Source organism: Chanodichthys erythropterus, chromosome 12 (assembly GCF_024489055.1).
Source record: "Chanodichthys erythropterus isolate Z2021 chromosome 12, ASM2448905v1, whole genome shotgun sequence".
In the NCBI taxonomy this organism is placed as follows: Eukaryota; Metazoa; Chordata; class Actinopteri; order Cypriniformes; family Xenocyprididae; genus Chanodichthys; species Chanodichthys erythropterus.
The window spans coordinates 29,119,137-29,191,225 of record NC_090232.1 but is presented as its reverse complement, the minus strand read 5'-3'; the positions used below and the strand labels follow the sequence as shown (position 1 = coordinate 29,191,225).

The 72,089-nt window shown below is 35.6% G+C and overlaps 1 protein-coding gene across 2 annotated transcripts; it reads right to left on the bottom strand.

Annotated features, from left to right (window-relative positions):
* Window positions 1-19,502: 19,502 nt before the first annotated feature.
* Window positions 19,503-63,142, bottom strand: dhrsx (dehydrogenase/reductase (SDR family) X-linked). Of its 2 annotated transcripts, none has more exons than XM_067404099.1 (7): window positions 63,023-63,142; window positions 60,992-61,099; window positions 58,281-58,346; window positions 37,011-37,112; window positions 33,411-33,618; window positions 28,941-29,148; window positions 19,503-21,943 (listed from the first exon to the last, which is right to left on the bottom strand). In XM_067404099.1, the coding sequence occupies exons 1-7, from the start codon at window positions 63,123-63,125 to the stop codon at window positions 21,761-21,763; spliced, it is 978 nt and encodes a 325-aa protein (XP_067260200.1). In that variant the 5' UTR covers window positions 63,126-63,142; the 3' UTR covers window positions 19,503-21,760. The 2 variants fall into 2 exon arrangements, with proteins under 2 accessions (XP_067260200.1, XP_067260201.1); XM_067404100.1 differs by lacking the exon at window positions 19,503-21,943 and adding an exon at window positions 21,974-22,437.
* Between the last annotated feature and the right edge of the window lie 8,947 nt (window positions 63,143-72,089).

Below are 72,089 nucleotides of genomic sequence, written 5' to 3'. Positions count from 1 at the left end.
ATGTGAAGCATGGTGGTGGCAGCATTATGCTTTGGGGATTTTTCTCTTCAGCGGGGACTGGGCAGTTAGTCAGGACTGCAGGAAAAATGGATGCTGCCAAGTACAGCAAAATTCTTGAGGACAATATGTGTCCCTCTGCTACAGCTGAAGATGGGCAGGTCATTCGCCTACCAACACGACAATGATCCTTAACATGCTGCCAAAAGAAAAACTCAATGGCTCAAGGATAGGAAGGTGAATGTCCTTGAGTGGCCAAGTCAAAGCCCTGACTTAAAGCTGCAGTCCGTAAGTTTTGCCTCTTTGTCGCCTTTTCTGTTTGAAACCTGCAATTGCAGTTATTTGCGGAATTATTATCTTTACGTGGGTTGTGCCTTGGCACGATTCCTCAGCGCGGATGAATCTAATGTTTAGTCAGCGCACCGGTGTGGATACTATACTTTGAAATCACAGATTGTAGTTTTGAAGAATGACCAAAGTAAGAATTTTCACCAGAAAATGTCATCTGAACAAGTAAGTAACATGTCTGCCACTTTTGTTCTGACTGAGGGAAAAAAAGCATTGCAATAAATCACACTGCCAATGGTGATTAAATCTAACGATTGCTTAGCTTAGATCACGTCAAACTGTGAAAATTATTATTATTGTTATACTTTGCTGTCAAATTGTTAATGTTAACAACATCAGCATTGTGTGATTATGTGTATATAGTGTGTATTAGCGTTACCTGTAGATTTCAGTTTCTGTACAGTCGAATCTCTAATGTTAATTTGTCATACCATAAAAATGATGTTTAATTATTGCAGCTGCTGTGAGAAAAGGCTATAAATGATCCCCCTCACATGCGATATAGCCTACTAGCTGGGACTTGTTCTTTATTTAAACAGACGTGACGCAATGACACAAAGACAAATGGCGACATGCTCGAATTTCCAGTGAAAACCCACCAGTAATGATTTTATTATAAAACATTATTATAAGCTTAATGTTGTGAATCAGGCTAAGGTAAGGAGATGGTTTTGAACAGTGGCTGGTCATGTACTTGCTCAAAAATTGATTTTGGATAATTTTTAACCAAAAAAAGTTATGGACAGCAGCTTTAAATCCAATAGAAAAACTGTGAATGGGACTGAAGAGAGGAGTCCATTGGCACTCACCACTGAATTTGACTGAACTTGAGCAATTCTGCAAGGAAGAATGGGAAACTATTCCCCATTCTAGGTGTGCAAAGCTAGTACAGTCATATCCAAAAAGATTAATGGCTGTAATTAAAGCAAAAGGTCTTGACTTGACATGACTTCTCCAACCCTGTTATTCTAATTTTTCAGTTTTTTATTAATTTTCAGAACTTGCCTTTTGATGTTGTATTATTTATTTATTTATTTATTTATTTATTTATTGTGGGTATGGGTTTTGATTTCAGGCAGTATGACAAATAAAGTAACTATTTCAAAGGGGTATGATGATTTTCTATAAGACCAAAGTAAGAGAAAATTGTATTTCATTTGGTGTGTTGATTTGTAGCAAAAATTTAACATGGTACAGGAGAGATGTGTATGTGCTTCTGAGAAGGAAATATCTGTGAAATCAGTGGCAAAAAGAATGAGAATGTGTGTAATGCACATTTTAAGGTTGTGTCCAGTCTTGTTTGTTTAAGAATCACATTTAATTCAGATGATAATGTTTACTCTAATCATGTTAGCTGTTTATTTTCTGCCTAATTGCCCCCAAAGATACGTTTAACCTTTAGATGAGTTGCAGCCAAAAGCCACACTTTTTGCTGCACTGCCTCTTATCCGTGTTTTTATACTGAGACTTGCTGGCCCTGTAAACCTTTTCCTTCTCCTGCAAACTCCATTTGAAATGCAAATCGAAGCCTGGTGATTATCGAGAGTAACCCAGCCTCCTTCTGTTCTGTCTGCTGAATGCTTATATTTGTGTATGCTCAGGCACAAAGACATGTATGCTCACAAACACACACACCAACTAGAGATACGCTGCTGTTCTCCAGTGTGCCCAGGACGGAGAAGAATTTATGAGAACATGTCTAAATTAACAGCACTGTGCCAGCTGTACATCAATCCAGATAATATTTTACCAACACATCACTATTTCACAGTAAATAAGGTCATTTATCACTGAGCATGATGTGTGGTTCCAAAAGCATTTGTTGATTTAAAAAAGGATCGAAAAAGCTGGTTTATGGAGCTGTACAGCTTGTAGTGTCAAAAGATAAAAGGAATATTTCTCAACAAAATTAAAATTATGTCATTTACTCACACTCACACTCACTCATTCCAAACCTGTATGACTTTCTCTCTTCTGCATAGCACAAAAGGAGATAGTTTCATGAATTTCCTTTTGGGTGAATTCAATACAATGGCATTATGTCGTGATTGTACTTCTATGATTAATAAGGCACCCATGAATGTCAGCAAAATAGTCCAGATGGAAAATCATTTTCCATGTGCTCTTTTTGGGTTTGATGGAAAAAAAAAAAAAACCCTGATATTTAAGTAATTATTTAGCAAGAACTGAGTGTTCTTGCTAAAAAACTGAGTGTTCTTGCTAAACATTTCTCTAGCTCCATGTTCTCTCTGAACAGGTTTCTCAGGAAATTGAGAAACAACTAACAGAATCCAGAGAACCAGGAATTTAATTGGAGCCAAGTGATCAGAACATTAGAAACAATCTCTGTCTCTCCACTCACATATGCTGATCCAGACCAGCTTTCTGTCTGCATTGCTTGGTGACATGCAAAGCTTGATCAAAGTCCCTTTAAGACAAGTCATTTCACTCGGCGGCCATCTTTGAAATGCCTCTCAGGCATACAAGTGCAGCTCCTATCTCTTTGAATGGGGAAACATCAAATTCTCCAAAGCTGTTTGCCAAGCTTTCAATTAAATTTCATATCTGTAATCACCAGATTTCATCTGACAACAACGGTCTCATTATTTTTTTTCTAAACGCTCGAATCATGACAAAAAAATGAATTTTTTTTGGCTGGATCAAGCTAATGAGACCTAAATGCGCATCTCTTGTGCCTCATTTCTGAGGCGTGCGTCTGACTGTTTCTATAGAAACTGGTGCTTCTAACGGCCGCTGCAGTGACGTGATGACTTTACCAGTCGGCGATTGGCTCTTATTTAGAAGGCGGGATTTATTCTGCCATATTGCGCGTTACACTTTCTCCCATTCAAAACAATACGAGTGACACGTCTTGTGTTATTCTATAGTCTTTGGCTTGATGCTCGGCTTCTTTATGTCAGCAGGGAACACACTACGAGACACGTATCACGACAGCATAACACTGGGTGAGTTCACACAGAACGCATCGTTGCATCTAAAAACGCGAGACGCAGTGCTCAGGAATGGGTTTTAAAAAAGCGAAGCACAGAACGCGAGAGGGTGTCGAGACGCACTTTTGAGACGTGATGCAATAACGGCAATAATGAACAATTAAAACAGTTGGAAAAGTAGCGAATTGGAATAGAAAAATGCCTTCTGTGTGAACGGCCCCTTAGGCCGTGTGTCCACCAAAGCATTTTTCTAGCGGCTAGCGTACTTTTCTAATTGTTTTAAATGGGAGCACTGCATTTTTGAGCCTGGTCTCAATAAAAAAAACGTACCTGTGGGAACGTTTTCGCGAGTCGCAAAATATGTACCAATACATACATATCACTGCAGATTCGTTGTGAAATGTCCACTAGGTGGCACTAAACGCATGTCAATTTTTTTGCCGAAACAGATAAACATGAATATGGTACGTTTTTATGACGTTGGTTTTTAAACGAATCACTGCATTTCTGATTTTAAATTTTGTCCGGTGAGTGGTGCTAAAAGTGTAATGCTCCAATATTTTTTAAAACAACGTTCCACCAACACTACACGTAAACTTACCCGATAGTGTTAACAAAAGCAAATGTGACATTTACATCCATAATCGTGCCGTTTTAGCTTGTTTTGATCTTTTTTTACTGTGATGTGTTTCTCCTGATTCGTAGGCTTACTTGTTCTAAGTCCAACTTCGAATCAGCTAAGCTACCGAGCAAGCTCGTTATGTCAGAAAAGCAAAATGTATGGAGCTGGTTAACCGATGCAAAGTCCAAAATATATTAGTTTACAAATATATTCATGCACTTTGGTAAAAAGCGTTTTTAAGTCATAACATAATATTGTGCTAGGAGACGTAAAAACAAGTCTTTATTAATCCATAATCTGAAAATCGTAACTGTGAATGAAAACGATTAAAAGCGCTTGCTGTTTTACTGCCTCTAGTGTATATTTCTGTTGGAAACTGCAGTAATACGTAGCCTACGTATTGTACGTATTTCTGCGACTCACGAAAATGTTCTCACAGGTACGTCTTTCCATGAGACCACAAAGTGCTCATCAGTAGGCCTATCATTTTTTAGCCAGCCGTCCAATCAGAGTAGAGAAGGGGCGGGACAAATACAACACCAACCAACTGTCACAAAATTCTTGCTGTACAACGACGTCAACAAACAGAACAAAATGGATGACAAATTAATATTGCTGGTCTCCAAACATACATAGAAAGTACTCTACATTGTGTCGACATTTTTAGTCGAAAAGCCTAGGCATTTCAGTTTCTAAAAACGCTTTGGTGGACACACGGCCTTAGTATCACAACACAAGAACACAAGAGACTTCTTTCAAAAATCTTTCAAAAATACTGCCGACCCTAAACTTCTGAATGGTAATGTTTTTAAGGCTGACAGCTGTAATAAATAACTGCTCATTTATCATTGTCCTCAGCATGAATGAACATTAAATAGTGGATCTAGGTGGAAAAAAATAAGCAACGTCCTCTTGGAGCACTGTGACCTTCTCTTCAGATTCTCAGTTCGCTCTCTCAGCCTAAACAAATGCTGTCAAGACCCTGACAGATCTCATCTGGGACGTAATTGAAAACAGTCTTACCACAAAAGGGGCCATATTGATTATATTCAGAGCTCCCTCTGTCACCTGTCATTCAGCTACAAACATATCTGAGCAGCGGCCTATAGAGATTTGTTGATGACATTAATGGGTAAATTCAGTACATTTGGGATCGTCAGAAGAATGAAAAAAGGATGAAGCGTAGTCCTGGGGTAAGGGCTGGTTATGTATGTATGCAATCGTTGCACGACTTTGATGAAAATGAATGCTGAAACCATGAAATTTAGTGTCTATCAAATTAAAACCTCAGCATATAAAAATGTCATTGCAAAATGAAGCAGTATCAATCTCATACAGACATCCAGAGTTATCTGCAAACATCTCTGTTTGGTTGGTTTATTAGTTTCAGCATGAAATTGCATAGCATTCGTTTCTACGGTATACCTAAGAAAGGGACTAAATGGCCATATAATAACATATACATGAATACATGTGATGGTTTTTGGAGTATTACTGTTATTGATATTATATTTAGTTCAAGGATTCAGAAGGGATGCAGATTACATATACTGCTGAAGGAGATGTTCACAGTGTAACTAATGAGAGTACTTCCTGCTTGAATGGTTTAGATGTTTTGATCTACAAATACCCTGAAGCTTGTGATGTTCAGATGTGTGCCCTCTGCTTATCTGTGTTTGAGACACCTAATTCACTCCCATGACACAATATTTCTTTCATAATCCCTTATCAGCCTGTCAATGTTTCTCAGTCATACATATGCATATGAAATATTAGTGCACAAAAAATTATAAAAACATTATTAAACCTTAGGCTAACAGCATTTATCTCTAACAAATGCACAGAATGAGGATATAATGGAAGAAATATTAGCTAAGTGGCAAAAAAGAAGCTTTTTTATTTTGTTGTGGCATTTGTTATAAATGCTTATTTGGGATTCATGAGTACTGACATACTGCATCAGCTAATTTGGCAGAGATGTAACCATGTTATTTTCTTGTTATATTCATAATAATACATCTGGCAAGCAGACAGAGCTGAACAGTGGTGTCTCAAGAGTTTTATAGTTTTTCATCAGAAGCTAAGACACAATTCCAAAAAATATAAAGAAATAAATAAATAAAATCTCTGTAACATATTTCTCAAAACAATTGCCATTACAAAGCCATCAAATAAACCATACACTTAACACTTATTTAAAACAATATGATCATATCACTACTGTATGTATCACCCTAAGGATTATTTTCCCATTATACCTGTTTGGCTGTACATTTTTCTGCTTATCATGACTACTCACCAAATAAATAAATAAAGAAGGTTACACTTTATTTTCCGTCCCCCTTATAGTGTAAGTACGGAAGAGGATTAGGGCCAAACAATAATAAAAAAATAATACCATCTTGAGAAGTTGTTAAATTTTGAGAAAAAAGTCGAGATAAAATGTTCAGAATAAACTCGTAAAATTACGAGAAAAAAATTGTTAAATTTTGAGAAAAAAGTTGAGATAAAATGTTGAGAATAAACTCATTAAATTATGAGAAAAAAGTTGTTAAATTACGAGAACAAATTCGTTAAAAATTTGTTCTCATAATTTAACAACTTTTTTCTTGTAATTTAATGACTTTATTGTCAACATTTTATCTCGACTTTTTTCATGAAATTTAACAAGTTTTTTCTTGTAATTTAATGAGTTTATTCTTAACATTTTATTTAGACTTTTTTCTCGAAATTTAACGAGTTTTTTCTCGAAATTTAACAACTTTGATCTCGAGATGGTTTTATTTTTTTTATTATTGCTTGGCCCTAATCCTCTTCCGTATGTAAGTATACATTTAAGTACTGAGTAATATTAATTAAAAACATGTACTTTTTTATATAATTAGTGTTATGACTAGGGTTTGGCTTGGGGTTAGTTGCATGTAATTATGCATAATTTAGTGTTATTACTATAGCAACTACATGTAAAATGTGTAACAAGGACATTGTAAAAGAAAGTGTTACAAACAATAACTAAACAAATATATGGCCTGGTCATGAAATAACCACGTGAGATTAAATTATTTTCTAATTTTATCTGTATATTATCTTGAAGCTTACACTTTAAGGTAGAATTCACAATACAATAAAATAGACTTAAAACATACAAGATTAACATTAACAATGTTGAGTACATTATTAGTATTCAATTATTAAATAATAATATTAATCTTAGTCATCGACTAAGATTAATAAATGCTTTAGAAGTATTTTTCATTGTTAGTTCATGTTAATTAATGTAGTTAACTAATGTTAACAAATGAAACCTTTTTGTAAAGTGTCACCAAAAATATTATTATATGTAAAGACTATGAATGGCAAATGGAATGGATTTTAGTGTCTTAAAAATTGAGAACTGTATGTATGACCTCTGACCTGGGGTTTAACATGCCCAAGGGTAAGCAAGTCTGCTAATTCAGATTCTGAGCACATGCTCTCCTCCTCCATCTCCCTGCAAAAAAAAAAGAAAAGAAAAATAAAATAAAATAAAAAAAAAAGCCCAGAGGGGGCAAGATACTGTTGTACTGAGACTACCTTGTCACCTCATATTTTCATTATGGAAACGGCTTATTACTCCAGTATTGCTAATCTGAAAGCTTACACAATGGGTAAACAACCACTGCAACAGTTGTGTCAAAATTCATAGCGGCCTCAAGCATTTCTTTAAGACTTACTGGAGACCTTGAATTTTTTTTATTCTATCACCATAAACCAGCTTGAAATGTTGGGTAAAAAGGAATACATGGATTCAGAAAAAATGTTTTTTTATGATGTTACAGAGCTGAATATAAACTCTGGTTGCCTATAAGCTCCTCTGAAAATGTCAAATACATACATACATATATATATATATATATATATATACATACATACATATATATATATATATATATATATAGAGAGAGAGAGAGAGAGAGAGAGAGAGAGAGAGAGAGAGAGCTATAGCATATGCTATTGTATGGATTCTACAAATAACAAATATTTCTTGCTTTTTTGCACTGAAAACATACCAGCATAGGATATTTGGCATGACATGAGGGAAACAAAATATAAAAAAAAAAAAAAAAAAAAAAGTATTTTTAAAGAAAAAAGTTTTTTATTTTTTATTTTTTTATTGACCCCCATCCAGGCAGACAAAAAGAGATTTCTCAAAAGATCCCTTTGTATTAGCAGCACTAATGCTTCTGATTATATCACAAGGACACTTACCTGCTCTGTCAGCCATTAGCCAGTCTGTGTTGCCTGCACTCTAATAAAAACTGATACAAAGAGATTGTGGAAGCCAATCTTGGATCAGAAATTAAATGTTGTTTGCTTGAGACTAGTGGTTGGGTACCTGTTAAAAATGATTGACACCTCAAACAAATAAGGCAATATTTTGATAGCATCAAAGAGCAGCAGTGTTTACAGTTTTTGAAGAACTCAGCTGCATGGAAATAGAAGTTGTGACATCTTTTTTTACATTAAGTCACATCTTCACTTTATATTAAGTGGCCTTAACTACTATGTACTTACATAAAAAAATAAGTACAATGTACTTATTGGGTTCATACTGAATTGCAAAACACATTTTCAGCTATTGAGGTGGGGTACAGGTAAGATTAGGGACAGGTTTGGTGGTATGGGTAGGTTTAAGGGTAGGGGTTAGGGTTAAGGGATGGTCAACAGTGAAATTATAAATGTAATTACAGAAATCAATTACAGATGTAATTACATGCAGGTGTTTTTAAAATATAAGTACAATGTAAAAACATGTTTGTACACAATAAGTGCATTGTATCAAATTATTAATTTAAATGTAAGTACATAGTAGTTAAGGCCACTTAATATAAAGTGGGTCCTTTTTTTCTGTGTAGTGTCATACAGAGAAACTGTATGCCAACAAATGTTGATTGTATGCAGTTGATTATAATCGGATGGACTAAGTAATTGTACAGTTTAAACTGTACAAATATTTGTGCTAAAAACTAGTGTGCTTAGGATTAATATGTCAACAAACACCGGTTTGCAATATCAAGCAGCATAATGGACTGTTTTTGACAACTAAAATAACTGGAAGCGGGCAAATCAGAAGCCTCACACAATGAGCCTCACAAATGGCCGCACCCACTCTTATGTTAAAAATAAGGTGGATATTTGCATGTAAAGTTCTCTTATTTGACCACATTATATTTAGATTTTTCTTTTTTTAAATACTGCTGAAACTGAAAATTAAACCATATTATAAAGTGTCTAATTATTAGTTTGAATGTTCTAGAATAAAAATATCACAGAGAACAAAAGGTCATTATAGGATTTTTCTTCAGTGAAATGAGAGAATAATTGGTAATGCCATTGTATCTCTACTTATGAGATCAGGGTTGGACTCTTAAGAGCTGTTAAATATGGATGATGGCTGTGCTTTGGTTGGGATGGGTGAGGGAAAGAGCGAGAGTCTGAATGTTGAGGCTTATCGAGACAGCATTACCAAGGTTTAAGCAGGCCTGCTGGTTTGTGAAGATAAGGCCTTTCCACAGAGCCTGCTAAGGGGGCACATGAGCTATTAGCAGTGAGCTAGCAGCTCTTAAAATTGCTCTTTTACATGGATCTAGGGCCAGTAGCACTTACCTCAATTCTAACCAGAAACCAGGAAAAGCAGATCTTAGATCAGGTGTGAAAAAGGCCATTTCTGGCAACACCATCGATTGTTGTGTCTCTCAGGCTGTGAGGGATAAGTAGTGGAGAGTTGGCAGAGGATTTGTATGATTAGCGACACAAAGTTCAGCGGCCAGTACACAGAAAGCTTTCTCCAGGACATATAATTACAAAGACCTATTTAGAGAGCCCATTAGAGCCCGATCTGTCTTGACAGGCCAAATTGCCTATTTTTTTTAACTACAAATTATTCAGTGTTGCTCCTATCCTTTTGAGGAGCCCTCAGCAAAATGTTTGTGTGTTTGTAACCTCCAAAATGGAGGTTATCTAGCTCACCATGATTTCTGTCTGAACAAAATTTCTGTCTGAAAATTTAGTCCTAACTCTATCCTCTATCACTACCCCTAAACCTAACCCTTCCCATAACTGATGCTTTAAATGCAGAGAGAAATGATGGGTGAATAACACTGATGTAGAAGCACCTACCCCTGGTTTTAAGCCTAAACTTGACATAAACTTTAAACTTGTCTTACAAATCTGATTGGTTGATTGGAATGTTGATCCAGAAACATGTTGTACTTGGTGAAATCACATTAGTGTATAACATTTCATTCAAAAAGAAAGGAAAAAATTAAAATAAGGATTTGTTTATTGAGTAATGGATGGAATAATGAATGATAAAATTAATTTATTGTAATATATGCGATATAGAAAGTAATAACTCATTCAGGTCACTTTAGACCCATGTTGTATATGTCCAAAACTGTTACTTTTCAGGAACACTGACAGACTTAAAGGGTGACCAATTGCATTGATTTATGACAAAAAATAAAAAAATTATGAAATATATAGCCTAATATATTAAATATAATAAGACTTGCATCCATCAAAATACAAAAGTAGTCTTGTTAAGGATTGAAATGTATGGCAGATGAACAGTTGTCTGCAGTAAATATGTTCCTACTTGCAAAAATTTGCAAATATTAAAGATTTCTATATGGGTCATTTTTGACCCATGTGTGTAAAATTGATGTAGAAACTGTGTTTGTTTATAAAGTAAGAAAGAAAAATTTAACATAATGACTTTTTACAATCAAAAACAAGATATTTAAGGAATACCTGGAATAAATGAATGATAAAAATACATTTCTTTTAAAGATTCAGCAAAGAAACACTCAACTGTTATTAAAATTACATAGGAAATGAATACGGGTCATTTTTGACCCATGTTGCGCATTAGAAGGGTAGTGATACAAAAATGATTTTTATTAAAAAAGTAAGAAAGAAAAAATGTAAATGAGGATTTGTTATGATCAAAAACAAGTTAATTGAAGAATACCTGGAATACTGAAAGATGAAATTAATTTCTTGCAAAAATATAGAAAATAAAAACTCATTTTTGACCCATGTTATGCATCAAAGGGTTAAGACTAAACTTGACATAAACTTTAAACTTGTCTTGCAAATCTGATTGGTTGATTAGAATGTTGATCCAGAAACATGTTGTACTTGGTGAAATCACAGTAGTGTATAACATTTCAATAAACAACAACAAAAAAAGTTACACTCTTACTGTTCCTGGTCAAAAATGACTTAAAAAGCTTAGGTTAAGGAAAATATTGGCAGCAACTCTTTAGTATTTTGCAATAGGCCATATAAGATAAGATAACACTTCATTGAAGCATTGACATTATATATTCAGAAAAGCTTGCTTGACTGAAAAGTATGTGCTTCATTACATGTCATGTTGTGATATGCATGAACTCTTAACACATTATACATATTATATATATATATATATATATATATATATTTTTTTTTTTTGTAAAACATTGATCTAATATCCTGGAGACCTAGAGAATTATTTAATATTGCAATATGTTTAAAATGAATATTTACATATTAAATGTTTAATATAAATTTTATACAGTTGAGTTATAGTTTCATACCACCTGTTATGCTTGCATGACAAGAAATACCAGTACTAGGCTGCTTATAAGAACAGCATGCTGGTTCAGGGGCCCCATGTGTATTTTTAGTATAGAGAGGACCGGCAATGATATAATTGAGTCAGTGGGAAACACTATGTACCAGCTGATCACATATTGACAAGGTGACGCTCCAGCAATTGATTAGATTCAGCAGCGGCTACTTACTTGCCTATGTACGTCTTTTAACAAGCAGATAAAATGTACATATTAGATGGAAAAAAACAGGGTCAGACACGGATCAGAACAGTGAGGCTAAAAGCTGGATTCCAGATGCTGTGGGGCACAAACCGGAGCACAACAGAGGCTATCGAGTGACGGGCAAATTGTGACAAGCCCTAGCAAGCCTGTGACAGTGATAAATTAGAGATAGCCATCCTTTTCAGGAAAACAAACCACAGGGGAACATGGATCAAGTCAAGCACATGCACTCCTTTACACACTAATGTGGCTTGTGGAGACTAATCAGAGATATATGGATAAGACAACGGCTCTTTGATATATTTTTACTAGTGGGTGCAAGACACTATATTTAATTTATGTAAGTGAGTATAGCAAAATAAAGTAAACTGTGACATATTATACCCAACAATTCTTCATACAGTGAATTACCAGTAAAACTGATAAAAATTTGGAACCAAAAATTATTCAGACATTTTGACCTGATCATATTTTGCTTAAGTGTTATTTAACATAATTAAGATTAACACAGTTTAACTCTGAGATCTTGTCATATTTTATTACCATTTTTTTTTTTTTTTAACTATAGTGAAAAAAAACTTTATTAATGAATAAAATGCTCAAGGTGTCTGAATAAATTTTAGTTTGACTGTAGATTACTATGGATCTTATTTATGGTAAGCTTCTCTTTTGCTCAAAATATTTTTGGAAATATAACCATGCAAGATTCAGGGATTTCATTAAGACCAAATCCAAATCCAAAATATAGCTACAAACAGCAATTATCGGGGCCGAGAACCACAGAGGCAGAACGAGGAGCTAAAAATCAAGGCAGCGAGCATCAGTCCTACTTCAAAAATGAGTTTGAAGACATTTGGAGATAGTTTTAAAGGGATAGTTCACCCAAAAATGAAAATTTGATGTTTATCTGCTTACCCCCAGTGCATCCAAGATGTAGGTGACTTTTTTTCTTCAGTCGAACGCAAATTATGATTTTTAACTGCAACCGCTGCTGTCTGTCAGTCAAATAATAGCAGTGGATGGGAACTTCAACTATAACAGTAAATAAAACTTGCTTAGACAAATCAAAATTAAAACCTGCGGCTCGTGACGACACATTAATGAGACGAAACGATCGGTTTGTGCAAGAAACTGAACATTATTTATATAATTTTTTACCTCTAATACACCACTATGTCCAACTTCATTCAGCTTCCTGTTAGTGAGGTCAAAAAACGCGTTCTGTTGACGGAAGTGATGTCTCGCCCATATACTTCAATGAGCGCGAGACATCACTTCCGTTGTCAGAGCGCAATCTGACCTCACGGAAGCTGAACGGAGTTGGACATAGTGGTGTATTAGAGGTAAAAAATTATATAAATACTGTTCGGTTTCTTGCACAAACCGATCGTTTCGTGTCTTAGGACATCAATGTGTCATCACGAGCCGCAGGTTTTAATTTTGATTTGTCTATGGAAGTTTTTTCGACTCTTATTGTTCAAGTTCCCAATCACTGCTATTATTTGACTGACAGACGGCAGCGGTTGCAGTTAAAAATCATAATTTGCGTTCGACTGAAGAAAAAAAGTCATCTACATCTTGGATGCGCTGTAAGCAGATAAACATCAAATTTCCATTTTTGGGTGAACTATCCCTTTAAGCAGAATGGTTGAAGGCCTATAAATACAATCAAATGTGGCATGATTACTTATTACTTTTGACCAACAGGTGGCACTGACACCAAATTTATCTGGTTTAGATTTTTAGGGTGAGATTTTTTCAGACGTTTTAAATTCTATTTAATTCTATTTTCCTGTTTCATGACCACTAGGTGGCACTGTGCCGAAACTGTACAGGTACCCTCAGGCCACGGTTGTCATAGCACACACCAAGTTTGGTCAAAGTATGCTAAAGTGCTGCGGAGATATAGCCTCACATCCATTTTGTTATGTTTTTCGTGCAATTTGCTCTCACGTTAAACAAGAATGGTTTTACAAATTGATTTGAATTCCATGTTTGTTTGTTTTTTTGTCGGCATGGTTAGAAGATGATCCATTTCAATTTTAGTTAAAAAACAACAACAACAACAACAACAACAACAAAAAAAAAACAGATGAACAATCTAGGAGGACTTTGAAAAAGTAGGTTTTCCGGAAAATTCTAAATGGCAGAAAAAAAATTCATGATGGAAAATAACATCATAGGGTGCATTTGAATCAGCTTGAACCATGGAATCAGAGGAAAAAACTCTTATGGTTTAAAAGTTATTAGCATGAGTGCAAATTTGGACAGTTGGTGGCGCTAGTGGGATTGAGTTAGAGACTCCAAAATTGTTGTGGTTAACGTTTAGACTGTTTTCAATATTTGTGCCAAATTTCATAATTTTCACGCCAACGGTTCTATGGGCTGCCATAGACTTCAAGAGCGGAAAAAAGAAGAAGGAGAAGAAAACTAACAGATACAACAGGTATAATACAACCTAATTAGTTAAAACATTAGAGATGAAATGAAACAGCATGCAACACAAGCCAATGCACTCAATACACAGGGTGAATTCTTGTTACGAACGTAATAAAAATAGACTAAACTGGAATTTTTATTGTAATTCTTACCAGTACATTTGCAGTTATCTAAATGTGCCTGTCAGATTATACTGTCTACAGTTTATATTATACCTCTGTGACATGGATAGAAGTGGGGAAAGCACCTTTTAGAACCTAAAATATATGATGCTAACCAAAAAACAACACCTAAGCACCAAAATATATTCATTGCAAGTACATGAATGCAGACATTTCTAGCTACAGTATGCAAGCATGATTTTGTCCTCGCTTTCAAAATAGACACAAAGAAAATACATGTTGCATTCTAAATGTTGCTGCAAACAACACTATGGCAGATATATTACCATAATTTCCCCCAGTTTGCTCTATCAGGTCAACTACTGTCATGCAAGGGCAACAGTTTGAAGACAGTCTTGTTTAATGGCTACCACCGAATATGCTTACTTCCCTAATATATAGTAAAAAAAAAAAAAAGGATACAAAAAAGTCTGAAATTCACAACATTCATAAAGCAATATGCAAAAAAGTACACAAATGGCCTACTACTTCTGGTTAGATTCTAAAGTGCTCATGGACAATTACTATCCCATTAGGCCATGGGAGACAGCAGTGAAGTGACACCGTAGGTCAGATGACAATGACAACATGATCGATGTACTATGTCCGAAGTACATTCATACTACACACATTCATAATATAGAAAATTTCACAAAGAAACTTGCTTAAAAGAAGTACCTACTCAGAGACTATGCAATTTTGGACACAGTGAATGTTTATTTTTATGTTCTTCTATTTCATGTCGCTATGGATAAAAAGCCTCTGCTAAATGCATAAATGAAAATATGCTTATTGCAGCTTACCTAAATAATAACATGTTTGGTTTAGTTATCTGAAGGTTTGCCTCAAAGTTCTTTTTAAATTATTTTTTTTTTTGGTTCACACATCAAAAATGACAGCAGTGAGAAAACATCAGTTAAGAAAGCATCTGATTGATCATAGCAGTGTGGATATGCTTGCATCAGCTCTGCAATTCGGCACTCCATTCAAGCTACGTCATGTTTATTTATATAGCACTTTATACAAACTGCCTTACAATATAAAAAATAACAGTGTCAGTGTTGCTTTATATTAGAAAATTACAGCTTAAATTTTTACTATAAAGGCATTGGATCCATGGTCCACAGATCGATCAGGTCCCGGTCTGCTCCTGGCTCTTGGATGGACTGATCAGTGTGCTTCATCTCCGGAGATGGAATGGTCTCTATCTCTGGGAATCGGATGACTTTGGTGGCCTCGGGCTCGCAGGTGGTGAGAGAGAGAGGCTGCTATGTTTCACCATCCAGCCCAAGTACCCCAGAAGACTCTGGTTCTCAGATTGGAGGAGAATCTGTTCTCAAGGGTCGGTTATTCTGTCACAACATCAAAGCTTTGAAGAAGAAACTCACATGATGAATAAAAAGGAACCAACTTTAATAATAAACTCAATAATAACAACAACACCTTAACGTATAAACGTAATGAGAAGCAACAACAGAATATGAACATAACAGGGGATATTTATACACAGAATAAACGAGGAACTAAATCACAAACACCTGAATGTGACGAATAACAAATGAGTTACCATAGAAACAAATGTGAATTAATACAGACATGACAAAAACTAAACATAACTGTGACAATCGGGGCCTAAACTCAATCGTCCCCTAGAGTTCTAAAGTGTGTTAACAGCTTTTCTCAGTAGCTTTGGTACATTTCTTGAATCATCCTTAAGATCTGCAAACCAGTAAGTGCATTTCTCAAAACAATTCATACAAACAGCACCACAAAATGTATTTACCTGCAAAAGCCTGTAACTTGCTCAAAATCCTTAGTTAAAGGGTTAGTTCACCCAAAAATGAAAATTCTGTCGTTAATTACTCACTCTCATGTCGTTCTACACCCATAAGACCTTCGTTTATCTTCGGAACACAAATTAAGATATTTTTTTTTTGATGAAATCCGATGGCTCAGTGAGGCCTCTATTGCCAACAAGATAATTAACACTTTCGGATGCCCAGAAAGCTTCTAAAGACATATTTAAAATAGTTCATGTGAGGACGGTGGCTCTACCTTAATATTATAAAGCAATGAGAATACTTTTTGTGCACCAAAAAAACAAAATAATGACTTTTCAACAATATCTATTGATGGGTGATTTCAAAACACTGCTTCGAATCTTTTGTTTTGAATCAGTGGTTCGGATCGTGTGTCAAACTGACAAACTGACAAACTGCCATACTGCTGAAATAATGTGACTTTGGCGCTCCAAACCACTGATTTGAAACAAAAGATTCAAAGCAGTGTTTTGAAACCAACCATCACTAGATATTGCTGAAAAGTCGTTATTTTTTTTTTTTTTTGGTGCACAAAAAGTATTCTCGTCGCTTTATAATATTAAAGTTGAACCACTGTAGTCACATGAACTGTTTTAAATATTTTTTTAGTGCCTTTTTGGGAACTGAAAGTGTAAATTAACTTGCTGGCAATAAGGCCTCACTGAGCCATTAGATTTCATCAAAAATATCTAAATTTGTATTCCAAAGATGAACAAAGTCTTATGGGTAATAAATAATAAATGACAGAATTTTCATTTTTGTGTGAAATAACCCTTTAAAGAATTATTTCACTTTCAAATGAAAATTAGCCCAAGCTTTACTCACCCTCAAGCCATCCAAGATGTTTATGACTTTCTTCTTTTTAATGAACACAATCTGAGTAATATTAATAAATGTCCTGACACAGCCAAGCTTTATAATGTCAGTGAGCAGGATCAGCGAGTATGAGTTGAAGAATGTGTCTCCATCCACATCCATCCATCATAAATTGGCTCCGGGGGGTTAATAAAGGCCTTCTGAAGTGAAGTGTATATATATATATAAAAAAGGAATATTTAACAAGTTATGAAGTAAAATATCTAGCTTCCTCCAGACAGCCTTCAATATTCAATGTACGAAGAAAGTGTAAAACTCTCGCAGTTCAAAATGCTTACACTCATTAAAACTTAACGGACATGAGGCCAGTTTACACTTTCTTTGCACGTTGAATATGGAAGGCAGTCTGGTCGAAGCTAGATATTTTACTTCGTAACTTGTTAAATATGGATTTATTTATTTATTTTTACACAAATGCATCGCTTCACTTCAGAAGGCCTTTATTAACCCCCCGGAGCCGTGTGGAATATGTTTATGATGAATGGATGTGGATGGAGACACTTTCTTCAGCTCATACTCGTTAATCCCACTCACTGACGTTATAAAGCTCGGATGCATCAGGATATTTATTAATATTTCTCCAACTGTGTTCATCAGAAAGAAGAAAGTCATATACACCTAGGATGGCTTGAGGGTGAGTAAAGCTTGGGGTAATTTTCATTTGAAAGTCAACTAATCCTTTAATCTTAAAAGTATTTATGTCAATGAACATATCAGTGCCATCAGAATAACAAGTCCATGTGTCATTGTTCACAAACAAGATAGTTAAAATATATTGTCACTATAACTGTACTCTGTCAGTATTTTCAGATGTAAACTATGGCTACGATTTTGATGACAGTGACTGAAAGATAATACATTTCAACAGTACAAATGTACACATTACTCTGTGTGGGATATTGATTGCAAGAGACTGGGCAGGTTTTGAGAATTTCGGATGTGATCTGAGAAATGTTCCAAAGCGACAGAAAAACTGTAATGCCAGACCAAAGAAAGACAGCACATTAAATACGTTCAAACAATGTGTTGACCAAGTGTTTGCTTCTGAGTACTTGTGTGAAGTATGTTTGTGGCCTAACTCTTATCTTAAAATCTTAATCCCTAAATAGATTATATGGAATAAAAATCAAATGAATCATTAAGTAATGCAGGTAATGAAGGAATAGGTGCAAAATTAGAAGTCTACATCATCAAGTGCTCGCATTCAAAAGCATCACTTGAAATGCAATCAAATGTTTTAGTTTTAAATATGTGAGCGAGGTGAATCTTGCATATCGTTGCGTGTGCTTGAGAGTGGGTGCTAGGATGTGCTTTAAGATGGATGTCCTACAAACTGCCAAAGGCATTCATAACAGAAAAACCTAAACTGAGTCATCCTCTCCTGTAGAGGATTTCAGGTCACAGCACACACATGTTGGATTTCCATGATTTCTGGGGACTTTCCATAGACATAATGATTTTTATACTGTACTTTAACCCTACCTCTAAACACAGCACTCATAGAAAACTTTCTACAAAACAGGTAAAACATTTTTTTTTTCTTTTTTCAAAATCATACTTTCAAATATTACATGTGAATATGCATGACAGAACTTGTTTAAGTATTAGCAAAAGTTAAAGGGTTAGTTCACCCAAAAATTTAAATCTGTCATTTATTACTCACCCTCATGTCCCAGACAGCAACATAGTGTGGGCCAGATCCGGCCCACCTCTGGTATATGTGGATTACACGTGGACACTATGTTGCTGTCAGGGGTCGTTCCACACCCGTAAGACCTTCGTTCATCTTCGGAACACAAATTAAGATATTTTTGATAAAATCCGATGGCTCAGTAAGGCCTGTATTGACAGCAAGATAATTAACACTTTCAATGCCCAGAAAGCTACTAAAGACGTATTTAAAACAGTTCATGTGACTACAGTGGATCAACATTAATGTTATGAAGCGACGAGAATACTTTTTGTGCAAACTGCCAAAGTCATGTGACTTTGTCACGTCATAAGTGTTTTGAAACTTAAATAGTTCATGTGACTTTGGCAGTTTGATACGTGCTTCGAACCAATGATTCGAAACAAAAAGATTTGTAAAGCTTCGAAGCTTCATGAAGCAGTGTTTTTTAAAAAAATCACTCATCACTAGATATTGTCTTCATCTTATTTTTTTGCCACACAAAAAGTATTCTCGTCGTTTCATAACATTAAGGTTGAACCATTGTAGTCACATGAACTGTTTAAAATATGTCTTTAGTAGCTTTCTGGGCAGTGAAAGTGTTAATTATCTTGCTGGCAATGCAGGCCTCACTGAGCCATCAGATTTGATCAAAAATATCTTAATTTGTGTTCTGAAGATGAACAAAGGTCTTACGGGTGTGGAACAATCCCTGGAACGATCATCAGATTTCATCTTAATTTGTGTTCTGAAGATGAATGAAGGTCTTACAGGTGTGTAATGACATAAGGGTGAGTAATAAATGACAGAATTTAAATTTTTGGCAGCACCCTTTAAATAATTTTCAGTGAAATGCCTGACAGAAAGGGTAAATGTAGCCCTTTTTTATTTCTATTCAAGTTAACAGAGCACGTGGTTCGTATGGCTTCTGCTCTGTGTCTTTGAAACGGCAATTGACCGACCCTGAACAATTTTTAAAACCCACACAACATTAATTGGATTTGACATCCCATATTTTCATTTACACTTCACCATTAGCAGAACATTAGCAGGAGAGAGAGAGAGAAAAAAAGAAAGAAAAAAAAAACAGCTACTGCAATAGGGAAATCAGTGTTTTTATTTAGACAAGAGCCTTAGAAGAGAAACTCATTCACTCTGTTTTCTACAAGAGCTGAAGATGAGACACTTCAGAGTCTCCTGGCAAGATAATGCTGCACTCTTTTCTTCGTCTTTATCCCTCTCTTTCACACACACACAAATGACAGAAACATTGGGCTCATTCACAGTGCATGTGGCTGAGGAGCTAAGTATGCAAAATCCTCTTTGCACATTTTGTACTAAGACTGTTTCTCGATTCATTTATCATCAACCATTTGGTGCCTCCAAATATTGTTATTAATTCATTTTTCAGCGTCACAACCATATAATTAATCTATTGGATCATTATTATCTGTGCATGGAAGTTAATTACACTTCCTATAATGCTAAATACATTATAATACAGCAGCACTTCCATTAGTGCATAATTACAGTACCATGAGCAAAACTAGAATGATGATGATAAAAGCAAATTCTCAAAAGCAATTGTCTCTCATTGACCCAAAAGCTTCATAACCCATTCATTGTACAATAAAGAAAAGGAACAGAATTAGTTAGGAGATGCTTAAATGTCTGCATGGGCACGCATTTGGTCAACCGCATGACTGACGCCACATAAAACACACAAATGACAGGCACATTTTAACACCAGTACATTTAAATTAGAATTTAACAGGTCAAGGTAGCACTTTATCCAAAGCAGCCAAAGTCGAGACAACACCTCCAAGTTGTTACAAACACCAGCAGGTAGAAAGTAACTCATTTTACAGTACTTTTATATATTGATATTTATGAAGCGACATCTCCTATTAGAAAACTTTCCAAGACTCAATCAGCTGTTTTGCTATTGCACATTGACCTTGGATAAATATATATTAAAAAATTAATAATAAACATAGCTGGAATATATTTAAAAGTTAAGACTCAACATCTCAGAAAAGTGCACATATTTTAAATGTCTGCTCAGAAGCAAGAATAAAATGAAAAAAGAACACCACTACCACATTATTACACATTGGAATCACAAATTCTAAGCACATCACAGTCACAAACAGAACATTTGGGTGAAATATTCCCCTCAGGGAGAAAGAAGGTGGATGAAGGTGAGGCACCTGGCATGAGGGTAGCAGTCTCTTTTGTGGAAGATTCAAAACACAGTATTGCAAATTGCACAGTGGAAGAATGAAAAATGAAGGGCTTAGCCAGACAAATGTCCTTAGCCTTTCTTGCAGTTTGTGTTTAGAGAATTAGATGCGGTAGGCAGAGGCAGGAATGACACTGACTGATGGATGGAATAACCCAGTGTAGAAGCCACTAAAGATATATAACTATACTAACAAAGAAATACATAAAACCCCAGCGCAGCAACAGAGAGAATCAACAGAGATAGGCTGGTATTTGCCCAGTTTAGAGAGCTTGAGATTTCACATTTAATCATTTTATCCTCCGTTTGTCTTTAGTCTGTTGACAAATTCCAAAGGAAAATCAGTGGAACAGCCATTGCGACGGTCCTGATTCATTAAGCACTCAAAAAGGCTTAGCAGAGTACAAGATAGTAGATTATTAGACAAAATCATTGTTTTATTAGCTTAGTTCAGGAAAACAAAACTGTTCAGAAAGTTCCCAAGTCAGAAGAAGTGGAGGAAGAGAGAGGTTTTAGGTTGGAAAACAGTGCACTTGTTAGTATTGGTCATGTATTGTTGAGGTAAAGTCTTCAAGACTTTAAAGGATGGCTTGTGTGAACACTAAAATGGTAATGAGATGGTTTAAAAACCAAGGGACGGTTTCAGAGAATGAAAATTTGGCAAATAGGGATACTAACTTAACTTAAGGCAGGAGGTTGAATTTTTTTCAGGTGGACGTTTTATGAACTACAAGTTGAGAGCCAAGGTCTCGGTGATCAGGAGCGCAGTGCTCTCAGGTCTTTTGGAGACCCACTAGAGCACAGCTTTCTTTCCACAGCTTGGTTTGCAGCTGTTCATCGCAAGACAGCGCTGAAGACTCCGTCTTCCGACCGTTGTACAGATACAGTCCTCCGGTCCCCTCGAGCTCAGAGGCAGCTGCAGCGTAGATAGCTGTGGATGCTCCTTCTGCAGGCGTCTGTGGATGGACAGGAATCAGAGATGAAGTCAACACAGCTGTGGGCACATTAAGAATATTTAATCAGAGATGGATATATGACATATTAAAGAAGGGCAGAAAAGATATTCCTGATTCCTGGAACAAAAATCCTAATTTTCAATTTCTGCTAGACTCGTTGACTTTCTGTCGTCCTTGTACGTGACAGCCATCACAACATTCCTCCTGGTGCGTGTTTGCAGTTGTAATAGTGTTCTTATATTTGTGCTGTAGTGCTCTTCTCGGCACTTGAAGTCTAACCCTAACACTTGACATATATCCTTAGCTGCAAGCTCTGGTAATTGCCACTTATATGTGCACTTTTTTGTAAGTTGCCTTGGTAAATATTCTAGTTGCAAAAAAATAGTATTGTATTTGTATTAAAACTTTCAATTTGTCATTTTATAACACTTTAGAACAGGGGTTGGGAATGTTGATCCTAGAGGGCCATTGTCCTGCAGAGTTTAGCTTCAACCCTGAAAAAAAAACAAAAAAAAACACTCACCTTCCTGTAACTTTAGTAATCCGAAAGACCTTGATTAGCTAAACTCTGCAGGACAATAGCCCTCCAGGATCAACATTCCCCACCCCTGCTTTAGAATAAGGTTTAATTCGTTAACATTTTTTTTCTCCTCAGCATTTATTAGGTCAGGGGTGTCAAATCCCGCTTCTGGGGGGTCCAAGCCTCCAGCCTTCCAACTTGCCTGGAAGTTTCTAGCAATCATGACGACCTTGATTAGCTGGTTCAGAAGTGTTTAATTAGGATTGGTGCTAAACTGCAGGATAGTAACCCTTCAAGAGCAGGATTGAAGACCTCTAATGTAGGTTAATTTATAAATATACTTTTGTTGATTGTTAATTAATATTTGTTTACAATATGTTAACTTTTTAAAGAGGCCATGTTATTTAAAGAGGCCCTTTTACAAAGTAAGTTTTTGGGGCCTACTTGAATAGGTTTTCATGCTTGAATGTTCAAAAAATGTTAGTTTTTAAAAATGTTTTACATTGTTGCAGCACCTCTCTTCTCAGTCTGTCAGTAACACTCTGTGTGTGTTTCAGAAATGTCACGTCCCTTACCATAACCGCGAGTTTCAACACTACTAACGGTACTAGGCTTTGCCCTCCCCCCACTTTTTCTTTTTTTTCATGTGCCTTGCCCTTGGGCAGGAATTATTTAAATGAGGAATATTGTGATGTCTACATTCCTGGAGGAAAATTCAAGACTAAAATCGAAGCATTTCAGGGAATTCAGAAACATTGCTTACTGGTAGGAAGAATAACTCCGATTAATTAAATTCAATGAATTCAAATGCAATTAATTAACTGATTTTTTTTTTAATAACTATGCCTCATGACCTGGGCATAAATTCCCCACTTAAATTAAGTTTTTGCAAGCCAGGGAATGAGAAGGTGTCCCGTTCACAGAGGACACATTCAAAAACAGCAAGATGGAAAACACTTGAATGAAACAGAGGAACAGGTATTCTTAAAAGCTTAAAGGGATAGTTCACCCCAAAATGAGGGCGAGTAAACAATGACAGAATTTTCATTTCATTCCAAAGCTGCATAACTTTTCTTCTTAATAAAAGAAATAATAAGAGGATATTTTGAGAAAATGTAAAAAAAATAAAATAAAATAATAATAATAACATTCTTTAAAATATATTCTTTTGTATTCCACAGAAGAAAGTTTTTAAATGACATGAGGGTGAGTAAATAATAACAGAATGCTCATTTTTAGGTGAACTATCCCACGACATCTGAAAATCGTGTGCTCTTGATGCAAATTGCTGGGGGAAAAAAAGTCTGATATGACACAATGGCCAAAGATGTCAATCTAGTGCATGTTAAAATAAATCAACAACAATTATAAAACAAGTGTAGATGGGTTGCAAGAACATGTTGAACACTTACAATAAGGTTAATTTGTTAACATTAGTTAATGTATTAACTAACATGAACTAACCATGAACAATACATTTGTTACTGTATTTGTTAGTCTTTGTTAACATTAGTTAATAAAAATACAGCAGTTCTTTGTTCATGTTAGTTCACAGTGCATTAAATAATGTTAACAAATACGACTTTTGATTTTAATAATGTATTAGTAAATGTTGCAATTAACATTAACAAAGATTAATAAATGCTGTAGAAGTGTAGTTCATTATTAGTTAATGTTAACTAATGCAGTTAACTAATGTTAACTAATGAACCTTGTTGTAAAGTGTTACTGCATTACTTGCCTGCCACAATACTGTCATATCTTTATTTTTTTATTTATTTATCTTTTTGCAAAGATTCCTATATTGTATTTATTGCAATTAATTTGATTAAATAGCTAATCATGTAATTCAATTTAAATTATATGTTGTCGGTCCTAAATCGTACAATTGACTTTCGCCTCATGTTTACACACGTGATGCTTTCCAACTGCCATGGCTGATTATTCAAATTAGCCTTCTAATTGCAAATGTTATGGCTCACTTCCACATCAGAAGATCTAAAAGTTGGGCTGCACAGTTGGTGAGATTGATATGCAGACGGTCAGTTGGACTATGACCTCCAGACGGATCAATTACACAGGACAGCCGATCTTCTCTAACACTGCTGCCAAATTCTCCACTTCAAACGGCTCTCTTTGAGGCCAGGCAATTGGGGCCGAGCACTGTTTTTCTCTTTTCTAGATCTCTTTCGTCTGAGGGAATTTGGATTAAACTACAGGAGCCACAAGGTTTCTCTATACTGAGCTGAATCAATACATCACAAAGAGTGTGAGAAAAGCTTCACTTTTAAAGTTGTTAGTATTGGGCCATACGGGGAGTGTGTGCTTAAGGGGAAATGGAGCAACAGCTGCACTTTAGAAAGACTTAACATTTTTATATACTGTTTTATAGGGCTGGGAGCAAAATTTACAATGGTAGAAATAGATTTTGCAGTAGTATCTGCATGGTTATCATTATGTAGGACTGCTTATGTGAGTGATAGTACACTGCATGTGCAGGATTTTTCGAAGAAAGATTATTGGTGTACATTTTACAAGAAAATACTGTCTTTCTACTTCAAATGTTTACATTTAAAGGGTTAGTTCACCCAAAAGTGAAATTGCTGTCACTAATTACTCACCCTCACATCGTTCTTTTGAACACAAATTAAGAAATTACGAATTTTTTGATGAAATCCGAGGGTATCTGATCTACACATAGGCAGCAACGTCAAATTGTTGAATAAAGTCGTTATTTTTGTTTTGTTTTTGCACACAAAAAGTATTCTCGTCGCTTCATAACATTAAAGTTGAACCACTGTAGTCACGTTGAATATTTTAACTATGTTTTTAACTACCTTTCTGGATGTCAAAAGGTGCAATTATGTTGCTGCCTATGTGTGGATCATATATCCTTGGATTTTATCAAAAATATCTTAATTTGTGTTACGAAGATGAACGAATGTCTTACGGGTGGGGAACATCATGTGAGTGAGTACTTAATGATATAAAAGCATATAACACATATAAAATTAATATAGAATTCAATCGATATTTGCATAAGTCGGCTATTTTACAACCATTTTAAATGTGGCACAACCAATTAGAACGTAATAAAGCAAGAAGCCACAGTTTGCAGGGATTTTATAAAAGTTAGGGGCAGTTGCTTTGTTTGCAGCCAATCATGATCAAAGACTGGAACTATTCATATTATATTAGTAGTTTTACTATTTAGAGTTTTTTGTATTTAACTCTTCCAAAATGTAAAGTTGTTTTTGCATGGCATTTATTAAGCATATCGTTTTTTATGAAAATCTAATAACCCTTCACACTTTAAGGTTTTATACGTTAACATTAGTTTAGCTAACATGACATAACAAAGATCAATACCTTTACAGCATATTAATCTAGATTAATGTCAATGTTTACATATACTAATACATTTATAAATGTGTTAGTATAAACTATATTCAAGTCTAAATGAACATTAGTATTATAAACAAACATAAATTGACAATAAATTTGTAAAATGACATTAATCTAGATTAATAAATTCAGTAAAAATGCAATATTTAATGAATTACCAAGTTAAATGAAACGTAACTGTTACTTATTAAAAAAACAGAGTATTTTTTTTTTCATCCATCAAGTTCCAAATAAAAATGGAAAATAATCAACAGAGATGAAGTACCTTGCATTTGTACATAATAATTCACTTGATTATCTAAAAAATAGACATTACCACATGGCTATTTAATATGCAAAGCATTATTTTGTTGAATTTACAATGAAAATGAACTAGTGAAAAACAATGAGTGAATGTAAAATATGTTTAAAAGTATGTGTCATATTATATCGTATGTGTTTAAAAGATGTCATATCTCCCTCATTTGTTGAAAACACAGTTCCAGAAATAAACTTCAGAAATTGTATTCGTATTCAGTGTTCAGACCGTGCACAGCAAGCAATCTATTTCAGGGAAGAAAACCTATTTAAACACATCATTATCTTTTTTTTTTTAAAAGTATTTTCTGTTCTTGGTTAAACCTTCCCTATCACAGTTTCTTTTTGCCAAGTGCCAAAAAACTGCATTCCCTATAGCGGGTGTGCTTTTCTATTTTGAAAGTCTTTGGCTGTCTAGTCATAACAATATTTCCCCTCAAGACATTCATAATTTGTCATCTTTTCTTTTAAACACGTAAAGCACACAGTCCTCGCTGAGCTCCGTAATTTCTGGGATTTCTACAGCAATTTCTGTGCCGCATACATAATGGACGCCGTGAACCGTGACTCAACCTGACTCATAAATAAGCACCCTGCAAAAGGATATTGCTGTGCTGATAACTATCACAATAAATCAATATCAACACACCTCACCTCAACAAGGGTACGAGATTCACGGATATTACATTTGTATTCAACAGATTACACATTGAATTATCTTTTGTAGTACAAATAATTCCCCTTGAGAAGCAGCGAAGGTCACTGGCCATTGTTGTGGTTTTCATATCTATTGCGCATAACCAAAGAGAGTTGTTCACACACAAAAATGAATTATATAATGTTCTGATAGAGTGTTCAACACAGTCATATGCTGCTGTTTGCTATAGATGTTTGCTCATCTCTAAAGCTCTTTTAGCACAACCTCAGCTGAATTTAATGGGCCAGAGAGAAAGTCTATGATAGGCTGAGGGATGACAGCCTGCAAAAAAATGGTAGCAATTTTGATCATTTTGAGACAACACATCACTGAGCACAAACAGAAGGGTAGTTATTGTAAAGGTGGCATATAACATATACCATAAACAGTGAGGTCCAAAAGGCTGAAACCACATTAAAAGCCTAGAAATACTATATACATATTTGTAATTGTATACTGTATATTACTTTATTTTCTCAATTTTTATTTTCTCTTATTTTCTTTCGCTGATCTGAAATTCAAGAGGTGTAACATATTCTACAAGAAGATAAAAGAATCATGTCTGATTAACACACACACACACGCACACACACACCTTTGAAGCAAAGAGACGAGATAAATCCAATTATTGTTCACCCTGACATAGCGGCTCCAAACCTTTAGATTTCAAGACGAAATCCAAGAGATTGGTTGAGACAGACAGATGGAGAAGAAGAAAAGACAGAGTGAAAACAGTGTCTCCCAGGATACACCACACTGTCACAATACCTTATTGCAACATATTGGGGCAGGTGGGTTTGTCATAAAGTGTTGTCATTTATGAGAGCACCTTTCACAACAGCCTTGTCACTGATTCTTACACACACACACACACACTGTATCTAAAGGAGAATATTCATGAACTCATGAAATCAAATGCGTTTTAGATGCAAAAGCAGGAAATTTCATATTGGACCTAGAAGTAATAACAGTTATCAGGGATATTAGTTATTATTTAATTTCTCAGTATCATTCTATATAGGACATTTATCAGCTGATATTTAATTGTGGTTGCTTGCTTCTGCCTATTTTTAGATTTTAGATTACTTTTGCAATTATATAGTACTTACTTAATGGGAAAGATTAGGCTAAATTAAAAGCGCTTTCCTTTAAATAGGGCTCCCACCCAGGGTTATTATAGTTACAAAAAAAAAAAAAAAAAATCCATTACTTGAAATGAAAACTGAAATAAAATAAAATAAAATGTATAAAAAATCTTAAATTTGTTTTATTTCAGCTTATAGCCAAGGCAGCATTTTTTTTATTTCCATTTAGTTTCTTCATTTAGTAACTAGAGCTGAAATATAAATTAATAAAAACTAAATAAACATACAAAACAAAAACTAATAAAAATGATAAAACTACAAAAAAATAAATAAATAAAAAATTGTAAAACTAAAATGAAAATGTATAAAAACAAAATGTTAAGAAAAACTACAATAGTATCTCAATACTGGTCCTTTCTCATCAACTATCCATCTCAAAATAATAGTATTTATATATTTCATACTTTGCATAATCACAAAATCACTTATTTCTTTAGCCATATCAGCATCATGGCTATTTTAATATGAATTCATATTCAAACTTGATAAAAATATTGATTTTAGTTTCTAGTGCATTTTATTTTTTTTAGACAAAATAGCAGATTTTAAATGTTCTATTAGCAGTTCTCACCCATCATATTAATTTTTTTTTTTTAATTCAACCAATTGAAAGCTGTAAATTCGCTCAAGCTTAGTTCCCTCATTTCCTGTCCTATCTGTGTCCTGTCAATAAAAGTGGCAAACAAGCCAAAAATAAAATAAATAATGAACCCAAACATGAGTGAAACTGAAGCCTTCCACCTCAAGAATTCTCTGCCAAGCACAGACATGTGCCTGAATAAACCATCACAGCAGTGACTCAGACCTGGTTTGACAAAGTTTGGCAAGTTCTTTAAATAACATATAAGACAGTCCAAATATGTACAGGCAATTATTATCCTTCAGTAAACTTGACTAATGAGCTTTTATAGAGGGCAATATGATTTGCCTTACCCTGAAGAGCAGTTTAGCGAAAGGCTTCTTGGCCAGCTGGGCTGGGCTACACAGATTGTCATATAGGGCTGTGTCCACCATGCCTGGGTCCACTGCATTAACCGTTACATTGTCTCCTTTGGCCCACAGCTGGTCCTGCAGGTGGTAGGAGAACAGCAGCAGGGCCAGTTTACTCTGGGCATATGCACCATGGGAACTATAACACATCCTGAGGAAGAGAGAGAATGGGGGGAAAAAAAGAAAGAGGTCTTGAGCGTAGTTATGCAGCTATTTTGGTGTCAACAGCCATTAATGTGTTGTTTACTGTAATTTGTGTTTGCAAACCCATTTTGACAAGAATGTGCATGCAGATGTGTTGTTGCTTCAAGTCGGATCAGCAGTGACTCTTAAAGTCAACATGAAACCAGTGTTATTTAGTATTATTTATATACTATTACAGTACTTATTAGTATTTTGAATTAGCTTTTAATTTTATATTTTCATTTTCATATTAAAAGATTTAGTAATTTTATTTTTATTGTTTTCTAATATTTCTATATAGCTTTTTTTTAATCTAATATTTTTGTTTAATTTTATTTCAGCACCATTTCAATTACAGAACAAGTTTTTATTTTTTATTTTTATAAATAGTTTTAGTTTTAATTGACAATAATGACACTGGACGGACTTCTGTCATACTTCTGTCATGTGACACATTTCTAAATAAAACAGGATATTCAATGAGGAGGAAAATACAAAAAAAACAACAAACAAACAACAAAAAAAAAAACTGTAGGGCAAGACTTGATTTTATTCACCAGAAATGAATTGGATTCTTAAAAATGAACTTTCCATGCTAGAAATTAAGGAACAGCAGAGTTTGTGATCTCAATGCAACAGGTGGTTGATGGGAAGCTGAAAAATAAGAAAGCTTGGTGACATCAGGTTAAAAGGAAAGTTGCTTCAGAGTAGGGCTGCACGATATGAAAAATAACATTGAACTTAAACGCCATTATCGCTTAAACGTGATTCTTAATGCGATTATTTTTTTTATGCGCAGCTTGTTAATGAAGTATGACTCCAAATGCTAATGAATCTGAAAGCACTGCGAAAATTTGAAAAAGCAGCACTTGTCAAACATCTTTCCATACATGAGAAGCATTTATTAACATCTTGTCCAACAAAAGACAACATTTAATTAAATGTTTTTACTCCAAACTCATTTCATAATGACAGTTGAGCATCGTTCTGTGAGATGATGTGGCTTCTTACACAGAATAAGGCAGTCGTGTGTTTATTAATCATGTTTAATAAATCAAAGCGTTTCGATCTTCTCTTTATTCAGCTACAGCGATATGATGCGTGTTATCTTCTTCAGCGGCAGGGCATATTTTGAGTTTCTGATGGAGATAGAGAAGCATTTACTGATCACCGAGTCGCACAACTCTGACAAGCTGCGCATAAAATAATCGCAGCCTTTGCCAAATTGCATGCGGTTTAATCGCGATAAATGCAGCCCTACTTCAAAGGTTTAGCAAATTATTACATTTCCACGAAGAATTGTGAAGAATAACATATCAGGTATTATTTCAGACATATCTTTGAAATAACACTTGATATATGATCTGAGGTCTTACACACCTTGAGCTTGCCTGTCAAGATATGCATTTGAAATATTCAATACCTGATGTAACATCATGATAGACAATGAATGATGGGAAAAAAAAAAAATCCCACATCCGATCTTATTGTTCAGACTGAGACGCACTAACAAAAACCTGGATTTCAGACCAGCTAAAAGAGTGGTTTGGATTTGGTTTATCATGTATTTTTTTACGTTCAGATTGCAAAACATTAATCAGATTTCAGCAGTGGAAGAAAAAAAAAAGAAAAAAAAAAAACTGACAAGAAAAACACCTACCTACCTAACTATATTTGTTATATTGCAATTAGTTTATTAGTTTATTTGTTCTTCTCCTTTTTCTTACCATTTACTTGAATAAATCACTAGAAATGTTTACTTGACTGACAAATACTTGATTGCAGCATATCACAGTTTTAATTTAATTTGTTAAAAGTATTTTTAACATTTAACTTATAAAACAATTTGTTCAACAGCATAACAGTTTTAGTTGTGGTGTTGAAATTAGCATCAAGAATTGTGAAATTTCACCAGCATTGGTCCATAATTGCTATATTCACATTAAAAAAACATGAATTGATTAAAAAAACCTTTCCTTTCTATGCAGGTTTCGAAGTCCTAGAATGCCCTAGAATGAAGAATCCATGTCTAATCATTCAGCTGACTCATTTATCTGTTATTTATACCAGCAGATGTCTTTGCACCCATCCCTTCCTCTCTCTCTCTCACCTTGAAGGACATATTTATTAGGAATCTTCTGTGCCAAACCACAGCATGAGCCCCCCCCCACACACTTAACATACAGCGTGACAAGAAGTCATCACCAGTGGAAGCAGGCACCTTGTTTGCTGTATTAGATTTGTTGTTTGTCAGTATTTTATTGTAACACTCATAACCGCCCCTTTCTGCCTCCCAGGAGGCATTGCAGCATTCAGTCAATCAATAGAAACATGGTGCTCTGAATCACGCTGCATGTTATAGCGACTGTGTCCTTGAGTCTCTGCAGTACATGACTGCAGTAACGGATGAGGACTCTTAAGACTGAAAAGCAATAAACGCAGACCTGAGAAATATAGGTTAGAACAGTGGCAATATTTTGCGGAGTAAAGCAGACGTCAACAGGATGGACTGATCTGCACTACAGGAAGATCTGTGTTTAATACGAGACACAAAGAGATGTTTCGCCTTTTAAGAATGCTAGGGATGCACCAATATTAAAATTCTGGCTAATATAGATAAGTCGGTATTTTTTCACTGATAAATGGCCAAATTCTAAACTTGGTTATAAATGGTTCAAATTCTATTCTTTTTTGTTTTTTGTTTTTTTGTCTTGAATATTAGTTCACTGCTGAATGAATAGAAAACTTTCGGTGAGATGCTGGTGTGTTGAGCATCAGTAGTGTAATACTTAGTTTATAATCAGAATGTAGTCACTTAAAAAAAGCATAAAAATTTAAATATTTATTGTGCACTTTAGTTAGATTCACTGAATAAAATCTGTGTTTTCATAAGTGTGCCAAAATCATTGACTGACAGCTGCTGTGTTCACAAAGGGAAAGCGCAGTGCTTGCTTTCTGTGTAATTCATTCACAAGAAAAGTTATTGTTTTTCATAAGATTTTGTGAGTACTTCATACTTCACATTGACAAAATGTATTTTTAAACCTAGTTATTTTATAATGTTTAATATTTAGTCAAAAACGAAACTAAGTGAAAAACTATTAGAGGAAATGGCTGATATACTATGCGCAAATAAATGCTACTCAGCCGCCACCTGCTGGTTATAGTGGTAATTATTGTCTTTTTTAGTGTTTTCTATCAAATGTTGGATTTCCGACATTTTGATACGTTCAGTTTTACAAATGGGGACAATCTCAGAAGGATGAACAAGTAATGTTTATGGTCATCACATTAAAAATAACATTTGAAGTGTTGGAAAAAATAATGCGTGTGCATGTCTAATTACAGACACCGCGTTTCTTAAACGGCCCCAATAACTTCATCTTTATTGTAATAAATAAAACTGGTTTATTGGCAAATTAGGTAAATGTGATAACTACATTAAAATATGAATACAACATTAAAAAGTCAACCACTGATGGTTTTGTGTCGATGTACAGCGAGTACAGAATGAACAGCTAACAGTTCACCAGAAATGCCCAAACTGGCCAGGAAGTAGCCGTGCATATAGTCAATTATCAGGAAATTTTCATTCAGAAGTGAACTAATCATTTAAGTTAAAAATAAAACACTAAAAAAAATATATATATATATAATAATAATTTTGAATGCTTTATGGGAATTTAGGCATCACAATATTATAATGTACCATATGAATGGACATTAATTTTGAGATCTGCTAAAAATGAAGAACATTTGACAGTTTGAGTGAGTGATAGATGATAGCAAATATAATTCAAATGAAAAATGAAAAAAAAAAAGTATATATATATATATATATATATAAATGAGCCATGGGGCCTGGAGCCCACTAGGGTGTTTTATGATAATTTATGAGTTAAAACAAGACAAAATAAGCATTAAAATAATTTATTAAAAAATTGTTTGAAAAAGAACAGACTCAGAATCTGTTTGTGAATATGACTACAATGACTGGGTTGTATGTTTTTGTTTCACACTGCAAAAACAGAATATAAAATTGTATGTCTCTTACATTTAGCACTATAGAGTCATTAGTGGTGCCGAACCATATGGAAAAAAGACAAAAAAAAAAGATTTTAAATACAAGTAGGAAGATTAAATCTTTATCTTTAAGATTCTGTTCATCCCTTCCATTCACAAAAAGGCTTGAGGCAAGAATCTCAAGTGTAATACAGTAAAGCTTCTAACCTTCCCTGCAAGTCATCCAGAGTTAATCTTCCTCCATAATGGGTAGCTGAAGACATAATAACTATTCGGGAACATTTCCCAGGTTTGCCTGACTTCCTCAGGACATCTAGCAACAAGTTGGTCAACAGGAAATGGCCCAGGTAGTTTAGCCCAAAGTGCAGCTCAAATCCATCCTCTGTTCTCCTCTCCGGAACAAGCATAACGCCAGCTGCAGACATAAAGGAACATCATTGCTGATATATTATGAACAGACAGAATATGCAGGACACAGGAAAGAAGCTTGATCAAGTATTCACACCTTAAAAATGACTCATGAGTCATTTCTGAGTCACTGAAAAGAAATGAACTTCATGCGCTCAGAGAACATTGTACCGCATGCAGCTCTCTGAATACCGTGGATTGAGTATTGCTGGTTTATTGATTTGCATCTTTCTGAACGGCTTTTAACACACACAGAGAAGGATATCAGAGATGTCTTCATATGAAACTGAACTAGCGAATAACCATTTCCGCCACTAATGTTCTTAATGTGTCTCTTTCTGCTTAATTCATGTTCTTGCTGAGAAGAAATAATGTCTCAACAAATGAAAAGATGTGAAGATCATCATGCGTCACATTCACAGATAAACACACCCTTCTACAAAAAAAAACATTTCTATGTCTTTACAAAGAGCGACCACAAGATAATTAAAGTTGGTGAATCCCAATATTAAATGGATGTAATCTGGTTTAAAACCCTGACTGAGACTGAGCACTAGCATTCATGCGGGAATAAGCCTCTGCTCTTGAAAACATGTTTCATCGTTATTTTGCTCTTAACAGAATTACAGCTCAGTTCGCAGGAGAAAACAGTAATCAGGATTATAAAAATGTCCTAAGCATATTAAATGAACATTAAACAGTATGTTTTTAATTAAACTCACACTGGAAAGTTGAACCTAATGAATCCTAATTTTATCGATCCATGTTCTCTGAAGAGAGAATCAATGTCCCTCGACTCTTCCTCAGACACATGCAGTGTCTTGTCCAGCCAGCGCACTAGAGGGGTCAAGTGTTGACCTTTCTGCATCATTAGACCCTCAATGGGGTGGCACAAATGCGTTGGCCCATCAGCTGGCATCAGATGGGAGGGGTGTGTGCCATAGAGAGCAAACAGGAAAAGGGGATCGTGAATTATTAATTCTCTCTGTTAGGGAGAGGACAGTGTGTGACTGTTCCTGTCATTTTGAGACATTCCCTGGGGCAGGCTTCTAAATAAAAGTCATTCAGTTAAAACAAACAACCCCCAAGGCCCTCAGGACACAGACCAGACATGTCCAACAGAGCGAGCTTAGGAGGACGCAAGAGATTAGAAGTTGAGAGACAACTTATAAATGATAAATACGTAACACTTTTCAGTTAACATTTTACAAGTTAATGCATTAGGTATCATAAACTTAGAATAAACAGCAATTTTTTATAAAGCAGCTTTTATTGTTCATTATACATTAATTTTAATTTATAAAATGTAATATCTATTATTTATACAATTTAGAAATTAATATTAACTTTATTAAATGAATAAATGCAGTAAAAATATATTTTTTGTTAAAGGTGCCGTAGAACGTCTTTTTAAAAACAAGATGTTATATAAGTCTAAGGTGTCCCCTGAATGTGTCTGTGAAGATTCAGCTCAAAATACCCCATAGATTTTTTTTATTCATTTTTTTAACTGCCTATTTTGGGGCATCATAAAATACGTGCCAATTCAGGCTGCTTGCTTGCGCAGGGAACGTGCCTTGCAACCATGGAGACGTATGTGAGAGACGCTGCGTAATATCATTGCACTGCTGCAGCCATGATACGGCAGCAAAGTTCCTTGATTATTACGCCTGAATGAGAGTATAGTTCCTAGCCATATCAGCCTAGAAAATCGCAACTTTTCATTTTCTGTCGGTCTTAGTACACGATTTAACTACAGAAGAGTCAAGTTTTAAATAGGAAAAATATCAAAACTCTTTGGTCATTTTTAAGCGCGATGCTAACGGTCTAATCAGATTCAATGAACTATGCTAAGCTATGCTAAAAGTGGTACCGCCAAAACCGGAGATCGGCTGAATGGATTCGAAAACGGTAAAACTCAACTGTTTAACTCTAGGGGAGCTGGAAAATGAGCCTATTTTCAAAAAAAGTGGAGTGTTCCTTTAAACAGCTATAAACAAAGTTCACACAGCTAATATAACCCTCAAAATGGATCTTTACAAAGTGTTCGTCATGCAGCGTGTCTAATCGCGTAAGTATGGTGTTTATTTGGATGTTTACATTTGATTCTGAATGAGTTTGAGGCTATGCTCAGTGGCTAACGGCTAATGCTACACTGTTGGAGAGATTTATAAAGAATGAAGTTGTGTTTATGCATTATACAGACTGCAAGTGTTTAAAAAATTTAAATAACGTAACATTTAACAGTACATTAGCAACATGCTAACGAAACATTTAGAAAGAGAATTTACAAATATCACTAAAAATATCATGTGATCATGGATCATGTCAGTTATTATTGCTCCATCTGCCATTTTTCGCTATTGTTCTTGCTTGCTTACCTAGTCTGTTGATTCAGCTCCGCACAGATCCAGACGTTAATACTGGCTGCCCATGTCTAAGGCCTTGAACATGGGGCTGACATATGCAAATATTGGGGGCGTACATATTAATGATCCCGACTGTTACGTAACAGTCGGTTTTATGTTAAGATTCACCTGTTCTTCGGAGGTCTTTTAAACAAATGAGATTTATATAAGAAGGAGGAAACAATGGAGTTTGAGACTCACTGTATGTCATTTCCATGTACTGAACTCTTGTTATTTAACTATGCCAAGGTAAATTCAATTTTTTATTCTAGGGCACCTTTAATAAGAATGCTTTAAATCATTAAAGCTGCAGTCCGTAAGTTTTGCCTTTTTGTCACCATCTCTGTTTGAATCCTCCAATTGCAGTTATTTACGGAATTATCATCTTTACAGGGATTGTGCATTGGCACGGCTCCTCAGCACGGATGAATCTTATGTTTTGAGGGAATGTGTGACTGTCGGTGGATATTGTACTTCGGAATCACAGATTGTAGTCTTGGAATTTTCACCGGAAAATGTCATATGAACAAGTAAGTGACAAATATGCCACTTTTGTTGACCAACTGAGAAATCTATTAATGATCCACCACCTGTATTATCCTCACATGCGATATAGCCTACTAGATGGGACTCCTTCTTTATGGAAACAGACGTGATGTGATGACGCAAAGACGAATGGCTGCATGCTCGAATTTTCCACGGAAACTTACCAGCACCACTCAGATTAGAACACATTGTTACAAGCTTAACGTTGTGACTCAGGCTAAGGTAAGGAGTTAGTTTTGAACACTGGCTGGTTATGTACTTCCTCAAAAATTGATTTTGGATTATTGGATCAAAAAAAAAAAGTTACGGACTGCAGCTTTAAATAAATAAAACCTAAAATGTTAGACACTGCAAATATGACAAATATGACAGAATATTAAAATACAAGCACAATACACAGTGGGAAAATTGCCTAATGTTAAGAGGAATTCAGAAAATTACATACCATTATTGACAAGGACATGTAGTGGCAAACCTGTGGCTTTATATCTCTGGACAAACTGCCGCACAGATGTCAAAGAGGCCAAATCCAGGTACATGAACTCCACTGAAAGCAAACAGATTACAAAATCAGTATTAAAGCAGCACCTATTAGAGCTAATGCTGAAAATTAATGTAGGTATTCTGAATGACAGGAAGATCAATTTACTGAACTGCAATTCAAACAAATTAAACAATATAAAAAACAATATAAATTTCAAAATTAAATTTCAAACCTGTATGTCTTTCTTTCTTCTGCAAAACACAAAAGAAGTTAATGGTAACCGAACAGATTTGGTTACTATTGACCTCCATTGTATGGAGAAAAAAAAAAACAAAACAAAAAAAAAAAAAACAAGAAAACAAAAAACAAACATTTCTCAAAATATCTTCTTTTTTGTTTCACAGAAGAAATAAAGTCATGCAGGTTTAGAACGACATGTGGGTGAGTAAATAATGCCAGATTTTTTATTTTTGGGTGAACTAACCTTTAATGACGGTCTATTGACAAAGCCTAAGTTTTGGCTTTGTCAAGCCAACATATTAAATTTGTTTTGAAAAATTCTACAGCTTTACATTAAAATCTGAATTTCACATAATGCATCTTGTTTGCTACCAATGCAAACTCAGTAATTGAATTGGAATTTAAAAGGCATTTTCAATTCAGTCCTGAATAGCATACAACCCTGGTAAACACACATAATGAATTGCTCAAGGACGGCACAAGCATGCGAATGGCAATAATACTGAATTATCCAATAATATGAGGCCTCTAAGAAAAGTCTGATCAGCTGAACAGGTCATTGTCTGGATACAAATCAAGCACTTACACCATCACAGCAATGAAGTATTCAATCCAACAACAGCATTACTCCACAAATGGCATACTGAATAAAGTATATTTTCATATGCAGCACATAATAGTCAAAGGTAATAAAAAATAGAAGCTTGTTTTACAGGGGTTGGTTTCAAATAGTTAGAGGCTAAATTCTCTGTTGATTCATCCAGCGTTCTCATGCTGTAGTTCATTTAATAACCTTTTTCTGTTGGTCTGTACATCAAAGAACGTCCAATTAGTCTCATTTCAAAGCATGCAAATTATTCCAGTCACTAATGCTCACGTAAGGTCAAAAGGACATTTTTCCCATCATCCCTAATGACCTGGCAGTTTCAATGATCGCCTCTTTAAAGATAAACATTTGAAACAAAAACAAATCACCTCAATTACCATAAAAATTAGCTCCAAGCTTACTTACAAAATTACCAAAAAAACAATAATATAAAGCTGAACCATAAGTGTAGCTAAATTTGAATGCTATTGAATTGAAGACTAATATAGCTCTCTTAATCAATAAAGTATTGACAATACAGCTCACTATGAAGTACACCTTAAAAACATAAAAACAAGTTCTGCCCATTTTAAATGTATATCATTTATGTGACTAATCTTGAAAAGTATCCATAAACTATCAATCTGTCATGTTTCTTTGATGTAACATTAATAAACTCTCTTTAAATTTGACATCTACTCCATTTTGAATGAACAGACTCATATGGACCAACTAATCTAAATAATTTGATATCTCTGTTTAAAGGGGGTCACAATCCTAATTGTGGAAACAGAAGCTGGAGTTTTGCCTACTCATCATTCCTGTTCTTGTTCTCCATCAACTTTAATTAGGCTTATCATTCATTCAGTCTGACGGAACTAACCTTTGAGCTAATAATGGCTCCCAAGTGAGAATTAGACCATTACATGCCTGCTGGGGTGGACAGCAAGAAATGTACACAGGAGGCCTTATAAAAGAGCAGTGATAAAGCTAATGCAGTTCAAGGATGTCTTTTAAATAGATGAATGCGCCAGACAGAACATGTCCAATTTTAGCGCAGAAATTCGACATGACAAAGTCAGGTTTTTTTTTAGCATTTTGTTGATAGACAAAGTAAACCTATAAGCCTTGAAACCTAAGCTTTTAGTTGCTCTAATGTGAATAAGAATGCTGCTGTGTTTATCTTAATAAGCCCTTTGGTCTTTCGGCTTATTAAAATGAGAAACTACATTAAAATACTACAGTCATATGCACATCACTGCTTCAATCAGCTTTTGTTGTCATGTTATGCAAATCCTGGTATTTTGCTCATTTTTTTCCCCCTCCCTGCATAATAGTGAGGTGAGGCAAGGTCAACTTTGACAAAGTGTTCACCTTTACTGTCCTATCAAAACAGAGTCACCTAGAGTTAGATGTCACCCATGGTCATCAAGCAGACGTGAGCAAAATTAGTAAAAAAAAAAAAAAAATCTTAAAATAACCGTAACTCCAATTAGATCCTTACATTTGAGTTTCTATTCATCATTTCATTAGTCTGTAAAAACATTCAATGAATTAAATTAAATTCCAGCTGAAATTCCACTAAATTAAATTAACAATTTTTTTTTTCCAAAGCAAAAATTAGTTAATTTGAATGAATCTGTTTTGGTCTTGTTGTATGAACCTAAATTCAAATAAATTTCAAATTAAAGGACTAAATGTTTCAAATTTTGCCATCACTCGCACACCACTGAAACATATTAGATTAATATGAATTGAGAAATCTAATTTTCCTTGATCTTTTGTCATATAAGAGGTCTTTGTACTATTAAAACATCCTGTAAGTTTCAGAACTCAAAACTTCCTTGTTAGTTCAAACAGCTTTTATTGAAACCAAGCTCCCAAAATGACTTATTTCAGATTTTGTCACATTATGACATCATAGTGCGACTAAAGACTGCCACTGCTTCTTCATCATCGTATCTTTGGCCCCACCCACTGGCACTTTAGTGAGATGAGGAGGAGAGAAGAGAGATACAGGATCACTGGACTAAAAATAACATTACTTTCCAAAGGATCCTAATGCTAGGAAAGTGGTTATTTATTTTCAGCTATGTGATTGTCTCGGTAAAGCATTATTTGTTTGGAACATTTCACTGTGGATTCTTTGATAAATCAGTCGCAATTTTGCCGCAGGCTTTGCAAACAGACTTTTACTGTAAGATATGGACCTGACAGTAATGCCACGATATGCTGTTATTTGAATTTTTATTAAAATATAGACAAAAAGCAATCAAAGAATGCTCCCTTTAAGGTGCCGTAGAACATCTTTTTAAATATAAGTAATATAAGTAATATAAGTCTGTCCCCTGAATGTGTCTGTGAAGATTCAGCTCAAAATACCCCACAGATTCATTTTTTTAACTGCCTATTTTGGGGCATCATTATATGAGCCGATTTAGGCTGCGGCCCCTTTAAATGCTCCTGCTCCCCGCCCACGGAGCTCGCGCTTGCCTTTAACAGCAAACAAAGTTCACACAGCTAATATAACCCTCAAAATGGATCTTTACAAAGTGTTCATCATGCATGCTGCATGCATACATCGGATTATGTGAGTATAGTGTTTATTTGGATGTTTACATTTGATTCTAAATGAGTTTGAGGCTGTGATCCGTGGCTAACGGCTAATGCTACACTGTTGGATAGATTTATAAAGAATGAAGTTGTGTTTATGAATTATACAGACTGCAAGTGTTTAATAATGAAAATAATGACGGCTCTTGCATCCATGAATACAGTAAGAAATGATGGTAACTTTAACCACATTTAACAGTACATTAGCAACATGCTAACAAAACATTTAGAAAGACAATTTACAAATATCACTAAAAATATCATGATATTATGGATCATGTCAGTTATTATTGCTCCATCTGCCATTTTTCGCTGTTGTCCTTGCTTGCTTACCTAATAATCGCTGGAGCTGTCAATCACACAGCACAAGTGTATCGATGACTCTTGCCAAAACCCCCACTATAATCAATGCACAATGAATCTCTTATTTACATCATGTTTGCACTGTTGGTTATGATGAAGGCATTCATGAGAGTGCAGAAATAGAGTTGCAATGACGAGATCACTGCATTCATGCACTCAACAGACAGGTCTGTCATCAGCTACAATGCTCATCTCTGCAAACTTTCATCTAAATATAATGCTATAATCAAAACTTTTCACGATTAGTTAATCTCCACAGCTGTAATAGTGAAAATGTAGTAAAAGTTTTCAAGAGAGTTTCACATGTAATGCTTATTTCATATGCAAAGATGTTAGCATATCATAGCAGTGGGCATTTACATTAAAGGATTAGTTCACTTTCAAATAAAATTTCTGATAATTTACTCACCCCCATGTCATCCAAGATGTCCTATAAGGAGAATAATTCTGGAATGTTTTCATCAAAAACCTTAATTTCTTTTTGACTGAAGAAAGAAGGACATAGACATCTTGGATGACATGGGGGTGAGTAAATTATCAGGAAAATTTTATTTGAAAGTGAACTAATCCTTTAAAGTCTTACAGTGGACACGCCCCTTCCAACACAGAGGTCAAATCAATGACAATATTTGATGTAAAAATCATACTAACATGATAAGTAAACCTCAGTAAACAATATAAAATAATAATTTAAAAATGCTGTTCATAACTCCTTCAGGAGTAATAAAATAAAAAAATGGTTTCACTCAAAAATTAAAGTGATGTCTTAATTTAATCAACTATGGTTGAGCTTCCATTTACCAAATTTGATGTGTTCTATGTATTTGCATCGATCAGTGTTTATACATGAATAAATAAATCCGTTCATTATAAAAAGCAATGGTGTCTTTATGAAGACTTAGATTAAACTGCTCAATTCATGGATTACTTTTAAAATCTCTTTATGAAACTTTTGAAGCTTTAAAATGCACTGTAAAACCGAACAGTGAAATTAATTAAATTAAATGAGTTTGTTTCACTCAAATAATAATGAAAGTTCATTGTACTTAATAAAAAAAGTTGCATGAACTTAAAATGTCATTGTAGTAAGCTGAACTTAATATGATTGAGTTGAGCTGCAGCAGATTTCTAATTCCCAGCATGCTTTGCGTCAGACCATATAAATAACTGTTGAAATTAAGTGTTATTTTGTGTGTTTTTGCACAAGATTAACATATGGAGATATAAGTTAATGTTTAATGTTGTGTTATGTTGGGATTCAGGGGGGTTCTGTTATGTTAGTTTTGTAGGGTTACTGCTGTGGTGAAGAGTAGAGCCTGTGGTTAGGTTGAGGATGAGCTGCAAAACATTTAAGACCACATATGTTGTTTGATTACACATATGCACCAGAGACACCTGCGCGCCACACTGGCCTTGATCCGCTTCCACGGCTCTCAGCCCCGCCCCACTGGTCACAAAAATTTTAAGTTCTACCAACTTTAAAAAAATGAGTTAGTTTACTTAAATGTTTTGAGGTAATAAGTTTCCTCAAATGTTTTGAGTATTCTGAACTTATTGGGTTTTTATGTGTGGTGTTTGGGTGGTCTTTAAATGGATGGACACAATTGATGAGAGTATATTAAAAATATCTTCATTTGTGTTCAAGTTGAACATAAGTCTTATGGGTTTGGAATGAAGTTATGGTAATGATGACAGAATTTTCATCTATTGGGTGAACCGATTATATAAATAGGGCCTGGTACAGAAAAATGCAAACAGAATCATGGAATCCAGCCATTAAATCTGAATTTACTGTATAACGTGAAATGTCTTGGAAACTATCGTCAGATACACACAGAAACTCAACGGTCTTCAATACAACATGCCAGAATAAAAGTTCAGTGTAGCTTGAAGAAATTATGACAGAAATATTATTACTAATGACTAGAATATACTTTAAGAAATAAAATATCACACAATATTCGTCCATGTTTTAATTTAGAGTTAACCTCTATTGTGAAACTCTATTGTGCAGCACTTTGTTTTCCAAAAAAATAAAGGAATTTTTGACATTCCATTTGATTATTTATAATAAATTTGATTAAATAATAAAACAGGGATTCCAGAAAAATAAAAGTAAGAACTAAAACAAGATTTGAGGGGGAAAATAAAATGGATTTCACAGGCCCTAAATAAACTACATTGAATGATTATGTTAGAAACAATAATTAAAAAAGGAAAAAAAAAAGTTTCTAATATGTCTGTGTCAGTCTGCATCTCTGCACATCCAGTTATTGGAGGAAAAAAACAAAAACAAAAATCTAATATAATAGAACCCAGAACTTAGCAAGGTGGTATTACTCTAACAAAAAGTTAAGCAGTTAATCTAATCCTGCCTCATGAAAGCCTCTCTGATCCTCAAGGCATCTTCATTTCTGAGATTTACTGTGATAAACAGCACAACTCCCTCAAGGTTTATAGCCCATCTCTGGCTGATTGAAACTGGCTGTAAGGATGGAATGGCCTCTGGTCCCCTTACAGTGCACTTGACCCAAATGCTATCAATCCATGAGATCAGCCCAGAAAAAATAATGAAGGGAAGAGAGAAAATGGGATGGCAGGAGGGATGAGAAAACCAGGTGCAATGAACAGAAATTCTGATGGCAGTGTGGAAAACGCAGATGAAAACAGTAGATAATAGGCCCTTGCTGCATCAGATCTATTTATCATACAAACAGAAAAATATTGTCTATCTGGCCCTCCCATTAAGACGTACAATTACGTACTATTTCAATGGTGACTTAGAAGCTAAGCTCTCATACCAGTAATAAAATCTGAGTATCTGTTCCTTTCAGCTCTTTGGCAGAGACTGCACCTTTCCAGCGCTGAGTACTCAACCGCATAATTAAACTAATTATAGTTACACAATTACAGCAATTACCCACTACATTACATTAATCGTTCAACACTACCCCAGTTTAGAGTGTGAAATGCCATTCTGACCAGCAACCTTTGATTACAAAAACTACTCATTCATCCCTAAATAACAGAATGTTCTCAGACAACTTATCAAGAGCACAAGTGACAACCTATAGTCTTAACCGTGACAAGATTTGGGTGAATCTATAGTTGCATTGAGATGAAAATTCAACGCATCTTTTTTTCTAAATCATGTTACGGATTTTATTCTGAACAATTCATTCATGCAAAAATTTTATTCTTTAACATTTTTGTCAGCATAATAATATCAGCATTCGTGTGAAAAAACAAATTTCTCCAATCATTTCATCCATTTTACAACTGACTGCAATTTCACGGTCAGATTTGCCTCCATCCAGTCAACAACTAGTGAGACCCTCTCTACATTTTTTTCTTCCTTTTCCATCTGTTTCACTTTGATGTATGTCACAATAGGGAAGAGAAGATCTGTTGCTACTTCTGTTACATTGCGACACTGACTTTAGATAGTTGCTTAAAGTCACCATGGGGTCTAAATTGCCAATTCTTATTTTTATGGAATATTGCAGTATTTATTATGAATGATTTATCTGTGCACTTATTATTTCTTGAAAATTCATGTGCCCATGTAATCTTTAATCAAAAAAATGTCCTTTCCCTCTTGCAACGACATCTCTTCCCTTCTCTGATGACGTGTTGGGTGGGACAAGCTCTCACTCACATGAGATCACAGCAATAGCAAACAACAATGATTCAATCAACAATGGACAAATTCAAGTTTCGCCCAACATTTTTCCTTGGTTGAGAAGCTGTTTCAATCAGATATATGTGACAATAGGAAAGAAATGACTATTGCAACTTCATGTTGACTTTAACATGTTGTGATTCAAAAGCACTATAACAGTTACAATTGTAGTTCACTTAAAGGATTAGTCCACTTTCAAATAAAAATTTCCTGATAATTTACTCACCCCCATGTCATCCAAGATGTTCATGTCTTTCTTTCATCAGTCGAAAAGAAATTAAGGTTTTTGATGAAAACATTCCAGGATTATTCTCCTTATAGTGGACTTCAATGGCCTCTAAACGGTTGAAGGTCAAAATTACAGTTTCAGTGCAGCTTCAAAGGGCTTTAAACGAAACCAGACGAGAAATAAGGCTCCTATCATAGTCCCTTTAAGACAAGTCATTTCACTCGGCGGCCATCTTTGAAATGCCTCTCAGGCATCCTGGGCATCATGCAGCTCCTATCTCTTTGAATGAGGAAACATCAAATTCTCCAAAGCTGTTCACCAAGCTTTTGCTTAAATTTCATATTTGAAATAACCAATAAAATCTGACAACTGTCATATAATTTTTTTTCCAAACGCTCGAATCATGACAAAAAACAGTATTTTTCCGGCTGGATCAAGCTAATGCGCATGTGCAGACCTAAATGCGCGTCTCTTTGGAGGCGCGTGTCTGACTGTTTGTATAAAAACCGGTGCTTCTAACGGCCACTGCAATGACGCGATGACTTTACCAGTCGGCGATTGGCTCTTATTTAGAAGGCGGGACTTATTCCGCCATATTGTGCGTTTCACTTTCTCCCATTCAAAACAATACGAGTGACACGTTTTGTGTTATTCTATAGTCTTTGGTCTTATCTAGCGAAACGATCGGTCACTTTCGGAAAAAATACAACTGTATATGCTTTATATAAACAGATGATCGCCTTGCACGTGCTTCCGCTTTCTGTTTTCTTTAAAAAGCTTATGTACCATGCCTTCCCTATTCTACTTACCGAACGAACGCGGCGCCAGTTTCGTTTTTTTCCGTAAGTAGAATAGGGAAGGCGTAGGACATACAGCATAAGCTTTTTAATAATCCTGGAATGTTTTCATCAAAAACCTTAATTTCTTTTCGACTGACGAAAGAAAGACGTGAACATCTTGGATGACATGGGGGTGAGTAAATTATCAGGAAAATTTTATTTGAAAGTGGATTAATCCTTTAATGAGAAAACCTAAGGAGTGCACAGTGGTGTTAATTGTAACAGCTAGTAAGTTTACATTATTTAATGGCTTAATTAAACTATTGGGGAAAATGTTTAAAATATCAAACTTTAATGAAATCATGTAGTAATTATATCATTAACAAGTCATAAAATGGCCATTTGTACCAAATTACATAGTGTAGCTTCATGAGAATGCTGTAAAAACCATAGATTTTTCTAGATGCACCCTTCACACACACTAAATGATTTGAATTTATGAGACTGGGCTAAAAGAGTATTAAACAGAAAGATATAAACGGGAAGAGTGATGTCTCTCGGTGGTGACATTGTGTATCATGACTCATGGAATGAAAGGGCAGTGGGGTGAGATACAGCTGAGTGTGTACGAATGAGTCTGTGTGTGTGTGTTGGGGACATCAGGACATGTTCATGGGGCAGAAGCCTAATGATGTATTTTGTACTCCCTTAGGTTTCTCTCTCTGTGTTGTGCATATATAAGAGGCAGTTCATGGTGTGAGGCAAAAAGGATGACTAAAGCCTGTCCTGTGTACGATAGCTCTATATTGTCTCCCTCACATAATTTGCTGTGCTTCAGGCCTTTTCCGCTACAATATCATCAATATTGATAATCTAAAGGGTGTTTCCATACTTTGTTAGTTTCCAAGTTCTTATAACAATTGGCATGAACTGACATGTGAATGTGCCAAAGCAAACCCCATTAAGGTGAACCAAATTGAGACCATCTCAAGAGGTGGTCAGAGTATTTTTTTTTTTGTTTGTTTTTTTTAAGTATGCATACAGTTTTATTTAGTTTGACAAGGATACTGCAGCTCACACACAAAAAATTAACTTTTCTTTTTAAACCTAAAATGCATCAGACACAACACATAATTGAGCATCATAAGTAAGTGCTATTTTAAAACTATTTAAACAAGAAAAGGTACATTTCCTATTAGTAGAACAACCTGAAATGCCTCAAGACATCACAAATACAATGCATCATATATCACATATGGCTTCCCCTTAATAGTTGACTAAACATTAGTCAACGAGAAGAGTTTTAGTAGACCACAATTTTTATTAACTTTGTGGTATGATGTATGTCGGGGAAGGAAATCCAAACATGTGTCTATTATCCATCAACCTCAAATATGGCTTATCATTTGAAACATGTAGCAACTTTACTTGCCCCCTCGCTGTTACGTCACCCCTAGATAAATGTGCGCTATAGGCACGTCTAGCATACTGCAAGACATGGTCCCTGTATACACCTGGTATTGAGATGCGTTTTGGTCAATCAAATCACAAGTGGACGACACTAAATAGTAGAAAACACATTTGAACGGATTGATTTCGTATTGTAGATGCTCATGTGGTTGAATGTGTTTGAACAGCCAAAAACGACCGCCTAATACTTAAACATTATGGAAAGCATGCATGTCAGACGAGATTTAAACTTTGTCGGCTAAAGACCCAAGTTTGGTTTGAAAAGGAAAAACGTAGCAAGCACAATGTTCTCTTACCATTCCTGATTTTTAACATAGACTCATAGCGTTCAGTGCAATCTTGCGGCTTTCAGAGCAGAAATGAAAACTATTGCTCCGTATGTTTTTCCGTCATCTCTGGGCGTGTTCATAAGTGAATTGTGCAAGCTTATTGCTTTTGACAATTAGATCAAAACATCTAAAAAAAAACACACACACATATATACCAGATATATTTACCAATCCCTCCCCTAGAAGAAAGCGCTCTGATGAACCCGGAAGCACAGCACTGTTTACTACATCAACTGCGTAGGAGACTGGCATGGAAGAGAAGAAATTGTTGAATAAAGCCATTATTTTTGTTTGTTTTTTTGTGCACAAATAGTATTCTCATCTCTTCATAATTTTTGGGAGAACGAACCCTTTATTAAGTGCTTAATGCCAGTATTGCAGAAGCTGAATCAGGGCAGTGTCAGGTGATCTGTTCACCATAATGCCACTGCGATGGCACAATCCTAGTGATTGTATCCTCCAGAATGGCATCTCTGAGGATTCCTTCATACACTTTTCAAACACAACTGATTAATGAAATCTGGGGGTAATCTGAAAACTGGGCTTTGCTGTTTTAGGAACAGCTCTGACCATAGCCTCCTTCCATTGTTTAGGAAAAATATTATGTTGAATGCATGTGTTAAATATATCACGTAACACTACCAGTTCTTCAAGAAAGGTCTTTAAGACCCAAGGAGAAATACAGTCAGGACCATTTATACAGTCAGGACCATGCATTTATTTTAAGTCTAGCTTTAACTTGCCCAATACTCAGGGGAGGTATTCTACCATTTGACAGCTTTTGAATAACATCATCTTCAGAGGGAGAAGTTTGGATCACTTGATCCCACATGGAAGCAAAATGCTTAGCGAAGGTATCACACTCAGACCACATCTCTTTCCATCCCCATTAATGCCTTCAAAGACTCAAACCACTATGTTGTCTTAGTACAGCACAATTCTTCCACTTTGTTCTTGTAGCATTGTTTCTTTTTAGTCTTAATTTCTTTGGCACTCATTGATTTTAGATTTTAGATCTTTAATTTGTATAGTCATCCAAGGCTTGTCATTATTTGTAATAGGAACTTTTCTTTAACGGAACAATTTTGTCCAAGGTAGACCTGATAGTGGAAGTAGAGGCACCAACCTCTCAGTACCCTCGTAAATGTGAGAAAAAAAATCAGCAGTATTCATGGGAGTGCCCAATTGCCTATTTGTCTCAGATGCAAGTTTTCTACAAAAGATTTACCAACATTCAACATGAGCCAACAGGGGGCAAATGCTCAGGTTACTCATACATGGGAGCTATGTTGGTAAAGATTGAATCTTTCTTGTTGCTCAAGACACTACTTGTTTCAATCTATGTCTGCTACTGATGGTTTCAGACTTTGTGTCTCCAAGTATGACATGATCATCTGCTTCTGAGTCAGTTCTGCGTGATGTTTTAGACATACAGTGCAACTCCTCCTTCCCCTGCCCTCACGATCCTGCTGAATAACAGCTAAATCATTGCTCACTGGTATACTGTGCAGCCATTTGTGGAGTAGGGAATGCACATTAGAAAGGAGAAAACCAGGCATAGATGGCTTTGATTTGCATAGATTTATACTTCTGTGCAATAAGTTTTCAGGGAAATAGCAACATGCAAATATAAGCAATCTTCGCTCAGTCAGCCATGTTTCAGTGTCTGCTAAAGTTTCACATAAAGTGGGGCGATTAAAAACAATTGTACACACTGCAAGTATAAAGTTCTTCCCAGCTTTCTTACCCCTATGGTGGGATCTGAGGAAAAAGATTCTTAAAAAAGATTCTAAAAGTTTCAAAGGAAACTACCATCCAGATCCACTACAAATGAGTTGGCCGCATTTCCTAGAATCCAAAATCTGATGATACCATCCACATATCTTTGCTTCAAAACCGAACATGTTGTCACTCAAAAACGTAGTTTGCATTTCCATGCCACACTCAGTTAAAAAGGATTAAAAACTCACAAAAAATGTTCCATAAAATAAGGAAAGTCATACAGGTTTAAGTGAACTATTAAGTGAAAATGTACTTTGTTCAGCTGGATGCTGAAACATCTAAAACATGTTTAATCTCATCAATACAATCAATAATTTAACAGCTCTAATTATACTCAAATATTTAATATAATATTGAATGTCTATTTAAAGGAGTCTTAGTTTGGTTCTTGAAGAGAGGTCTAAATGTAAAAACACCCTATTTTCGATATTGTGCCAGAACATGAAGACAGACCATAACCAACAATCATGCTGTTCTCCCAAAATCACAACCTCTAGAAACTCTACGATGACAAGTTTTGTCCATGTATTTTCACTCTGTGCTTTTCATTCGAGACTTTCTCAAAGCTCTTCAGTCGTGGTCTGTCTGTCCTGGCATGATTGATCGTTGGCATGACTCTCGGAGAGCTGCTGGACAGGGATGCCTGCAGATGTTCTGTTCTGATTAAGAATCTGAGCTGCAGTAATGAGCACAACAGCCCATGCAGAACTCCTGAGTGCTGTTTCCTGATGGCACCGGACCAACGGGTCTGCTTTATAAGAGGTGAGTTAATCTGGGCATACGGCCCGCCATGAAATATACCTATCTCATCCTTATTTCCTTTTTCTCTTATCATTTTCAGTTTGAACGTGCCAAAGAGTGTGGTAATGAGGTAGTCTTGGCACCAGAGGTACAGTGCCAGCTGGAGGACATGGTGATTGGCATACCGCCATTTTCAAGTACCAACAAAGACATTCCCCCCTTCTCCATCTTCAAAGGCTGCCAGTAAATCAGACACGGGCTCCTGAGAGAGGAAGACTGATAGAGAATAACTCCTGGGTAAGTGACAGCTCTGGCTGAGACGCAGGGTTTTGTCAGTCGGGTTGGTCTCCAACAGGTCTCTGAAAATGTAGATGGAAGATGCAGATTGGATAGTACATCTTAGAGGGGATGATAAGATTTATCTCTCCGTATCAAGACAGGAAAAGACAGAGTAGATCAATAAAAGGACAGAGAAAAGGGAATGGTCTGGGTTTTTTTTTTCTTTTTCCATTGATGTCATAATTGCAATGTCACACTGCTATTATAATGAAGACGCAGAAAATAAAAATGTATGACTGCTATATTATAAACATGCAAAACAGATGATAACACAGTTATATGCACAAACACTATCAACTGCTCTGTATTTGACACCTCACAGATTTATGAACCTCCTGTTTGGTGCATATGCGCCGTTGTCTCTATAACAAAATGTTTTACAACTTTTGTGAACCTCTGACACACAGTATGTGTTGTGGCCATATGCTGGGGAGTCTGTCTAATTACATCAGGCGGTAGGGTGCCATCATCCCTACAATGAGCCCTCAAGTATACATTTTACTAAACACTGACTCCACTGGTGAGGCTCCAGAAGGTTATGTGCAGGTTCTGGCTGTGCAGACGTCTGCCGTTCACATCAGCTGCCAGCTGGCTTTCAACAGGTACCACAATAAACTCTCACCATGTCCTACTGACAATTATATACAGGTTTATAGGCAGTTTATTGTAAACTGTTCAGTTTGAGTATAGTGAGACATTACACCACCAATGAGAGTCATAAACCTTGATAATAAAATCTTGATACCACAGACCCCTTTTTGTGTAGTAAATTATTACTTTTGCGTTCTAAGTAAGCAATAAAGTATGAGAGGCTGTGCTGTATAAGTCATGGCTGAAGGGCGTTGTTAGGCACGACTTATTCATGATACAGCACTAGCCTCGAGTACCTTATTGCTTTTATAAAACGGTTACCACACAATACAAATATTAAAGGCAAAAATATGTATCAATGGAACTTTCATGAAGTAAACTTTCACTAAAGCATTCCTTCCGCTGGAAAAAATAGTCCCTGACCGTGAACAGCAACAGAAGTTACATTATTACGGCATTGGATGGCGGCAAAGACTGTCTTTACGTTTGTCAGTCAGTAGCAAAGACTTTAACATTGAAAAGACTGAATTGTTGTGAAAATGGAACAAGACACAACTGACAAATGCTTTGACTTGTGCTGTCAGTCATGGGAAAACCCCTTAACTGTTAAAAGGACAAGATAATACATCTGACATTTAAACAGATTTTTTATTATGAATATAGGACTGACCTGAAGGAAAATGCTAAATCTGAATGCAGGTAATAAACTCGCTCACTCTATCTCTTTCTCACAATACTCTTCTACATAATACTGTAAGCTTCAATTAACAATATTAAAGCTGCTGTAGGGAGTTTTTAGAAAATGTTGACTTAGCCTGAAAATTTGAACAAGCACAACTCACAGGTCACTCCCCCTTGCTCTCTGCTGCGCTACAGCCATCCCTCCACAGCTCCTCCCCCATCACAATGGACCCTGCCGTGAACGCGCAGGCTAGTAAGGCGGATAAACAGTTATGGCACATTCACTGGTACAGACGAAACATCAACAATATGATTTACATTGACTATGGCCTGCCCATACTTTGACTACAATCTTGGTCCTCAAAACATTACGTATTTTGCAATCATGTAGTGTAACTATATGACGTTGCACTATTTCTATAAGTAATAAATAGCTAGTATGATAATATAACGGTAACTAACATTAGAGTTTGCAAGTAATTATTCTATCGATATGTAATGCTAAATAAGGTTTGCTAGTACATTATTTCAGCAACATGACAAGCCAGTGAATAAGAAGGTTTCAATAGTTGCTTTGCACAGTGCGTGACATTTTATCTGTACGTTATGCGGCTAGAATTTTCAAGGAATTCACACCCACAGCGACTTCGAGGAGTCAACAGGCGGGGAGAAGAGGAAGCATCAGACAGGGGACGGGCAGGCCTGTTTTGAAATTATCTTAGTTGTGTAGTTCTTAAAAAATGAAACAAATCAAGCAGGGATACTTACTTGTCAAGCAGAAATGTGGCTGACTCTGCATCGGTTTTTAATCCTTTCAAGACACGTAGCTCCCTCCACCTCGGAAAAGCCGCTCCGATATTTACCCTCATTTTATTTCGGGCTCTATCTCATTCTTTCTTTTTGGCTTTTTTATCATCGCCATCTGTCTTTTTCTGTTCACCCGTCTTTATTTTATGAGCAGGTGTCACTCGAGGAATTGTCAGTTTGGATTGTTTTTCCGCCATAACCAAAGCTGCGGCACACCGGTAATCTTGAATTTGAACGCCTGTATGCTGGCGCTGTGCATGAGAGGGGTGTGATCAGCGCGTTCACGAGCTTGATTGACACTGCTAAGACACTCCTCCTGGCTCTGATTGGTTGTTTCTTACCGGGAGCGGTGTATTTCTGCAAATGGCAATAGGACCACTGGGAGAAGCCAGGAGCTTGATTTTTTCACAGATTATCTGTCTCATATTCTACAGGACATGTAGAACAAATATGTAAAAAATTAATTTTCACAAAAGTTACCTACTGCAGCTTTAATTGAGAACTTACAGTTTACATTGCTAAGAGTGGTTGCTAAGGGTGTTAGCGTTGGGTGAAGCAGTCATAGCCGTGTTTTATCGTGAATAAAACACAGCTATTGACCAATAAGAATCAAGGACAGGAATTAATTATTTTATAATAGTTTACATACACTACTATTCAAAAAGTCTGAGGTCAATAAGATTTTTTTGTTAAAGAAATTAATGCTTTTATTAAGCAAGGATGAATTGAATTGATTAAAATTTACAGTAAATATAAGTATAAATGTTACAAAGATTTCTATTTCAAATAAATGCTGTTATTTTGAATGTTTTTCACAGAAGTTGATATACTTTTTTTTCAGGATTTCAAATTTCAAAAGTACATAATTTATTTGAAATAGAAATCTTTTGTATCATCACAAGTCTTTACTGTCACTTTTGATAAATTTAATGCATCCTTGAATAAAAATATTAACTTTAAAAATAAAAACTTGCTGACCCCAAACTTTTGAAATGCATTGTATTTTTACATCAAAATGTACTTTGTTGAGTTGCAAAAGATGTTTTATTGATGCTGAAACATGTTTAATTAATGTCATTGATACCAATAAATTAACTGCCGTAATAATACTGAAATACTCAATAATCTATTGGAATCAGGTGATGACAGTCAAATTAGTCAGTCTGAAAGTAACATTTTGACGAACACATTCAAAAGACTCAAGTCACTGGGATGAATTAAATTTCCTACCACTGGTTAGATCAATGAACCACAATCAGAGCAAAGTCATCCAAATGGAGAACATCTGAAATAGTTGCCAGTCCAGTAAGTCACGAAGAACACCAGAGCAGCATCCAAAAATTGCTCAGCATGACTAGCATCAGAAAGACACCGGGCAAAAATAGTATCCTTGGCAGAGTAGCAAGGATGACCCACCAAGAAGAACACGAAAGCTTGCCTCATGTTTGCTAAGAAGAACTTGGATGATCCTCAAGAATTCTGGATCAAATTTTTATAAAGACATGAATCAAAAGTGGAACTTTGGGCTCATTATGCCTGGTGAAAAACACTGCATTTCATAAGAACCACATTCCTTAACATATTTATACAGTTAGAAAAGCCAAAAGATAACACTAGTATAACCGTATCTGTTTTTTTCGTAATCTTGCAAACTTTTTAAAACAGACAGTATGTAAATTGAGATTCAATCTATCTGTGCAAAGCAGAGGAAGAGACATTTAAACACACATTCGATGGCCATACAATATATATGTCACATATTGGTCAGACAAATACAGTAAACTCTGAAAGTGCATGTCATTGTTGCATGCTCCATGACCACATCTAACATCTGACACACAGTCACATTCTGAAAACCATTGTGATGAGCTACAAAGGCCTCGTCACTGAGAAATCACACCAACGATCCAGAGCTGCGGCAGCTGTGCAGAGAAAGAGACAAGCGGAGGATGGGTGGAAAACAGCCTTGGGAACATAACTGTCCACCCATCCAGAGTGACTGAATCCATAACGTGTTGACAGGGTGTATTGCCGCCTGCCACGGCTCAGCTCTGCACGTCTGCCTCGTGTTGTCAGGGCAAGAGAGAGGAGAGCGGATCAGCGTGGGACGAGTGTGTCTGCCAGCAGCGCTTTGCCCTGAATCAGTCACTCAGCACTATCTGTCTAAGACCGACATTATCTTGGAGCTGCAGAGTAAAGGGTCAGTGTGACCCCGTGATGAGCTTGGCCTGTACCATTTTGGGTGGTTCCGTTCAACTGAGCTTGGGTACATTCAACTAAAGCCATCTAAACTCAATACATTTAGGGCTTCACAGTAAGCATTTTTTCCCCTGGTGCCCTAGTTGGGCAAATGCTTGAGATTTTAGCTTGCCCTGCCAACACTTTGACTAGTAAAGTACAGTTCAAATGTTTGTGGTTGATAGTATCTTATGCTCACCAAGACTTTATTTGATCAAAAATACAGTAAAACAGTAAAATGAAGCTTTACAAATATTTTGTTTGTATCAGTGATTTGGAGCGTGTATCAAACTGCCAAAGTCACACCCCCCAGTGGTGAACCATTGAAATTTCGAAACACTTATGACGTAACGAAGCCTCGTTTACTGAAATCATGTGACTGAATCGAAACAAAAGATTTGTAAAGCTTCGAAGCTTCATGAAGCAGTGTTTTGAAATCGACAATCACTATATATTGTTGAATGAAGTCGTTATTTTGTTTTTTGCCGCACAAAAAGTATTCTCTTTGCATTAAGGTTGAACCACTGTACTCACATGAACTGTTTTAAATACGTCTTTAGTAGCTTTCTGGGCATTGAAAGTGTTAATTGTCTTGCTGTCAATGCAGGCCTCACTGAGCCATTGGATTTCATCAAAAATATCTTCATTTGTGTTCCGAAGATGAATGAAGGCCTTACGGGTGTGGAACGACATGAGAGTGAGTAATTAATGACAAAATTTTAATTTTTTGGTGAACTAACCCTTTAATTTCTTAATAATTTATCTGGCATATTATGCATTTTTTATAATATTCAACCAAATCTAACTAATTCGTCTACAACCAACACAAGTCACTCACACAATTTGGACAAAACCTCATGTTAGCCAGATAGAAAACTGTACCATGGTGAGCAGAATTTGCAACAACAAATATACAAAAACTCAGATCACAGATCAATTTATAAAAACACATGTAAAATAAACTAATGTAAGATGTAGTGTCAATGCAACAATTGTCTAATGGGGGATCAAAAACGGCTCCTTAATATGTTCTTTGATATTGTAATGGTGATACATTTTTTATATATTATAAAAAACTTTATATAAACTACTTTTGTGTAAGGCAACTGCATTTCAAAACAGCAACACAATCAAAACAAGCCAAGAACTGTATTCCTATATCAGTTTATTGACATTTTACACAGCACCTAAATTCACACTGGTCCACTTAGCAGCATGAAATACAAAATTATTTTTTTTAAATTTTAATAAATAATGCATATGTAGCGAGCAATACAATAATAGTTGAAGCGAATGCTGCAGGTTTACACATCTTCAGTTACAGAAGTGAAACACACAGGACCTGTTGTCGTTAATAGTGACAAAGATTCAATACTTTTCATGATTTGTTAAGGGGAGACACTACAGGCAAAAACACTGTTTTTTTCAGGCACCTGTCAATTTTGAGATTTTGCACTTTTTAGCTTTTCATAAAGTGTTTTTTCAGACTGGTAGAAAGAAAATATTGAAAATACACTTTTAAGTGTATGTTTTATAGCATTTTATCTATTTGTGTCTATAGATTTCAATTACAGTAAATATGTTTAAAGTAGGGCTGTCAAACGATTAATCACGATTAATCACATACGAAATAAAAGTTTGAGTTTGCCTAATATATGTGGGTGTACTGTGTAATTATTATGTATATATAAATACAAACACATCCATGTATATATTTGAAAAAAAAAATTACAAGTATGTGTATTTATTTATATTTTTATATAATTTATATTATATATAAATATATTTTTTGTACATAAATAACATATTTCTCTTAAATATATACATTAATTTGTGTGTATTTATATATACATATTATTTACACATATTACTCACACATATATTATGCAAACTCAAACTTTTATTTTGTATTAATCGTAATTAATCGTTTGACAGCCCTAGTTTAGAGGCCGTTTTCTCAAAATGAGTCAGAAATCTCCACTTCAGCAGAACATACATACACCAAACTTTACAGTTTTATTCCTATCTATATTCTAAAGGTTTTTACAGAAGGATTTGTTGATATATAATTTACCGAATTTTATACAACATTTTATTCCTAAAAAAAAAATGGTGAAAATAATTTTTTTCTGGCTGTTGATAGCATTTTCTGATTTATGAAGTGATAAAAAGAGATATCCAAAATTCCTTCTGTAAAAACCTTTGAATTTAATATGTCCAAAAAATGCGAACTGTAACGATAATGAGAACTGTGAACTTGACGTCATCCAATATTCAGATTTTTGTTCTAGAAATGTATGCAAATTAGTGCATATTTAATTAGATAACACCCCATTTGCATACTTAAACATAACATTTTAGAAAACTTGTAATACCAAAAATGTTTGCAATTTTTAATGTAATCAACCAGCTGGTGATATCTCTTAGTTAATTTTTTTACCCTATTCACCTGGGGTGTCTCGCCTTAATTGCGATAACAATAATCATAATCTAGATTACTTTTTTAAATAATTGTGCACCCTAAGATAAATTTAATTCACATTTACTTATAGTTTAATTCAGCACTTAATGGACATGAGCATGTGTCATCATAATGATGCTTGTGTTGAAGCAACACATTCCTGGCAATTTTAATGCAATATTTACTGTGATTCAGGAGCAAAAGAAATGAGAAAATGTAGGAAATAAACATTGAAGTAAACATTTTCAAGTGTGACCTCTTTGACCCCCTAGCTGCTTTTATACCAGCAACATTCACATGGCACAGCATTCATTTAATAACCCAGCCACAGCAACATTTAAACTGTCCAATTGAGCAGCAGTAAACATCTTAAATAAGACGGCTGCTCGACTTTAAAGTTCCCACACAGCAATCTGAGCCCATTATAATTACATGTCTTATCTTTGTCAGCTCAGTCTATCTTGTTTTCCTAAATCAACTCCTCTGTTTAACTGGATATGATGTCTAACCCTCATTAGGCGATTGTAGCCGTATAAAGAGCGATCGTGTGTCATTATTAGACCAGCTTAAAGAAGTACAGTGACAGATCAAGCTGAGTGCAAAGCCTCACTCACACATATGAACACAACCAGACCTCCAGCCAAGCCTTTGCTTGTTTTGAAAGACTCATTTCTTGTTAGCACATCTGACATCTTCGCAGTATTGCTTTTTTTTTTTGCCTCTGAACCAAAGGCCAATTTCAAAACTGGTATTTAAGGTTACGGTTTCAGACAAACTGACCCTAGATGAGGGCAGAAGGACAGTTTTCCTTCAGTGTATTATCTCAACTTCAATAGCCCAATGATAAAGGCTAGAAGTAAAAACGGATGGGCCTGTTCTCGTCTAGCAGTTAAAAATCCATGTGGGGGAGGGGTGGATACCGCAGGGAAGCGAGCATGCCTTCATCCAAACTGCAGCTCTCTATATCCCATCTGCATTACAATGAGGTTATGGTTCTTCAGCGAACACAATCATCAAACATCTCTCTATTGGTATTCTTCTGCTTGCTTTCACACATTCTTCCAGTAAACACACCAGTCCAAACATGGCAAGAAAAATGATCCCGTTTAGCTGCAAGTTAAGAGGTATCAGGTCATGGTGGAGTAAATCATCACCTCAAGGAGAACGTAAAAGTCAGGATCACCGATGGAAGAGGGTGTAGACATGATGACGCTCAGGAATACACAAAGCCTTTCTTACAAAGCAGACCAGCTAAAAGCCCCAAGCCCTCCAAAACCATTTAATTTAGCAAGAATTTTACCTTTTCCCCGATTTAACTTCTGAATCTTCTTCACTGCTGCCAGACCCTCCTCTTCCTCATTCCCAGCTGAAGAAGAGAAAGAAAAGACAGGGAAGGAAGGTTTTAAATATACTAATTATTAAGTTCTCATTGCATCAATGGCACATGAAGAGTTTAATTCAGCAAATCAGTTAAAAAATATATAGAATTCAAAATAAATGTGTATTCTAAGTTGATTCACCGATATTTGCTCATGGTAAAATTAAAGGTGCATTCAGTAGTTTGGTTCTAATTTAAAAAGGTTTTATACTAAGAAATAAATTGTGTATTTTGTAAAAAGAATGTTTTTCTCTTTTCTATATGAGAGTTGTCCCCTTCAAAATGTATTTGGCCATGTTGAAATGACGTGATGTACGGTACAAGTGTCGGAAAGAATCCTCACACTCATTGGCTGCCCTCTTTGTTGATACACTAGTAGTGTAGTGTTGTTTCGTGATGTGAAACATGAAAATTAGACAATAGCAGAGACCAGAAATTTTACCAGCAGAGACAGTTGGAGAATCAGTACCTGTATTGCAAAAGAAGCAGAACAAGTTTGAAGACTCGCTAGTATCAGTGTAATTTACATAAAAGTCAGAGACGATTATGCTGATCCACGTCGATAGATGGCAGTATAGTGTCTAACAGCATTGTGGGATTGGTACTTAAAGGCCCACTGAAGTGCCTTGGAACGCGCAGAATTATTCAATGTGTTGACGTAATTTCAACTGAAACTGGAAGACAGGGTGTGACATATCAAACAGGTCCTCCCCTTTTTTTAAAATAGCCAATAGCGTTTTGCTTGTATCACAGCTTGGCCAGAGCTATTGAGCTAGTTAAAATATCAGTTTCCTTCTAATGATGAACAGTGACGTTAACGCTACCTGATGAAATACTGAATGCACCTTTAAACAAAATTGTTCAAAAAGTTATTTCAAGAAAAAAAAAAAAAAAACTCCCTTTGCATAGAAATTAATTTATAACAATGTTAGATGGCACACCATCAGAAAAATAATGTGTGAAAATGTACCTTATCTATGGTAGCATATTAGCACTGAAAGGGTCCATAATAGTATGTTAAAGGTGCCCTAGAACTTTTTTTTTAAAGATGTAATATAAGTCTAAGGTGTCCCCTGAATGTGTCTGTGAAGTTTCAGCTCAAAATACCCCATAGATTTTTTTTTTTTATTACATTTTTTAACTGCCTATTTTGGGGCATAATTAGAAATGAGCCGATTCAGGGTGTGTGGCCCTTTAAATCTGGTGCTCCACGCCCCAAGAGCTCGCGCTTGCCTTAAACAACATAAAAAGTTCAAACAGATAATATAACCCTCAAAATGGATCTTCACAAAGTGCTCGTCATGCAGCGTGTCTAATCGCGTAAGTACAGTGTTTATTTTGATGTTTACGTTTGATTCTGAATGAGTTTGAGGTTTTGCTCTGTAGCTAACGGCTAATGCTACACTGTTGGAGAGATTTATAAAGAATGAAGTTGTGTTTATGAATTATACAGACTGCAAGTGTTTAAAAATGAAAATAGCGACGGCTCTTGTCTCCGTGAATACAGTAAGAAACGATGGTAACTTTAACCACATTTAACAGTACATTAGCAACATGCTAACAAAACATTTAGAAAGACAATTTACAAATATCACTAAAAATATCATGTTATCATGAATCATGACAGTTATTATTGCTCCATCTGCCATTTTTTGCTATTGTCCTTGCTTGCTTACCTAGTCTGTTGATTCAGCTGTGCACATACAGACGTTCTGTCCTTGTCTAATGCCTTTTATAATGTTGGGAACATGGGCTGGCATATGCAAATATTGGGGGCGCACACCCTGACTGTTACATAACAGTCGGTGTTATGTTGAGATTTGCCTGTTCTTCGGAGGTCTTTTAAACAATTTTCTTTTAAAGAGATTTATATAAGAAGGAGGAAACAATGGAGTTTGAGACTCACTGTATGTCTTTTCCATGTACTGAACTCTTGTTATTTAACTATGCCTAGGTAAATTCAATTTTTGAATCTAGGGCACCTTTAAGTGACTAATATTGGCATCCTTTAGGAGTAGATGATGTCCAGAAATATACAGTACCTTTTGAGGACATTGCCCTAATGACAATCAATTTTACCATCATTGCACATGTTTTTCAGTTTACCTACAAAGAGGCACAGATTTACCTCAGGCTCACGCTTCAACCATGGAGCTCAGAGCAATTATGCAACAGTTTTACCATGAGCTTTCACCAATGTTTTCAAAACAGCCAGTAGATTTAAAAACTTCTGCCAAAGTCAAGTCCAGTTCCTGCATATACACTACCCGAAGAACCCTGTCCTGCATTTGAATGAACATGTGAGGAGAGGTACTCTTGCATAAGCCCTTCTTATTGCCTTTAATGTGTCACTATACTCCAAGAAAAAAGCTCTTATTGATAATGCAGACTGACTAGGAGGAATAAGAAGAGAAAATTGTTGAAACAGGAAGACAAGGAATAAGAAGAAGTTGGGTTGGAGCTTCTTCAGCACCAGTCATACTAATAACACTGTACATGGTATGGACAATATCAAAAAGTATCACAAGTAGCAGGAAACCAATTAAGAGGTTACATAACCACATGAACCGATCGGTCAAGACACCGGTGGAATACTGATCTGATCTGAAATCAGGTGTGAGATGATACTATACCAATGATCACATGCATGTCCAGGCTGACCAGATGTCTGGAAATCTCAAATCCCATTCCTCTGGTTCCCCCTGTAACTATGGCAACCTTTCCATTCTGCTTTGGCAAATCTGAGCAAGACAGGAAGCAAGAAAATTTTGAAAAACAATTTAATGCATAATATTTCAAAAACGAGGGGGCGTGGGTTCACAGAATAACTTTGTTTGGGACATATTCTGAAATCCCTCTGTGAGTGTTCTTGGATGTGCAGTGGCCTCAGGGATCATTACATGTAGAAACTGCATGACCTGATTTTGTGATAAGCCTACTAATGGTGCCATTCCTTCACTCTTTTGCTTAATGAGCATTATTTATTAACACTAATTACTAATATTGATTAACAAGTCCACTTGTCCAATACTGATGTTTTACTGGACAATCAGTCAAGATTATTAAGCAGTGTTTTTATTTTTTGTTACCATTTCCATGTTAAAATGTCCAGTTAAATCAAATAAAAAAATCAAATAAAATCCAGTAATATTAAGCACTCATTGAAGTATAAGTGGGAGACAGCACTGCCGTTGTCAGAGCGCGATCAGACCTCACTAAGCGAGTGCTGAAAGCAGTTGGACATAGTGGTGTATTGGAGGTAAAAAAAATTATATAAATACTGTTCGGTTTCTCGCACAAACTGATTGTTTCGTGTCTTAGGACATCAATGTGTCGTAACGAGCTGCAAGGTTTAATTTGGATTTGTCTATGCAAGTTTTTTCTACTCTTATTGTTCGAGTTCCCATTCACTCCCATTATTTGACTGTCAGATGGCAACGGTTGGAGTTAAAAATCATCATTTGAGTTCTACTGAAGAAAAAAAAGTCACCTACATCTTGGATGCGCTGGGGGTAAGCAGATAAACATCACATTTTCATTTTTGGGTGAACTATCCCTTTAACTGTAAGGTTTATATTTTATTGCCATCACACAAAATAGTCAAAGAAAGCAAACAAGTCTTAAAAATTAGTATTCATTAATCATCCTTTTCTTTTCTTTTTTTTTTTTTGTAGCTAATCCCGTGGGCTTCAAAAGCTTTAAATATTTCTGAATCAAAAGACCATTGTGAGGATGGATTTGGTTCTAATCCTTGTGCTTTGCACAGGGACATGGTTGCCCTTTAACGGTGATTTAATTTTAAGTAAAGAGCTGTCTAAAATTACAACCATGCAATCTTAAATAGAAACTTGTGATTACTTTGTGATAATGATGAAAAGCCATCATTGAATATCTGGCAACACTCGAATGACCTGTAATCCAACATAAATTAGATAATACATAATGTGTATGTTTTATAAAACAGGCATAAGTATGTACACTATAAAGCCAGAGTTTAAGCAAGAGACCAATGAGACACTGGGGGTCCTTAGGTAAGATTTTCTTTTAAGAAGTTCTTTAAACAAAAAAAAAACATTACATTTCTATTTAAATGAACATTAACTAATGAGCCTTATTACGTAATCACACACACACACACACACACATATATAGTGTGTTTGTGTGCTTTAAAATAAATAGGTCAAAGGTTACAGTAGTTGTATTATACCAAATGAGAGACAGGTTTAAGTCGCAGGTTAAACTCAAGTTAGCAGCCATATACAAACTGTCTCAGTAGTATAAAGTATAAGAAAAAGTAGTCCACTCAACAACATAAAAAAAGTGCAATCTTCATTGTTTTAGACAGAATAACAGTCACCATCCACATTCATTACGCCTTTTCTTCCATACAACTAAAGTGAATAGTGATTGACTGATGCTGTCAATCTGTCGTACAGCTCATTTTGTTTTTTATTGGAAAACAGAAAATCATACTGGTTTAACCTAACCCTAACATGAAAATTTGTTTTTGGGCGAACTGTCCCTTTAAGTGCAGTTCCCATATATCATTCCAAAACTACACATGACAGCATACAACTGCTGAATAAATGTGTGACAGCTGTTAAGACACATAAAATAACTACCCGTTAGAGCACTACAGATCCGTAACGATAAAAAAGTCTGACCTGGCAGAGTGAACGATCTGTTGAAAAGCTGGTATAGGAGAACTTTGACGCCGTCTAAGTAGAGTCTGATGAAGCCGAGGATACAGGGCAAAAACCACCACATGTTTGAAGATGACAGCGAGTGTCTCAGTATTTACGCTCCGTGCTGAAGTACAGTAGGAACGGATCAGCTGTTCTTACGATAGTTCCGCTGTCTACGACAATCACTGTAGACACCGATTTACTACAGGGATTAACCACTGCCAGAAAAGAAAAAGGAGGGGGAGGATTACAGAAAAAAGAAACGCAGCTAGTGAAGATCAGAAAGACATAGCAGGAGAAGAATTTGAAAGTTTGGTTTGAATAATCATTTAAGACATTTAAATAGTCCTGTCCAATCAAGATATACCTTGAATAAAAAGAGGTTTTTTTTTTTACTAGCCAGTGCAGACCTAATAACTAGAGAGCTGGCCAATATGCAGATAGAAAAAATAAATAAATTATAGTTGAATTTAATTGACCAGATATTTTTAATTGTATGGATGTCTATATTTATACAGTCCCATAATGATAATGAGTGATTTAAAACTGCAGTGAGCTAATGCTACTGCTACTTTTTAAAAAAAAAACAAAAGGGAAAAAACAGTGGGAAAAGAGCAGGGTGTTAAGACGTGTTTAAAGGGTTAGTTCACCCAAAAATGAAAATACACCCGTAAGACCTTAATTCATCTTCGGAACACAAATTAAGATATTTTTGATTAAATCCAATGGCTCAGTGAGGCCTGCATTCACAGCAATGGTACTTCCTCTCCCAAGATCCATAAAGGTACTAAAAACATATTTAAATCAGTTCAGTTGTTCTATCTTAATATTATAAAGTGACGAAAATATTTTTTGTGTGCCAAAAAAAACAAACAAAAAAAACTTTTTAACAACAACTAGTGATGGGTGATTTCAAAACCCTGCTTCAGAGCGTTATGAATCTTTTGAGTCGAATCGGTGATTCGGATCGTGTATCAAACCGGCAAACTGCTGAAATCATGTGACTTTGGCTCTCCAATCCACGGATTTGATTCGTAACACTCTGAAGCTTGATGAAGCAGTGTTTTGAAATCGGCCATCACTAGATATTGTAAAAAAGTATTTGGGGTTTTTTTTGGCGCACAAAAAATATTCTCATTGAGGTAGAACCACTGTACTCACATGAAATGATTTAAATATGTTTTTAGCACCTTTATGGATCTTGAGAGAGGAAATGTCATTGCTGTGAATGCAGGCCTCGCTGAGCCACCGGATTTAGTCAAAAATATCTTAATCTGTGTTCCGAAGATTAACGAAGGTCTTACGGTGGAACGACATGAGGTTGAGTAATTAATTACATTATTTTCATTTTTGGGTTAACTAACCCTTTAAACATATAACTTTATAAACATGGCGCAAGAAACTGAAAAAGCAGACAAGGCACAGCAGTCAAGACATCTATTTAGAGAATTATGTTTAGATCAACATTTTCTCTTTTTTATCACCACTGGGCTATGGCGAACAATGGGCCAGACTTAATATTAGAATCTATATTATTTGACGCAATGACGGTGCTATAGTTCCAGCAGAAATTTGCATAGCACCAGCAAAAGACAATCTGCTGAAGTTCAAGCTGAGCATCATAATGGGGAAGCAAGGTGAATTAGTGTCTTTGAATCTGTCATGGTTGATAGTGCCAGACGGACTGGTCTGAGTATTTCAGAAACTGCTGATCTAGGGAGATTTTCACGCACAACCATCTCTAGGGTTTACAGAGAATGATCTGAAAAATAGAAAATATCCAGTGAGCGGCAGTTCTGTGGGCGAAAATGTCTTGTTGATGTTAGAGGAGAATGGCCATACTGGTTTGAGCTGGTAGAAAGGCAACAGTAACTTAAATAACCACTCATTACAATCAAGATGTCAGGAAGAGCATCTCTGAAAGCACAACACGTCGAACCTTGAAGCAGATGGGCTACAGCAGCAGAAGATCACACCGGGTGCCACTCCTGTCAGCTAAGAACAGGAAACTGAGACTACAATTCACACGGGCTCACCAAAATTGGACAATAGAAGATTGAAAAAGCAATGCCTTGATTTCTGCAGTGACATTCAGATTGTAGGGTCAGAATTTGACGTAAACAAGATGAAAGCATGGATCCATCTTGCCTTGTATCAGTGATTCAGGCTGGTGGTGGTGGTGTAGTGGGGGATATTTTCTTGGCACACTTCAGCCCCTTTGTACCAATTGAGCTTAGTTTAAACACCACAGCATACAAATGCTGGCCATGTCCATCCCTTTATAACCACAGTGTACACATCTTCTAATGGTTACTTCCAGCAGGATAATGTGCTGTGTCACAAAGCTCAAATCATCTCAAACTGGTTTCTTGAACATGACAGTGAGTTCAGTATACTCAAATGGCCTCCACAGTCACCAGATCTCAATCCAATAGAGCATATTTGGGATGTGGTGGAACAGGAGATTCCCATTATGGATGTGCAGCTGAGAAATGTGCAGCAACTGTGGGATGCTATCATGTCAATATGGACCAAAAGCTAACATTACACACTGTTGGAGAGATTTATAAAGAATGAATTTGTGTTTATGAAACAGACTGCAAGTGTTTAATAATGAAAATAGTGACGGCTCTTGTCTCCGTGAATACAGTAAGAAACGATGGTAATTTTAACCACATTTAACAGTACATTAGCAACATGCTAATGAAACATTTAGAAAGACAATTCACAAATATCATTAAAATATCATGATATCATGGATCATGTCAGTTATTATCGCTCCATCTGCCATTTTTTGCTATTGTTCTGCTTGCTTACCTAGTCTGATGATTCAGCTGTGCACATCCAGATGTTAATACTGGCTGCCCTTGTGTAATGCCTTGAACATGAGCTAGCATATGCAAAGATTGGGATCGTACATATTAATGATCTGTTCTTCGGAGGTCTTTTAAACAAATGAGATTTACATAAGAAGGAGGAAACAATGGAGTTTGAGACTCACTGTATGTCATTTCCATGTACTGAACTCTTGTTATTCAACTATGCCAAGGTAAATTCAATTTTTGATTCTAGGGCACCTTTAAGGCAGTTCTGAAGGCAAGATTGGGTCCAACCCACTACTAGCAAGGTGTAACTAATAACAAAATTGTGTGTGTGTGTGCTTGTTTTTGTGATTTATGAGGACACAAACTAGTATAATGACATGGGCATTACACTGGTATTATGATGTAAACATGCAATATGTGGATATTTCATGAGTCCTCATATTTAAAATTGCTTTAAAAACATACTAAACAATGTTTTATTAAAAATGTAAAAATGCAGAATGTTTTCTGTGATGGGTAGGTTTAGGGGTGGGGTAGTATAGGGGGATAGAATGTACAATTTGTACAGTATAAAAATCATTACGCCTATGGAATGTCCTCACTAAGATAGCAAAACAAACCTTTGTGTGTGTGTGTAAAGAAAAGAAAAGAAAAGAAAAGAAAAGAAAAGAAAAGAAAAGAAAAGAAAAGAAAAGAAGAAAAAAGAAAGAAAGAAATTGTCAGATGTTCCTGCTTCCATCAAATTATACAACATTTGGTTTTGGAACATTTTCAAATCTTGCTGGATAACATGGATCATCAGGTTTTACTTGTGGAGTTGCCAGCTAACCAGCTTAAGTTCTGCTGTCATTTCAGCAGAAGGAGGACACAATAATCCTAAAACATTATGAAATTCATGTGAATTGTTCGATTGAACTTTTCACTGAAAATGTTATGTGAATCGTATAATTTGTCATGAAAATCTAATAGAAAAAAAATGGAAGCATTTCCGCTAGTGGTCTCAGACTTCTGGGCCCCATATTGTATATTTTGTAATGTAGACTGACCAACCAATTCAGCAAAAGCCCTACATAATTTTGACAGCAAACTATTTACTAATAGATCGTAAACACGATTTATTTATTTATTTATTTATATATTTTTTTGTCATTTACTCTATGATGAAATGAAGAATCTCTGTTTCACTCTATAAATTCTCGACACAATTCTCTAGGTTTTTCCTGATGGGAGCAAACAGGCATTTATGTAGCCTACTGTCATACAAGGTGAATGTGTGCCATGAAAATGCCTCAGGAGACAGGAACACAAACCTGGGGCTCAGCTTTGGTGCAGTGACAGCAGGTTGTGGAGAATCCTTGATGTTTGACTAGTACTATGTAAACAGACATTTTCTACTGGAAGTGCTCTCAAGCCTTATAAGAAGGGATTTTGTCTGAGAAAAAAGGTGTCTGGATGTCTCACATTATGGAAACTGAGCACCAGTAATTTTGTTTATAATTTAAGCATTGACCTGTTACTGAAATTTTATAATGTATGAATATTCCGTAAAAAAAAAAAATGAAAATGCTGGACATGGGTCAGATGGACAACACAGGACATGCTGAGGAGTGACAAAATGACATCTTGCTTTTCAACACCAGCACTGAAGATTTGTCCTCGCTGGTTAAAGTGTTAGTTCACCCAAAAATGAAAATAATGTCAATTATTTCTCACCCTCATGCCGTAAGACCTTTGTTAATCTTCAGAACACAAATTAAGATATTTTTGTAGAAATCGGTTGGCTCCATGAGGCCTCCATAGGGAGCACTGACACTTCCTCTCTCAAGATCCATTAATGTACTAAAAATATATTTAAATCAGTTCATGTGAGTACAGTGGCTCAATATTAATATTATAAAGCAATGAGAATATTTTTGGTGCGCCAAAAAAAAAAAAAAAAAACCGACTTATTTAGTGATGGCTAATTTCAAAACACTGCTTCAGGAAGCTTCGAGCATAAATGAATCAGTGTATCGAATCAGCTGTTCGGAATCAACAGTTCAACGGTTCGTGATTTCAGCAGTTTGGTAGTTTGACACACGATCCGAATCATGATTCGATACGCTGATTCATTATGCTCTGAAGCTTCCTTAAGCAGGGTTTTGAAATCGGCCAACACTAAATAAGTCGTTATTTTGTTTTTTGGCGCACCAAAAATATTCTCATTGCTTTATAATATTAATATTGAACCACTGTACTCACATGAACTGATTTAAATATGTTTTTAGTACATTAATGGATCTTGAGAGAGGAAATGTCATTGCTGGCTATAGAGGCCTCACTGAGCCATTGGATTTCAACTAAAATATCTTAATTTGTGTTCCGAAGATTAACGACAGTCTTACGGGTGTGGAACGGCATGAGGGTGAGTAATAAATTACATTATTTTCATTTTTGGGTGAACTAACCCAAAAATCAAGGTGAATCAAGGTTAATCAATACTGATCAAAAGTGAAAACTTTTAATAATGTCAGTGTGACCTGAGGATCTCCTATCTTGTCTCTCTCTCCTTGTCTTCATCTCTTTCAGCAGACATGTTGCGTTATCCTTTCAGGGCCAGGGAGGGTGCTTCCCCCTGAGCATGTTCTAACACTGACCTGAATCCCTACTCACAGTCGTTTCTTTCCAGAAGTGCTAAGCCTCCAGACAAACATCCACTCACGCATAAACTCAATCTCTCTCTCCTTCTTTTCCACTTACTCTGGATGCTGTATAGCAAAACAGCTGTTGTATTTCTCCCTTCAGAGTTTGTTTGTATCTACTGACTCCTTGTCAGAATGCATTCAGGACAACAGCACTTTTAACCTGGGAGCTCCAACCCTCCCCCATCTCTCACTCTACCTCTTCTTATTTTCTCTTTCTCTCCAGTTCCACTGTTCCAAGAACAGTTGTGTAATTTGTTACATATGCACACATGGAGTATAGTTGGCATTCAGAGCATGAGTGAGCTTGGAGGGAAAAATTACTCAAAAATGAAAATGCTGTCATCATTTACCTTCGCTAGATCTTTGTTCATTTTTGAAATACAAATGAAGATATTTTAAATGAAATCTGGCAGGTTTCTGTCCCTCCACTGAAAGTCCAAGTAACCAAAATTTAGAAGCTCCAAAAAGGTCATTACATATGTAATCAGCATGAATCGAGCAGTTTGATCCAAGTCTTGTGAAGAGATACAATCGCTTTAATATGATGAACATATTTACTTTTATGTAAACAAATATCGATACACATACATATTGAAATGAGCACATTTGAGTTTATGTTTACTGTGATTTGCTCTATGTATGTGTGTTTATATGTACAGTCATAAAATCATATAAATGAAATTTGTTCTTCATGTAAAGCCAATATAATTCAAAATATGGGTTATAGGGATAGTTCACCCAAAAAATAAAACTCTGTCATCATTTACTCACTCTAATATTGTTCCAAACCCATAAGATTTAATCTTAGGTTCTTCAAAACAAGAAAGAAAAAAGATAACCTGAGACGTTTCTGTCCCTTGATTAAAAGTCAGGTAACCAAAACTTAAAAGATCCAGAAAGGTCACAAAGGTGTTGGAAATCAAGTCCACATGAATGAATGAATGAATGAATGAATGAGTGGTTTATTAAGTCTTGTGAAGAGAGATGAAGAGATGATAGACAACAAAATAGGACCATGTTTTATTTTTGCTTACATTACTAATGTATCAATTATGACTTATTTATTTAATATCACCTCTCAGCTTTAAACTGCTAAATATTATTATATATTATTATATTATATGCTTATATGTTTTATATTTCTGTTTTCCATATTTATGTAGACTGTGTGATATGGCATATTTGACAGCAGCAATGCACTAATGGGTATGTACAGTCAGTGCTGAGATATAAATGTGGTCATTTTGTAATGAATTGTGAATGTCATTGTAAATGACTTCTTAACATCTATTGTCTCTCTCTTGCACACCTTTATCACACATCACCTAAATACATCTCTTACATTATTTTTACTATTCTTATTTTTTATTCAAGTCTAATGATTTTATATTCAGCTGAACAGCTTCAACATCTTGAGACATCTACAACAAAAACAATGAAATCTGAGTTAACTGCAACTAATCTGCCCTCTATTTGTCCTTCAGATAGGAAATGTAGGCGACTCTTTGAGTTCACCTCAGTGCCATTGATCTGGGTCTAGCGGTTCTTTCTCAAGCTCACTTGCAGTAGGTGGCCTCGGTTCGAGGGCAATTTGGCAGTTGGACGCGCTCATGATGCGCTATGGTGACTGTGCTGACACTTGAGATTCTTCTCACGTTCAGAGTGGAGTATTTAATCGGTGAGTCACTATGCTCGTGGTGTGAAATTGTAGCCGGTTTACAAAAGAAGAAATAGATAAATCTATATACTCTAAGCAGTGGAAAAGATAACGCATTAAAGCATTGCAGAAATATGCACGCTGCTTATAAGTTATACATTTGTGACTAAAAACGATTAAATATAAAGACACCTGAAGCTGTAGAATCTCTGAATAACGAACGGATGAAGGAACCAAATTCCAAATGCTCTCGCATCCCAAGCGCACAACAGGCGTACCACAGGTTTATATGGCAAGCCGATTTAACATTTATTGTGCATTTATTTAACATTTATAAACCCAAATAGTCTATTTTAATGTTTCTAACTATTCAGCAGATGGTACATACTATAGGTGTATTTTGTTACTAGTGACAGGCAGTGTCTCATAAATAAATTCCAGTAAATAAATCTCTAGTAGGTATAGCGGAAATAGATACAAGTGACTATAGAGTTAGGCCTAAAGGTAGGCTACTAGAAAAAAATGAGTAGTTAGGTAGCAGGAACAACTGAAATTCATTCTATTCTGTGAATACACACACACACACACACACACACACACACACACACACACACACACACACACACACTTGTATATATGGTTTACGGGGACTCTCAATAGACGTAATGGTTTTTATACAAAGTGTACATCACAGGAAACTGTCTGCATTTTTTGAATTTCAAAAAAACACATTTTAGTATGTTTTTTTAAGCAATTTGGTTTACGAGGACACATGATGTGTTCTCGTAAACCATGTTTACGTTGTAATACCCATGTTATTTTACACAGTTTGTTGCCACTAACAATAGACATGTTGCTATTATGTTATGGAATAAGCTATCATGTAAAGAATAGGCTATGTAATGACTATTTGACTAGATAGCTCTATAGTGATTATAGGAATAAATATTAGTATCTGTTGAATGTTATGAATGAAATAAAAGAAATTTGTTAATATTGGTTACTCAGACAAATATAGTGGATCAGTGGTTCCCAAACCACTGATCCACTATCTGATCTGCTTATCTCTCTTCCACTTAGAGTGTAAACTGTCCATTAAGGGACAATATTTGCCACCTAAATTGACTTTCTAGTGCATTTTTTTTTATCTTTATGAATACCTTTACATCATTAAAGGAACACTCCACTTTTTTTGAAAATAGGCTCATTTTCCAACTCCCCTAGAGTTAAACAGTTGAGATTTACCGTTTTCGAATCCATTCAGCCGATCTCCGGTTCTGGCGGTACCACTTTTAGCATAGCTTAGCATAGTTAATTGAATCTGATTAGACCGTTAGCATCACGCTTAAAAATGACCAAAGAGATTCAATATTTTTCCTATTTAAAACTTGACTCTTCTGTAGTTAAATCGTGTACTAAGACCGACGGAAAATAAAAAGTTGTGATTTTCTAGGCTGATATGGCTAGGAACTATACTCTCATTCAGGCGTAATAATCAAGGAACTTTGCTGCCGTATCATGGCTGCAGCAGTGCAATGATATTACGCAGCGCCCGTGAGCCCCTGCTTGCACAGGGAACGTGCCTTGCAACCATGGAGACGTTTGTGAGAGACGCTGCGTAATATCATTGCGCCTGCTGCAGCCATGATACGGCAGCAAAGTTCCTTGATTATTACGCCGGAATGAGAGTATAGTTCCTAGCCATATCAGCCTAGAAAATCACAACTTTTGATTTTCCGTTGGTCTTAGTACACGATTTAACTACAGAAGAGTCAAGTTGTAAATAGGAAAAATATCGAAACTCTTTGGTGATTTTTAAGCGCGATGCTAACGGTCTAATCAGATTCAATGAACTATGCTAAAAGTGGTACCGCCAGAAC

Coding starts and splice junctions, on each gene's coding strand:
- dhrsx (XM_067404099.1), bottom strand. CDS start 63,125: ATGTGGTGGTTTTTGCCCTGTATCCTCGGCTTCATCAGACTCTACTTA. Junction 29,149..33,410: donor CTGGATGACTTGCAGGGAAG/GTTAGAAGCTTT, acceptor TCTCTTCCTCAG/GATGTGTTATAGTTCCCATG. Junction 21,944..28,940: donor TCGCTAAACTGCTCTTCAGG/GTAAGGCAAATC, acceptor GTCCATCCACAG/ACGCCTGCAGAAGGAGCATC.